Source organism: Buteo buteo, chromosome Z, assembly GCF_964188355.1.
Source record: "Buteo buteo chromosome Z, bButBut1.hap1.1, whole genome shotgun sequence".
NCBI classification, from domain to species: Eukaryota; Metazoa; Chordata; class Aves; order Accipitriformes; family Accipitridae; genus Buteo; species Buteo buteo.
In genome coordinates this window covers 3,926,706-3,998,794 of record NC_134204.1, presented here as the reverse complement: position 1 = coordinate 3,998,794, position 72,089 = coordinate 3,926,706, and the positions used below count along the sequence as shown (strand labels likewise).

Below are 72,089 nucleotides of genomic sequence, written 5' to 3'. Positions count from 1 at the left end.
AAGGGGGTTTGGGGAGGGAAGGGGCAGGAGGGGCTTCGGACTGAGCAGCGTGGCACCCGGTGGGTGCTTTTTACCTTCCTTATGTCTCTGCACAGTCATTTAAGAGTTTAAGGCACTTACAGAGGCGCATTATGTACAGGAGGTTGTGGAAATGCTGCCGATTCCCATCCGAGACCTCCTGCCGTCGTCACAGCACGTTGCATGAGAAATCAGGTGGGAAGGGGCCGGGCAGAGCAGGCTTGGGGAGAAGCCCCTGCCCCAGAGACCTTTCCCATGTTAAAAAGAGCTGCGACCTCCCTGTTACTGCCTTGATGCCATTCCTGCACACGGGATCTGCACAGAAGAGAAGAGAAAATTTCTTTTAAGAAAAAAAAAAAACCAAAACCAAACAGGATTCTGTGCTCCCCCTGCCTCTCCTTCTTCATGCAACTTCATTTCCTCCCTTCTTGCCACAATATCTATTTGCTTAGTGCCGAATGCGCCACGAGGTCCCCATAACAACGGTCATTGCTGCAGATGTACAGCAGATTTTTCCATTCCCTGGAAATCAAAAAAGATAACATAACTGGGGGTGTAACAGCAAAAAGTTATTAATAAGTTTAAGAGTTAAATTGGGAGTCAAACCTTTTTTCAACTGGAGTATTTACAAGTATATTTTTCCCCAATAGAATTAAATTCAAAATAAAAAATATTTTGAATAGAAAAAGTTATTTTGCTTTAAGAGTGTTCCTTTGAATTATTCCCCAAAGGTTTTCTTAAATCCCCCTCCTGTGACCCAAGCAGTTTGGCAGAACAGACGCTAAAAATCCAAGAATTGGGATTATTCATCAACAAGAGTTTCAGTCAAGAAAGTTATCCCAGGTTTCCTTTAATGCAACATGCCACAAATGGCTGCACCTCCATGGCACATGGGAAGACTCGCATCCTCGCCCTTTCTGGCCAGCCCTGGGAAGATGCTGGCGGGAGAGGCAGAAAACGCCGTTTGTGCTATGCAGAACGGTACTTGCTCCAAATTGTGGTCATTGGCGGGTCTTACCGCTTTCCCCGAGATGTGCTTTGGTACCAAGACTTTCTCCTGCTGTTGAGTACTTGTGTCCCTCGTAAAACACCTCCTCGGTTTCGCTGCAGGATCTCTCACATTCGAACACCCCATGGTCAGCTCCCAAATTCCCCTTAACATCCACCCACGTCCCCTTCTCGCTCATCTCCTGACACCTCCAGCCACCACCAGAAGTAGTCCCCGCGGCTGAAGGGACCGCAAACGAATCCAGCGCCGCTCGCAGGGGCAATCACAGACACCCAGCCCCCAACCACCACCACCATCGCCTGGTTTTTGGAGATGCTGATGCTTGGCAGAAGTCATCCTTCAAGCGCACCGGGCACTTCCCGCTGCTCATCGCATCGTGGCATCCCTAAAAGCGGTACCCGAACCCTGCGTGGCCTTTTCCTCTCCAGGAGGGCACGGAGATGCTGTTGGTGAGATCTCCCCAGGACAGGGGACGTGGGCTTTCACCATGGGAAGGCCACATCACCAAACCACGCTCCACAGTTCAGAAAATCCCCGGCCAACGCTCACCCTGCCTGGGCTCTCCCCATTCCCCGTTCTCTGCTGCCATCAGGTGGATGTTTGATTTTATTCAGGTTAAAGCTGCAAAATCCCAGTGTGTTTTCCTCAGGTCTAACCAACTTGGCCACGGGCAGTAGATTCCCTGGCCTTTAGTCATGCAGGCAAAGCCATAAGAGTCTGGAGACACGGAAAGATCCCTGATATTTTTCCCCTTCCCAGAAAAAGCTGATTTTGGACACCACAGAAACCTTGGCAAGATCCAAGTTGGATCTCGGTCTTGTCTCCAAGTCAGTGGTCTGGATCCAACCCCACCTGGTTGACTGGCATTATCTATTGCTCCCATGCCATCACCGTCTCCCTTGCAAATCCCACCCCAGGAGAGGCAAGATTTTAAAGCAGCAGGAGGATGTAGCAGCAGCACCCACCTTGGCATGACCCCAGGGCCAGCAGCTTTCCTGCACACGCTTGTTCAAGAGTCAGCAGTCTCTGGCACGGGATGCCCAAGACAACACAGGGCAGGGTTGGTGCTGAGCAGGGCACCACAGCCCCTTGGAGATCTTCTGGTGCTGAATCCACTGGAAGTGAAGTTGCTGGCAGAGAAGGAAAAGCAATGCACATCTTAATTTCCCAGCCAGCTTTGCTGAGCAAAAAAAGCTCAGCCAAAAGCTGCCACAGACAAGGTCCGCTCCTATCTAATGCCACAAACGCATCTTCTTCACCACGTGCCCTCCCACGCGACTTCTGAGAGTTGCTTCAAACCGCGGCATTCGTAAAGGTTTTTGGAATTGTTTTGTACTTACCATGGAAAGCAGCAGCTAATTTAAAAGGTATAAATCACTGTCTTCCATGCCACAGCAGCAGTACCAAAAGCCTAGAGTATGATCTGAGTACTGAAATTTGGACAAATTGTATGCATGTGCAGAAAAACTTCGGTAGTTTGATGGAGGAATCAACCAACCTGATCCTGCTGAGACCCAGGATGCTGCCAAGATGTTTGGTGCTGCTGCAGTATGATGCAAAGTGTCACCTATAACCTAGGCCAACGTGTTATTTTTGTACAGTCGTTAGCAACAACGATGGTTAGTGAATGAGTATTCACTAACCTTGCACAGGGCTACACAAAACAAGCGCTACATGTGCTGCTTCCCCATCACCTCCGAGCATCCACGTCTGGTGCTTTATCCAAGATCTTCCATTGCATTTCAACCCCTTCCATCACTGAGGAAGGTACCAAGGAGAGTTTTCCCACCGGTCACATCTCTTCTTGTCAGGCTGTATGCTCCCTCCTTGGCTGGCCAGTAGATACTGGTTCACCAGGGGCAGACCAAACAGAAAAGTAATATCAAGCTCACTTTGCGGCAGGGTAGTGGTGTGGATCTTCCTTCTAGGTGGCCCTAGAAGATCCGACAAGGCTGAGAATCCTCTGTTAAACGTGACCTAAACCGGTGGGTGGGTTCAAAAGACCACGGGAGGGGAGAGCCTGGACCAACAACAGCGCAGACACAACCGTGCCAGCTGAAAAACCACAGGAGACCTTGCGCAAAGCAGCAAATCGGGATATTGAAGACGGTATCTTCATTTTTCCCCAGTAGATTTTGATCATCTACGAGCCATCAAGCACTTCTCTTCCCATCTGGGTGGAAAGAGGAGCTAGGAAAGCAAAGCGACCACGGTGCAGGAGCCAGCACGGCTTCTTGAAGCTCCAGCATCACCTCTACTGAGCCACAAGCAGAGCGTGGCAAAGGCAACAGGAGAGAGAAAGAGAGAAACAGCCACAGAAACCGGCTTCTACTTTCTGGGTATACAAAGTGCTCATGGCCTCTGTCAGCTCCTATTTTTCCTCTGCCCCTAAAGTAAATAGGATGCTCAGGCGTTGACAAAAGACTATCAGCAGAAAGCAAGGTTAAAAAAGCAATAATTCAGTCAGTTAACTGCCATCATTGTTCCTTCCTATCTCTGCATTCTTGATAAACAAATTCATAACAAGATTTTACTGCTCCGTTCCCTGGAGCAGTCTATTAGTCTGTCGTTCAACATGCACTACCAGTCGAAGCCGAGCTCCCACAATACAATATCCCTTAAGATGATCTCCTTTGCATTTGCTATGATGTAATTATGCTAATTATCCAGCCAGCTTTAATATCCTCATATTTTCCAGGAGGTTTATGATCAAACCTGTTCCTTTAATTTACTTTCCCTGCCATCGGAGCCGGGGTGTTTTGATGCGCTCTGCCACACGTACGTCTCTCTGCGGGCTGTTACGGCTTGTCAAGGCCACAGGGAGCTTAGACATAACTTTGTCCCAGCTGACAAGAATTTTAAAAATTACTTCTCCTAACTAGCATTTAGTCAATGTTTGATGGCTTCTCCCATCTATAACATTGCAACGATAATGCCCGTGCATTTCAAGGTTTCATCTTTTTATTTTTTTGCAGCGTAGTAAATTTCCCAGGAAACCTTCACATATTTACCCTTCCACTTGAAACGAAAGCCCTGCCTGTTAGATTAACATTTATCTGTGGAAAAAAAAAACAAAAACCAAAACCAAAACCAAAACCCAAACCAAACCCCAACAAAACAACCCAGAAATTTTGGAGGCCAGATCCTTACAGCTAGTATAAAACTGATGCACATTATAAAACTGATGCAGCAACTAAGAAGCTGGCCTTTCAATGTCTGGAATGAATCGCTTTACGTAATACATATGAAAAATAGCATTTGACAGAAAAAATCTCATTATCTTCCTGACTGCCTGAAATACAGCATGGTTCAAGCCCTACCAGAGCGGATGATAGAAAGTCCTTCTCCTTCAATGAGTATTAGCTTACTTAAGAATATTTTCTTCCATGTTTATAAAGTTTCAGTGCAAGTGCTCTGCAGGATATGGGTTTCATTAACTTTTTCATTTCAAGTTTTGCTGTGTGCTTTCTTTTTTTCAAAATAAAATAAAACCTGAATTTTCATGGCTTGGGGCTACCACAAATTTTTCTCCCCATTAAATGTGATTTAAATACCAAGAACAGTTGGCCGTAATCATAATAAAATAACCAAACATGACCCAGATCCCTTTTAGAGAGGGATTTTTGGTGTGCATCATTTCCATAAATTCCTGGTGTGTGTGGTGGCCTTTAGTACTTCATAATTTGAAAGTGTTTTCACCGACTATTTCCTGTTCCCCCCCCCCCCTTACTGTTTAGTTGAATTGCCTCATGTCATTACGTGAGAAAAATGATGTTCTTTGTAATATTTTATAGATTTATTCACGGGCTGGGAAGAGGGTTTGCATCGCAAGCTCTGTGTCTCCCTGCAACAGTGCGGCTCTAGAGACATGGAAATGGTGCGGTGACTTCTGCAGAGCCTGGACCAGCACCAGAACTACCCACAACTCGGTGCATGGATGGATGAAGGTCCATCACACCTCTTTCATTTTCCTCCTGGATACAGAAATACAGCTCCAGCAGACTCCACGCAAGCAGGTGGGAATTGGGTTCACCAGCACGTTCCCTGCGTAAAGCTGCTTTTCACCCATGCTGGATCTTATCTTCAAGTGACGATCCCCACCTAATCCCAGCAATTTCCCTACATCATGAATTCAAAGGGCACAGGGTCAGTCCTCCACGCCAAAACGCAACAGCAAAGCTGCTCAGCCCAACATTGCAGCTCAGGACTTCAGAGAGGGGACGCTGCTTGGAGAAGATGTGGAAGATGACCCAATGATGCACGCGAGAGAAGGAAGCACCTTGGCTCCTTCAGCTTGAACGAGAGGACCTGGCAGCTGAGCTTGGCGGTGGAGGCACCTCAGCAACGTGGCAGCAAGCCTCAACGCACCCGCCTCGTCTTTGCTTGGAATTGCCAAATTCTTACCTTGTAGCAACGGTTGCCAATGACCCACCGGAAAGACCTTCAAATGGGAGAACCTTCCTGACGTGAAGGGTGTGAAAGAGAGCCTTAGACGTGTTGAGGCTTGGGGAAGGAAAAAAAGATTAATCTCTTGGCTGAATCAGACATAGTCTTAGAGAAAAATGTGAGTAGACTCGAACGTAACACTCTTCCCTCGAGAGCTAAGCTGTGTCAGCCGTGAGGAGTCAGGTTTCCTCCGTCCTCCCACCACAGGCTAAGAAAGCAGATGAAGGAAACAGATGCCCTACCCACAACCAGGCACGGGGACAAAATGGATCTTAAAAGAGCCAAAGGGGAAACCCAGGCTGCTGGCTCCACTGCATATCCTAAAATAGTCAGAAGCTGTAACAGGGAGAGGGGAAAGCTGCTCCTAGGAGACCTCCCTTCCCTATCTCTGACCTCTGGTTCTACAGGGGAAGAGGAGTTAGCAAGCGAGGAGACCTCTAGGACATCCCAGTTGTGAGGAACAGCGTTTTAGATTTGGAATAAATCAGGTGGGCAAACCTCTGGCTCTGGAGGTCAGGGATTGTCCCAGATGGATTTCAAGGATCTCAACAGTCTTTACCAGGCTGCGATATGAAGACTGCCTCCAAACTGCCTCACTGAGCAGAATCATCAGAGCACTGTCCTGTCTTCTTCAGAGCTTCACAGAGAAATAGCAAAGCTCAGAAGATCAGCTCCAGGAGAGTCCAGCCATGCAATCCGAAACATTTCAGAAAGACCCCGAGCACAAACCTACTGAAAAGCAGAAGCATCAATGTTTCCCGGTCACATGGGAAATAAGCTGGCTGGGTTTATTTACATGGGGCTAAGCCCACATCACATGCCTTTGAAATAATTTCAAAATAGATCTCCTACCTGGGGGGAAAAAAGCAAAACTCCACTCAATTCATCTCCTAGAGCGTTCAAGGACAAGCAGGAGGGGAGCTGCTGAGACAAGCAAATCCTGTTGTCTTTACACCAAACCCACAGGGAAATCGGGGCTGCCTGTCAGAGGAAAAGGTAATCTTTTTGATATAGCAAACTGTGGTTGACAGACCAGAAAGCTTTGCATGAATGCCTTTTAAAAGAGCCCAGAGCTTTAGGGCATGAATGTGAAATTTCTGTGTCTACCAGGACTATACCGAGGCTACTGAAGTTGCCTGTATGAGCTACTCCAACCAGAAAAGATGGTGTTTGCTGACACTAACCTGGGGAGAGACAGGCTTTTGTTCCCAACCACCGAACGAGTCTTGCCACAGCACGGACGGTGACCAGGTTGTTGTGGGAAAGTCTGGCAGGAGAGTAAAGGGAGCGCGGCTCCATCTGGGAACACCTGAAGCGAAGCTTATATATGAAACCTCGTGTGAAGAACAAAGACCATGTGCCCAAGAGCGACAGACACCATCTGACCACGGTGGTTGGCTGGGACGTCAACTGCAGAATCAAGTTGAGCGCAGTGGAAACCTTACCCATAGGAAGTCAAGGCTGTCTTGCTAGGGAGTCACAAGATGCTCTAACAAACTCCATTCTCACAATAATACCTAATTCCAATCAAGCGCGGCACCTACCTGAGACCACAAGGTCTTACGTGCAACCACTGCAGGATGTCTTCAAAACGTGTTTTTTTGCGGCCTTTTTCCAAGTTCTAGCTGTCCTAGGCTTTGTGAGACCTGGGGTTTTGCACAAACCATCTTCACAGGGGAAAACACTTCTCAACGGCGCGGCTCAAGAGATCACTTCCCCAGGTTGTACGATAACGAGGCTGAAGAGTTAAATAATAGCATAGCACAGACAAATTTTGGAAGACAAGGCAGTCCTGTTGTTAGGAGGTAGGGAGGAGTGAAAACCATGAAGGGGTTTAGAAGCGGCCTGAATTCATACCACAGCTTTGAGGAAGAGAAACGCTCACATCCAAACAGAAGTTATTCTGCTGTATATAACAACAGCTGGAGGAACTTTAGAACTGACTGCCCACCCTATGGGGAGACAGATCATTTTCGTGTTAGATGGGAAAGGAAAATTCAAAGCGAGAAATATGTGGTAGAAGACTTGTCAGAAAAATTTAATTTTGAAATAGCTGGAGACACATGAGGTGACATAAACTCAGGGAGGTTGCTTAGCTGGAAAGACGACCAAGGGATCAGCTTGTCTGCTTTTATTCCACAGTCCCATGTAATCAACACTTTTCCATGTAACATTTCAACTCTGTCAGAAGTGCCTGGCTCTTTTTTTTTTTTTTTTTTTAAATAAATCCAAAGCTAACAAAATTCAGTGACCCCTTATGTAGACGGGACGAAAACTATCACCTAACACTGTGCAACAAAGGCTTCTTTGGTATTTTAAGTTCCTTAAAGCATTGTAATCAACAAAGGTATTCCCCCCCCCCCTTTTTTTTTAAGAGTAGTAATTTTCAAAGGATTGAGTTATTCTCAATGCAACACTAAAGCCAAGATGCTAATTCACTCTTGTTCTTTCAAACTTCTTCACTCTTACAAGCACCAGGTTATATTTAAAACCCTGCTAGCCACAAAACAGCATGTGTCACTGGTCATTCTCACCCACCTTCTCTGGGAGGTGAGAAGTGCACAGATTGTTTATCAGATTGCTTTGAGAACATGCATTGAGTCGATGCCTATGGTCAAACGAACTTGTCTTACGTAAGGAATTGAGGTCAGTGAGGGTCCTCAGGCCTTATGCAAAGTAGCTTTACCCTTACAACGAGCAAGGGCGGCTTGTAGTAGCGTCACATCTGCAAATTCCAAGACTACTAAGATCAAAAATAGTCGGTCAACTGATGTACAACTAGTTTCATAAATATCAACACCTGCTTCTCATTATTTTGCCTCTTTGAAGAGGATACTTTCCTATTTCAGCTGGTGGGAAGGCCAACCCCATCTTGAGTTACAGTCTGGTCACAGTACCTCCACCACTGTCTCATTAAATAAGGACAAGAAAGCCACCCCGGTGGGTCTCACTGGGCTGAAACCAGACCAATTCCACAAGCCACAGGAAGGGGGACACAAAGCAAAACACATCTCTGTAGTCACACAGAAGTCACTTCAAAGTTTCCATGACACAGAGCTACGGGCTGCCAGCGGTGGTACCCTGTCAAAAAAATATTGTGGCTTAGTGAAATCAGCCTGAGGCTGGAAGGCAGGAAGATGTGGGTTTTAATGCTGGCTCTGCTGCTGCATCACCAGGTAATGGCAACCAAGAAATTCCCCAGGAGCTTAAACTTATTTGAAAGCATGTAGAGTTGACACACATGAGAATACCTTAGAGCTCCAGCACAAGGGCATAAAATACTACCCACTGACTGCACTTATCTGCTTTTCATCTGTACATAGATACCGTTCATCGTACTCTAACTCTGCCTCGCTTGGCACTCCTCCACACAAACTTTTAACGGATCATTTTCCCTCTACTCCTCCATAGCTGGGGAGATTTGACGCCCGCGTTGAGAGAATCTGATGCCTCTGCTGTCTAAAACAACTCATGCAAGCACCTTTTAAGGGAGTGAAGCTGCGAAAAGAGATCTCCTATTTTATTTTTTTTAACTTCTGAAATGATGATCATGTTACCTCTATCATATTCAATATCAATATTTCATCCCTTTTTAATCTTCACACTTAATTAGTTCTTTTCTGTGGGAAAGAGGCTCCAAGGGACTTGGCTTGTGACAGAGTTGACATTGCCTTGACCACATGGAGGACAAGAACACAAAACACAAAAAAGATCCCAGACTGTTCAGTGAAAGGTCAGGTCTCCCCAGTGCTAGCTAAAGCACAGGACATTTAAGAATTTCAGGAGGAGGTATAGCTCCTGTACGCCTCACAAGGCACATCTTAAAAATCAGGTTTTAGAATCAGGTCGATCACCACTGGGGAAAAGTCTCATAGCCAGAGCTCCATGGCTGCAAACACACCAGTATCAGCATCCGATACATGAATTTTGGGTTGAACTGGAACCGCCACTTAAACATCCCATGACACGGGAAGAAGCCCACTAATTCCTCTCTGCTCCCCCGCTGTTTTAATCCAGCTACATGTTCTCTTCACTACACATCTTTCAATGGTTGGGCCTAACATTAAAGAAACACAAATGCATTTCAATACCTAGCTAACTCATTACGCTGGCTTTTAACAGGGTCCTAGCAAATTTAGCCTACAAGCAGCCTCCAGTTCCTCAAGCCAGCATCTGAGCCAGTCAAAAACTCAGTTAATCCATTGCCATCTGCCTCTATTTTGTTAGCCACCCAGCTGGACATAACAGTCCCAACATTAGCAATTAGTGTGGCTACTGCTGCCTACGGCACTAATTAACTGCACCTTAGTTCTCCTAAACGTACCCAGATCTTTTGACAGCACCAGACATGGGGAACTGGGGGAAGACAGGGGGAGAAGTATCTTTGCTTACCCTAGGTCAGAGATTCAACTTCCCAAAATCCCGCTCACCCTCCCAATGTCACGATCAATCTTTCTTTCTGCTCATTTAAGCGTCTTAGCTCTCAGAGCACACCTGGGGGGAAGCAAAGAGATCCCCACAACTTCACAGTCGCCTTTTGGTTCCCTAACAAAGATGATGCTCAAGGGTTTTGACTCCGAATAGTGTCCACTTGTGTAAACCAGCCACAGCTCTACGGAGAGCAGGTAGGGCTCAGAGAGAACAGACAAATTGCGGTCATTATCGTGTAATTATGGTATTACCATAGCAGCACCACAGCTTCCTGTTAGTCCCCCTTGATTTCAACTAGATGATCAGAAATAAGGCCCAAGAGGGTACGTGTGAATGCACACGTGAGAAATGGGACTACTGAACTTTAGCTTGTGCCCTTGGGATGGTACCAAGATCAGAACTGCTTTCCCAGATGCACCAAGTTCATTTCTTACATCACACAAAATCAATAATTCAACTAATGGCTGACCTGTTTTCAAGCGTCTTCACTGGAGACGGGACACCTTTGCCACACTGTTTGTCAGCCAAACAAAACACAAAAAACCCGGTGTGTTGACACAACGAACTAAAAATATAATACGCATTTGTGATCGAGTGTTCTACACTTGAAATTAAGCCCCTTTGAGCTTAACTCCAACAGGCTTCGGTCCATCAGCCAGACAAGTTTCAACCCAGTACTCTCAATCCAGACACAATTAAAATATTTAGACTATTACTTGCACACTAATTCCTTTGCTATCTCCTCTCCTTTTTTAAGTAGATAACTTTGAAGCTGTTTTTTCCTCCCCCCTTCTGATTTCCTGCTATTGGCAAGTAAGAATTTTGGAAAAAATCCTCCCTAATATTCTTCCTCAGGGCCTCAGAAGAGGATAGTGTTTTCTCCACATTTAACAAGCACAGCTGCTGTTTGTCATGCAAAAATCCACCAACTTCGCATTTACACATTTTTAGAACAACATCAGGAGACAAAGAAGTCTTGCAGAGCTTCTTTAAGTCAGACTGTCTGCTCAGTCTCGAAAAAAAAAAAATATCCCCCCCTTCCCCAAAAACCCACAACAAAACACCTTCACTCCACAGCATGAGATGTACTATTTGCTGAGGAGCATCTGAACACTTCCAAGGATCGTCTGAGCATTCTCGGTAAAGAGAATTATCGTCTTCAGAATCAAAATTCATGTAGATATTACAGCAAACCTCTTTCCCACAGAGGTTTTGAGCTTTTTATTACTATTTATTTATTTGTATTTTATTTTACTATTTATTTATTTGTAAGACTGCTTCGTCCTTGCGGTCAGGTAACAGTCTCTTCCACCCAGCGCCAGGCTGCAGGACAAGTTGTGTCACTTCTTCAGTCTTGAGCTCAAGTTGCTTCTACACAGGGACTACACCGAGTCCTAGCTTTAACAACAGAGATGCAAAACCAGATTTGTGCTCCCGTCAGCCCCATTTCCATTAAGCCTGCTACTGTGCTCCAACAGCTCTTTCAGTGCTATAACAAAAGGAAAACTAGCTTTGAGATCTTTAACTAGCAGATATATATCAAGAGCGTTCAGATAACTGGTAAGGGTGCTTTTCTGACTGCATAGCACTGCTGAAGCTGAGCATCAGCCACTCATTTTTTTTTTTTCAGCTCCACCACTTTTCCTGTTCTACTAAACCTCAGTATTTCTCAGCCCTGGCTCTTTGCCCATTTTAATTTCATATGCTGCACAAACCTCAACATCTGAGTATATTATGAAGATGTTTTCCCTCACATCAGTATTAACATCAGCGTTGCTAATAGCTGTGGTTTTTCCTCCCATTGGACTCTCAAAGTTCTGAAGCTGTAAAAGAAGAGATAGTGTACTTGTCTAGAAGGGGATTACTGTTCCTAAATTAATGTTATCATTTCTAAGGCTTAACTACAAAAAGAGGAGAGAAGGTTTACGTTAGCATACGAATGTACACCTCCAGTGCTGTATATGCATCTCCTGCAAACCAGGATCCTGTTAGGTATGTCCAGTCTGGAGGTGGATGCTCTACAGAGCCTGCCTCAGTGCTCAACAGTCCTTCCATACTTCTGAGACTGCTTAGCTCCTCAGATGCCTGACAGTCTTTGTCCAAAAGACAATTTGATTTATTGCCCAATACAAATCTAGTTATTTCCAGATCCTCTTCTACCAAAGTCAATGCTCTTTGCTATTCAGCAGATCACTTACAAAAAATACACGGCAACTAATTCTGAAGTCCTTTCTCCACTCTCAGACAGCAGTCTGGGTAATGAACATTAATTCAACCCTCAAGTGGACCCAGTTCAGTTTTTACCCACTGGCAGCAGAGACAAGCCCAAGCTTCATCTGCCTTTGCTAGCTTTGGAACGAAGCACGTGAGGAAGCACGGCACAGACGCACAGCACAACTCTTGTCTGTACACAACTTGGCTCAGATCTGTAAGAAATTTTACTAGGACCCGTACCTGAACTAACATCCCCTCTGATAGTACACAGTCCTATGCATGGTGTTACTCAGATTTCCTCCAGTTTACAAATCTCAGCACTGCCTGCCACTGTTTTGTGGCAAGATAAATTTGCTCTTCTCGGAGCTTCAATAGGCTCCGATCTTGCTCCTCTCCTGAGAAGCCTGCCTCTGCTGCCTAAGGCTTTTTTGGTTTTTTTGTTGGGTTTTTTTGGTTTGGTTTTTTTTTTTTGTTGCTGTTTCTTAACCACAGGCTCCATCAGTGATTCCACAGGAAAAAAAAAAAATACACCAACACCCCGCTGTGAAAGCCCTGGGGAATCCATTCTGAATAACCTCCACCCAAATCTCAACTGCTTAAGCACATCTTTTTCTCAGCTTCACTTTGTGAATTCTACAGATCAAGTCTTCAAGGACATGCAACACAAACAGAAAAGACAGGACTTCTGAAGTGTTTCTAATTTCATTATGCATTAGTTTTATTTCCAAGTAATTCAGGCATCCAGACAACTTAAGCTTACCTGTATACTATTCCCCATCCAACTGTTTTGTATCTCTGAAGAGTTCGGAGCGTATGGCAGATAACCCTTGGGAGTCTGCAATTCCCTGGTCCACAGTATGGCTCTACAGCTTGAACTGCCTTTCCTCCAGCTTCCTTGTAAAATGGCTGCATGCTTGAGGCTCCAGCCTCCCTGCGTAGTTACTCCTTGACCAAAGGTGACCAACCACCTAGACAACTCCTCTCAAAGATTAAATAAGAACTGATGGACAGCACCCATCTCTTTATCCAAAGATATACAGCAACTGCTGGCAACCTAAGTTTAATAATCTTCCACACTTGGCACCGCAACAGCCGTTCTTGGAATTTTACTTCAATGAAAAGGCAAGTAAGAAAGACTTTAAAGCAAAGTTTTAAAATCAAACGGAATTTGCAGCCTCAGGTACACATTGCTCATCAGCTCAATTAATTCATGAGGCATACCTCAATCTTCTACGATACCTTACTACAGCTTTCGATGAGCAAATAGCTAGATGCTGTTAACAGAAAAATCAAGAGCAACAGAAGCTTTGTTTCAACTTTCCCAGTTGCAAATTAAAAGCAAAAGACAGTAGGGCTGGAGCATCTATGCCCATTGCCATTTTGGATCCTATTCCAAAAGGAACAGGACAAGCAGCCGGACTTTACTGAACCCATTCTGACTAGATCTTCTACATGGGGGAAAGGGATCAAGAGCATCGAGGTCTGACATCTTTACATATCCGTTATTTGTTATTCATTTTTCTTCCGCCAACTAACTAGATTTAATCCTGATTACAGTTAATGAAACAGCTAATGTAACATCAAAGACTGTTCTCAGCTTTGAAGCCTTGATTCTAGTTTTTGTAGCTGTGACAGTCTAGTACTAGAAACTTACTCCACAAACTGTGTTTTCCCAAGAGAAGAAACAGCAACCTTACAGATGTTTTTACCCAAGAGAGAGAGATGGAAAAGAGGACCAACATGACAAAAGGTTATTTTTAAACTGCCTCCTTTAACACAGTTTATGATGGCTATTTACTAGCCAAGCTTAAGTGTTTAGAAAACAACACATTTCATTAATATTTTCTTAATAGTAATAAACTTTCAGATCAGTTGCAATTTAATTCCCTGAGCAGGGCTTTTCAGAAGCACTTTCAGCAAGCATGCTACTCGCTATATGTGTAATTCTTCTAACAAAGACAGTACCTCACTGACTCTTCAGAGCTAGTATTAAAGCTTCAGTGTCCCCAAAATTAGGTTATAGTCAAACTTGTTTTAGTAAAAAGAACACTGCTTCATAATCACAGAAAACACTGTGTGGGTGGAGTATAGTGAAATCCTGTATTTCACAATATTTTAACTCAAAACCCAGCTGCAGTAAAATTTCAGTTTGCAATGCTAAAAAAAAAAAGCTGTAACCACAACGAAGCATGACAAGTTTGAAGGTTAAAACAAAACACCGTTCACTGTGCCAACAATTTAGAGCTGCAGATGATTATCAAACCCCCAAACTCCACACCCTCACACTTCAACATGAAAAGTCAAGTTGGACACATGAAAATAGAAAGCTTGGTGAAGTACGGTAGTTGTGATTTTTAGTCTTCACTGTGTAAATTAGCTTAAAGCTATTATTCCTAAACACCTAAGCTGACTACTATGATAGCACCCAAGAACCTTTTAAGGCAGATATTCATACTTACTTTATGCATTTAAATCAGGCACCTCAGCCAACAGCCTAGGCTCTCTACCAGAGAGCAATTCAGATTTTACCTCTCCCTGCTACTCATGCAGGGAGTCTGAAGTTAAACTATTTACGCTGCTTGCCTGCAGTCTCAAGGAAGTTAAGTTCTGATTAAGCACAACATCCTGAATAAGAACAAGAAAACACCACAGCTCTCACCATGTTCTAGATTTGTGTAACAGCAACTGCAAGCCAAAGGACTCCATGCAAGACACTAAAGTAACAGCAGAGAATTCCTGTTGCAGAGAGGTTACCACCTAGATAGGAAACATGCACAAAAGGAAGAGGGAAATACACAGAGATGATGCTCTACTATCAATTCTCACAGTTTAAAGGTGCAAGAGTCCAGGCTTTTGACATTGTTCTCAAAGCCTCAGCCCTGGAACAACATCTAAATGAAAATGGGTTTTTCTTTGGAGGGAGAAGGGTTCTGAAATGTCAGCTCAGTGCATCCAAGCTGCTAAAAGGCATCTCAAAAATAATTTTTAAGGTCAGGTATTTACATCAACTACCTGATTTTTCATTACTTAGCTTTGGCAGTACTATGAAAATCAAGCTCAGACAGGGCTAGTGACAAGAGAGAGATCAGAACCCAGGCAGACAGAACCCCAGTCCAAACTTAAGGCAACAGTTACATACATAGTTTTTCCAGCTTCACGATACAGGTAAGCAGCTGGCTACCCACACTTAAAGTATCTCCAGTTATGAGTACTCCCTGCTTGGCAAGTATTTTATTTAACAAAACAGCCTCAAAGAAAATAATTCACTTTTCATTTGTACTTTGGACATCGATACTTTTGACTGGCAGAAGAGAAGAGGGATGAAGTCACATTCCTTACGTACCACAGGCATTCCACATTAAGATGGTTGAGCAGGCACTGGTCAGATTTTGAGGAAGAGCAGAACAGCAGTAGGGTAAGTCAGAAAGGCACTGGATTAAGAAACAGGAGTAGGTTAAAGTTACTCAAGAACTGCCAAAGGCATTTAAATGAAATACAGGCAAGCAAACATTTTGAATGCACATAAGCTCCCTTGTTCCTCTAAGCAGTGGCTGAAACAGTAATGGCAGAATATTTTAGTGGTACTAACAGAAGTCAAAAAAAGTGACTTCTACACAGACTGAGATGGCCTTGCATGCAGACAGCACCACAGATAATGCCTGCAGTGTCCTTGTACATGACTTGGAAGTCCCCACCAAAATAGGGTACAGTCAAGGTTATTACAATGTTCAAGGGAAAGCAAGTAATATCGGCGTAACTGAAAGAACACATACAGAAATCCACAGTAAAGAGACTACAGAATTAGGTCACCCAACTGATTCAAGCTGCAACCTGCTCATAAATGCAATGGAGTCTTTCACTCAGACAAGTTGCTCTTATCTAACTGTTTCACAGGTGAAAGTAAACATCTGAGCTAGTAGGACGTAATTTGATCGTGGCAGAAAAAAGCAACTGCTTTAATAAACTTGATCTGGAGTAGAAGTCTGTATCACTAAACACACACAGATCCAGAACCTCCACGACAGCTATATAAGACGTGATTTTAACATCTAAAGTATACATTTCTAGCCACAATGTGTGGGATACTTCTGCCATTTATTTAGGTGGGTTAGAATGATTTATAACCTTCCAGAGAAAATACATACAGCAATTAATAAAAAACCAACCATCATGAGAATTAAAACTTTTATTAGTGTATTCACATATTAGGCAAATGCAACACGCATGAAGCTTATTTCTTAGGTTCACAAGTTCTACCAATACATTAGTCTACTGGTAAAACTAGCACAAACTGGTAACTGCTTTGCCAATTTTTTTAAAAGGTGTCTGGCCCACTTTTTCAAGGCTTGATTTTTGGTATTGCTTCTATGCCCTAGTCATTATGGCATAAAAATATCCATCACTATCATCAATTCAGTCAACTGATTAAAAGCTGTAACACTGGCCACATTTTTGTTCTCAAAGCTAAATTATCACTAGCTGTACTTACAAAGTACAGTACTAGTGTAATGAATGAAACAATGGGAAAAACAGACAAAGGCAATCCTGCTACTGCCACAATAACAAAAGAATGACAGACAGCTAGATCACAAGATTGTTAGTAAGATGTATATTTTTCAAGTCAGAATAACCCTTCTATACAGTTTCCCAACCCTTCCCCAACCCAGACTTATTTGTAGAATATATTTCAGAATATTTTTAATATGGTGCAGCTGTAGTGTCCAAGGGTTCACAATAACATGCACTGTCACGAAGAACCTAGAAGTCCTCCTTCGCTGGTCATACCTCAGCAACCACTATCCTAGAGGTTTTGCAGAAGCAACTACTTTTAATAACAAGGCCCATTATGACATAATGAATGCGTATGATCTGGTATGTAAGTAAGCTATAGAAAGCCACTCAGATCAGAAATTTAAACTCTGTTACTGAAATATGTTAAGAAGCTGCATCTATTTAAAACCTATACGAAAGAGTCTAGTTTACCCTGGGAAAGGATTTTTCAAGGTATTTGGCTCCAAAACCTAAAAACCATGATTTTTAGTGACATCTGTTTAATGAAAAAATACAGATGTAAGGGGTAAGCCAATAACCTTGTGTACTTAATCCAGTATCCAATGCTATAGTAAATTCTCATTCCATGAGAAAAAATACTGATTTCAATGATTCAAGGTACAAAAAAGTCCCAAATTACAGCAGTGCCAGCAATAGTGCTGGTAACAGATGCATCAACTCAGATGGGTAGGGAAAAGTAGACTCCTAGTGTGATGGATACTTGGAATTTATAGTATGAATTCATTTTAGGCCCCATTAAGCATATAAAGTGTCTTAAGATTTCACAGATGAATCTCAAGACATTTCTTTCCCTTCCAATGGAGGGATTTTCTTTTTCTTTAAGAAGGCAGCAAAAAGTTAAGCTTTTCTACAAGGAAAGTCTGCTTTTTATGTTTAGGACAACTCGAAAACCTGCTTATATAAAAAAATATAAAAGAATAAAGGAGTAGAGTCTTGGAATTTCATGAGAGATTTGCCCCAATCAAAAAAACAAACAACTATTTATGGGAACTAAAATGTAGAACAGCACAATACCGTGATATTTGAGATCATGATACATTACCTGTACATATACTTAGCTATTCATGTTATTGATAAACCATTAGGACACTCAATTATATACCCAATAAAAACACCATTAAGAGTCTTTAGAACTGTCCCTTCTTCTTTCTGAAGAAGGCATTTCTATACACTAAATTTTCATCTAGTATCAGAGTATAGGAAACAGAATCCACAAGGTGCTTTAATTGATGAGACCTCAAGTGCTGTTTTTCTTTTTTTCTTTTTTTTTTTTTTTTAAAAACCTTTTTGGATAGTAAACAGTTCATGGGGACCACACACAAATACTACGACAGACGAGCTGTTATATTAAGTCTGTTGATCGGACTCGATATTTAGCCCACTGGTAATGGAGGAAGGAGTTTACGACATGCTGGAGCAGCGTACTGAAGGGGAGCCCATCTGAGTCAATACTTTGTCCAACCATTGTAGAGGTCCATTCAGATGGAGTTCAATCCAGCAAGGAGTGCTTGTTACTGTTTGCCGCCTAGAAAATAAAGAATAACAGGAAAGTCAGAAAGCAGCTTTGGCTGCCATAAAGTTCTCCATCATATGATCAAATATGTTTCCATCCGCAGAAAGATAAAAATCTGCAACCATAACTATTACTAAGCTATTTTCAGACAACCTTTGAAGAAAAAAAAAACAACAAAAAAACCCCAAACACCCCACATCTATAAGATACATCAATAATTACATGCTTATCTACAGTACATCGAGAATATTCTGCTCTGGAGAATAAGATAAGAACTGCAGCATTTGCTTCAAGTGCCACACAAAGAGCCTTACTTCTAAAAAGAAATTCAAAACTGAAGATTGTCCAACCAATGTGGTGGTCACATCACAGATAGCTGTGTGCAGCTCTATCTTAACCTTCAAAGGGTCTGCATGCATAACTGGGTTTGAATTTTGTAGACAACTACTGAGAAATATGGAATAGAAACACTTGGCTCGGCACTGTCAGCATGGTCAAACAGCACAATGCTATGGTGATCATAAGGTCTGGCTTTCTGGAGTAATTGACAAGGTAAATGTATAAGGAAACTGCTAGATGTTGTCAGAAACACTACGTCAAAACACAGTGTGTGGTTATACTGCGCTAACTGATGCTATCTCAAAGGAACACCAAACTTCGTCTCCGATTTCCTGTAATCTTATACTTCTACATGTGTTTTGTACCGTAACATCCTCACACAAACAATTTAAGTAAAAATTGTGTTTCCCTTCTCTTCTACATAAACTTGCCTGTAATTTTCCACAATAGAAGCCCTTAATTAAACACCATGTAGAAAGCCTCAGTAAAGCTGAAGGAGTGACAACCATAAGAGCTTCATTCGCTCTCCCATATATTCCTGTTTCAGAGACCTGTTTTTCAAAAATCTTCCTCCTCATCTCCAAAGTACAGAAATCAGTATTGGACATACTCTGCCTGAGAAATCCTGTTATTTCACTGTACCCACTCCAGGCATGGGAGTTTTCTCAAACTAGACTGGCAAGACTACTGTTGCTAAGCCAGTTTTTCCTAGTAATTCTAGCTATCCCAAAGTCAAAGCAAGGAGGCATTAAGATTCAAAGGCAGCAGATTAGTCAGGCACGAACCCAGCCCCTTCATTTTTACTGTCAGCACTGCAACCCTTCGCTTTAAGGAAATCTGTTTATATAAACAGAGGAACTGAAAAGGCAGAAAGATTAAGCCAGTGAGAGGATGGATTTCAAAAGCTGTCTGTGGTTTCACATTTTCTAGGAGAAGAAAGCAACTGGGGTCTCTGCTCTCTCAGCACTTTAAAAAACATTGTTATCTTAGCCCCAAATGCCTATGCCACAACAAAGTGATCCAATAGAAGAACAATCTAAACCACAGGAAACACAATTCCATTTAGTCTTGAATCCTCTCCCAAAGAAGGAAGTTCATTATTCCACCGCTGTCAACTCCCCTACAATATGTTCCACAACACACTTCCTCAACATTTTATAACTGGTTCTGTTCAACAACTCTGGCTTTGCACCACACTGGCAAAAGTTGATAAAATAGTGACAGTCACTCAGCAGCCATCTCAAAGCTAAAACTCAGCCTCTTCTACCATGGATTTCCAGTTCATATATCACTGAGTCTCTGTTGTAATTACCTCTACTTAACTTTCTTCAGAAGATGACCCTAGACAGGGATAGTTCCTGTGTTAATGTGAACACTTGTCTGCTGATCTGAACTTCTACCACCATCCTCAATTCAAGCCAACATGTAGCGAGCAAAAAGCTATAAACTATTTTGTCTACCAAGCTCATAAAATCTACCACCTTGCCATATCTGCATGTTTATGCACATATGCCATATGCCTAAAATGTAAGTAATGCTTTGGCTTTGCCAAAACCTGTTCTATGAGAAACATTCTTGACATAATAATGAAGCACGGAAGTTTTAACAAGAATGATGGATTTTACAGTGCTTCCTGGTCTATTTTGACAATTTGGACTACATTTAAATTCAAGGTTGTGTTTGCAGGAGCAACCTCTTCTTGCTTTAATCACAACTGCAGCATAACTTACAAGTTTTGTGCATCAATAATTTATTAGCATCATCTTAAACAGAGATGCAAAGAAACTAGTTCAGCACTATGTCAGTAATCAGTTTCTGTGCTGTTCTGGCAGCATTTTCACTGCAGCTTTTTTACTCCTATGATCTCTGAAGGGTTTATAGACTACTAACAACCAACATTCTCCTTCCTTAGAAGTAACTTTACCGAAAGCCTCCCCACTGTTTTAACCCAGCACTTACACTCCATTCACTTCAAGTTGTCTCCATATAATCTGACTGATTAAGCCTTTCTTCTGTTCTGATTTGAATGTTGTATTTAATTATGCGTAGAGTGTATACATACTCCTTTTGAGCCAAATCCAGCAGTTCTTTAAACTTGAGCCAGATTCTTTCTTGTGTACCTCTTGCTAACAAAGAGGTACCAATTTATTCCATTACTCAAATTTCTCATTTCATCTAATTAGGCTTTTACAAAATTGGCTTCATTTAGCTGAGAAGCCTCCCCCACGTACTGACACTGCTATTTACATGTATATATTTCAAGAGCAGATAAAAGAATCGAAACCCCAGGATTCACAGTGGAACATACATGCCATTATTCAACTTCAGAAGTTACATGGATTTAAAAAAGCCATTATGTATTGCAATAGGATATTGATATGTCAGACTTCATTCTTTCAGTGGACAATTTCTAGAGAGGTTTACGGGATTTGTTTAAAACCACATCCCTCGCTTTCCAAAACAATGAAATCTTTAATACTGCTCAGTTAAGTCAATTCCTTTTCTTCCCAAATTCCCATACTACATTGAAAACAGGCACTATCCTCAACTATAGCTCTTAGTTTGTGCTAATAGAGAATACAATTGGAATCTATTAAAAAAGCAGATAAAAGACTTTTTTCCACTCAAAAAACTGTTTTTAGCGGTTTTACTACATAAACACTCAGTCATCTTACTCCTGCAAAGTTTTTCCCACTACAAGTTCCAAAATATTTGCCATCCCTTAAATGTGTGCTCTCCAGCTGTTTTATTCTGCAGAACACACTCCAAGTGATTCCAATTCTTTCCATCGGGTACTACCAACTGCATCCCGCACCACAACCTAACAAACTCATTACACTCCTTATAGAACAGAACAGAGACCAAAATGACTGTGTGTCTAAACCAGCAAACAATCTCAGAGCACAATCTATGAAACTTCCTACATGTTGTCAGTGATTTCACCACAATAAGCAAGCAAGCAGGACTGAGCGAGGAAATGGAACTTTGACAACATTCCTTGCTCAACAGCTGACTTCAGTGCAATACCAAAATCAGTTTACTCCTCTTTATGACTTAGGAACTCCACAGCTGAGGGGGAGAAAGAGGAAAATACAGCTTCAACTTGCAGACAGCACATCTACAATAGCAGTAAGAAGCCTATATGTATGGCTTTCAAGCCAGACAGAAACAGTGTATTAGTGAAAGAAGAAAAATTAAGTCTAAATTTAAAAGCAAAGGGGTTTTTTTCTTACCTGTATTCAGCTCCCCATCCTTTAACAAAACTCATTCTTATGGTACACATTCTAGTAAGCTGGTAAACTGCTTCAAACCCCTGATTCACAGATTGAGCCAGAAGAGCAGCAAATTCTTGGTTATTAAAGATTTTTAGATTGCATCCTATAAAGAAAAAAAAAGTCTAAAGGGTACAATCGATGAATACTTGTGTTTGCTACACAGAAGCCCAAAACTACGAAGGAACTGTCAAAAGGAAAGCAAAGGTCATCCAGTGAATACATTCACTGGATATTTTTATGCGAGACCTTTGGTAGGCTACTAACCTGGTGGAATTTTGCACACAGTTGCAGGATGCCAGCCATATCTTTGATTACAGTTGGGGCTCTGAACAAAAATCGCGCTATCGCTTAGGCACTCAGCAAAAACTTCTCCACCAATGTAATAGAGACGTACTCCCCTTCCTGTAGCAAAATTCAAAGGAACTCTCGTTATGTTATGACCCAAGCAGATTAACAAACAAGGGAGTATTTTGTTTCAGAGAAGGCCAAGGTTTTTCTCTACAAGAGAAACAGAAATCAATTATCTACAGGACCACACTGCTGGGCTGACAGCTGTAGCAGGAGGAGAACACAATTAACTTGCATTTTTCTCCCACGACACACAGTATTTGAAGGAGGAACTGAATAATTTTTGGTCAAGAGTGAGACAGAATTTTCTAGCCATGTAATCCAAGTTAGGAAGCAGTGTTCATTACTAAATAACTTTTTCACTTAAAGAAATACCAAAATTGAAATAAAAAGATTAGATTCAACAGAATTAAAACTTGCGCCAATATTAAAGTGTTGTATGTGAAGAGGCACAGGCCACTATGAAAAAAAGGAAAACACAAGTATACCACTTCAACACTCTCCATTTACATGCATCCACACTATTTCACAACCCACTGCATACCCCTTCTCTGTAATACTTTGACAAAAACAACAGGACTTCATTTAGCCCTATTACAAAAAAAACCCAAACTGTAAGAAATCCTATTGTTCACTTTCAAATTATGATCTTGTGCTTTCTCTCTCTGAGTGGAAAAAAATCTGTATGGGTTATTTCTATCAGAACTAAGATAAGTAATGTACAACTGATCTCCCAAAGAAAACTATTTATAATTAACAGATCCTTTGAAGGCCATAGTTTCTCTTCCCCTTTTTCTTTAAAAATATTTTTCAAACAAAATACAAGCTGCTCTATAATAAAAAAGTGAGAGCTCCTTACATTTTTGCTTTTCCTCATCATTGACCATTTTGATCAGTCAGCATAGGCATAGGCATAGCCTGGGTTTCTGCATATCTAAAATTTTATTAGACAAGCACTTGGCACAGAGGAAGTCAGAAAGTTCTACTAAAGAGGTTGAACTTTTACTAAAATAGTAAGAAAAAAATCTCATGAATGTTGCTAAATAAAAGAATCCAGGAAAAAAAAAAAAGAAAAAAGTAGTTTATTGAAGAACTTAAAGCCAAGATGCTGCAATGTGGGAAAACAACATTCTTTACTAACCATTACAAAGAAAATCTTAATCATGTCAAAACAGCGTGTTATATCAAGGGGAGCTTTTCTCATTTCAGAAAAGAATTCAAGAAGTACTACCAATGTTCATTCTGCATTTTATAAATTAGAATCAACTAAGCAACATGTTAATATTTTGTAATTAAAGCTTAAATTTCAATTATAAACAACTCTGAATATAAATGCTACCCAGGGCAGAGTGGTCCAATGAGGAGCCTGACAGCCAAAACCCCATGCCTCGGGATGCTTTGGTGCATCATCTTTTTCCAGAAGGCAGAGAACAGCATCATGAGCGACAGAAATCAAGCTGAGTGGCTTCCTCCTGTGTCATTCTCAGCCTGACTGCTGCTGCCACCGACTTAGTGACTACTGATTGAGGAAAGGCAGCTCCTTTCAGCTCCAGCCATCACTACGTCTCTTCCCAACTGCAACTGGCTGCTACATTTCTCCCTGATTTCAGAAGTGGTGACCTCTGTGTCTTTCCACTTTTGTCCTTAGCAAGAGAGACCAAGCTCTCCTTGACAAGCCTGAAGAGAGAAGTTCAATGGCTGCTGCGCAAGGGTGAAAGGATCCCAACACACAGATCTGCCCATCCTACCCAGATTATTCCAGATAATTTCATGGCTAAAATGAAATTGAATAGTTAAAAGATCAGAGATATTTACCTATGTGTCGCCTTGTCATTTCCACTGTAGCATTTCTGTTTACATTGGAAAGCAGACCTAGACAAAATCGTTCTGAATTTGATGGATCTGTAAAGCCATCTACGGTCAGGGAAGGCTGTGATGCATGAAAGGTTTCTCCCACTCTTTGATTCAATTCATAATATGCTATTGAACACCAAAACGCAGGCTCCGAGTAAGTAACTGGTTGCAAATCTAAAAAAAAATAAATTTTTTTAAAGATAAGCTTAACACAGAATTTAAGGCTGAAAAGAAATCTATCTCCCCTGCTATTCATGTCTTCCAGCAACGACAGTGGTGGTCTTCTCAAACTACTCAAATTATTGTGCTTGCTGTCATTTTTACCTACCCCGGTAAACAGAATGGAATTCAATATTCCACACAAGGGAAGGAGGAGGGGGAGAAGGGGTGATCTAATCTGACCATTGCTCATGTATGTAGTTCAGTACTTGCATTTTGCTCAGCAAAATGGTTAAGCTAATGTTACTGTGAGTGCCAGATGTTGAGACATTTCTGTTACCTTTCTATAACTTGCAAACATTTTGGCAACATTAAAGAAAAGATTAAGCTATCAAAGACTGAATCACACAAAGGAAAAAATATTAATATGAAAATGTTGTTCCCTTGTATTACAGTAGATCTTATACTGTCTCTTTATCTAAAGGCAGCTCTTAGCTCCTTTTACTCTCTCTTACTAGAGCTCAGTTATCTTCCCTGTGCATCTTCAGCTTTTCCTGCGCTGCTTCCCCTTTTTACCTACCCTAATTACTTACTCAGCGTTCTGAACAGCATTTTCCTGTCACATCGTGTCACCATTCCTTAAAACAAACCCAAGGGAACCTGATCTTCCTGAGGCATTTATACAGACACACAGCAGTGGCACCTGATCAAAGCAGGTGGGCAACTAATGCAGGAGCAACAATTATGTTGTGGTCACAGGTGGAACAGTACATGAGAAGAGCAGCAGAACACATACACAGGAGACAGCAAGTCTGGGCAGCACTATGGATAGGCTAATGTCCTTTAAACTGTTTATTTTATAAATGCTATTCCCTGCACACACAACCATGTTATTCCTTCTCTTTGCTAGAAGCTCAACAGTTACAGAAATAGAGTAGTTATTAACAAGTTATTAACCCAGCCCTATTATGTTTATCATCAGCAAGCCAACTTAATAGTCTCCTCCCAATACAGATCTTTTTAAAAGTACATTTTCATTTTTAACCTAATTATATATATATATAAAGAAGAGTCATCACACACAGAGAAACAATTAAAAGTATTTCCAGCTTACCCAAGCTATGATTAACTGGGGAGAGAGTACTAGGAGACAGCTCTGCTGGAGATCCTGTTGAGGCAATACAGATTGTTTCAGAGCAAATGATTCTTGTTATTTCAGATGGGTAGGTATGACCACTATCTAGATATACTTTTACATTAAAATTCTTTAGAATAAGAAACCTCAGAAATCCTACAACCAGTTTTCCAGCATATCACATGCTTATTCTGAATTAAGATTACATTTAATTTTCCAGACTCCTGGGAACCTACCCCTTCTTGTAAAGACTCAATTAACATCTTAGTTGTTGTATTTGACAGAGCTCTCACTTCATGCACACTCTGTGAACATAACTATTTGTGCACTTCTCCAGTGAGAAGGTAGTGACTTCTTCCAAGTTCAGTGGAAAAAAAGCTAAGAAAAAGTGGACAAAACAATCAAGATATTACCTCTCTCTTCTCAAAGGAGAGGGTTTATCTCTAGAAAAGAACAAGCTGGATTTCCTCATTTGAGGAAATTGTTCTTTCCTGGAAGGAAGAAGTAAAAAACTCAGAAAAACATGCAGTCTCCAACACAATTTGTGCACTAGGCGGCAAAATACAGAGAGGTTTTGCACAGAAACATTCCTACAAGGACTGCTGATGTCAAACTTTTTTAATTAAGGTACCTATTGTCACATAGTGGGAAAATATTGCAGTTCTTACAGAAACTAGTACAGTTGATTCCAATTAACTGAAAAAGGTTGCTAACATTAGCTAACCAAACACACACTCAACTCTGCCAGCACACAGCAGGAGGTTCTTATCCAGCACATTAACTGTGCTTTGTCCAAGTCCAAGGCCAACCAGATTATCTAAAAACCCTTTCATACAAAGGCACAAATGCTTTATGTTTCTACTACTCTTTCAATAGAGCCTTCGATACAAGAATTAATTTGAAACACAGCAGAAGGGATAAGGTTGTCACAGTTCAGAGACAGGTTCTCAAAATGCAGCATTTCTGTAACTTGTTTAGGCCAACAGACATTTTGCTTCAATGAACCTGTTTCCAGAAGGTAAAGTTAGAGGTAGGTTGAAACCAGTCAGCTATTAAAAATCTATTTTAAGGCTTTCTGATGAAGACTTAATTAGACCTGTATGCTTTTGTTACAAAACAATTGAAATGTACTTAATATGGCACGGAATGTTTTGAAAGCATTCTCCTAGCAAAAACCTATTTTGTTTGCATTGACCGAAAGTGATATTTTAAACAGAAAACACCAGGTTGTACAGAGGGCTACTACCGTCATCATTCAGGCTGAATTCATGCTGCTATGCAGAGGGATCACAACTAGTAATCCCAAGTCTTCAGAGTAGTGAAAAAATAAATTTTACCTGTATCCATGCTTTGGTTCAACTGCTGGTCACTCGTTTCTCCATCTTCACTGATGTATCCTGGAGGTGGTGTTTCTGTCAAAAAAACCCAAACATAAAATCCACCTATTGGTTCAATGACAGGGGAAATTTCTAAGATTTAGCATTTGAGGGTTTTGTCCTCAAGTCTTCATGAGCTCCATGTGATACCTGAACATTGAATTAGAATTTCATTTTGCTGTCCCTTTTTCCTTCCAGTAGGACTTCAAACCCATTACTTGCCTTATTGTCTATGTAAAATGTATCATCTCTTGTATGCCAGTCAATTGCTCAAGTGTTATATAATTAACAGATAATCCTTGTTTGTTCCATTTAAGACAAGATACTTTCACTACAGTGAGTAACAATTTTGCAATTGTGATCAACAGCTTTCACATTTAGTAGAATTACAAATGAAAAAAACCATCTGGTGACTTCTACCAAAAAAAAAAAAAGTGAGCTGTCTTTATGTAGTATAACCATCAGATCAGATGCCCTCCCACGCTTTATAGAAGTTGCTAGATTTAAAGGTTATTTTTCAGTTCAGTCCCCAAATCCATTTTTCTTCAATACCCAACAGCTGATTTCACTCATTAATAACTACATTACCTAACTAATTACACTGCATAAGCTCTATTATCATTATTATTATTACTTCCAAGCTGTATTAAAATGATCACCTATTCTTTTAACTAGCTTTCTTTAAAGATGGAGTTTCACAGAACAAATTAAACTCAGTAACAAGTTTGAAGCATTTTGATATCAGAAACTGTGTCTAATTCCACAGAAATATCTTCAAAACCCAGGAGAGCATAGTTGTTCCTTTTTGCCATTCAAAACGTACTTTGTAATCCAGATAATGAGTTAACCAACTGCCTTTCAGGAAATAATTTTCTTTGAACTGGGCAAGTGTCTTTTCCTATATATTAAAGGCAAAACCTGGATTTCTTTAGTGAAAGTGTTTGAAGCGAACTATCTCTACAATCACCCCAGAATTGTCTCCGAGACATATGAGGGATTAAACACATTTAATTACAATATTACCAAACAGCAGAAATTTAAAGATAAAGCCTTTTGCTTAAGAATTAAAATTAGATTATATAAATATCATGCCTGAGATTTACAGCAATACAGTACGATCAGAAGGAAGTCAGCAAGAGGAAACTAGATTAAGTCAGTTGATTAAATAAAAATGAACCGAAAGGACTGTATATTTGGTTCATTCTGTAGAACTAGTGTGCTAAATATCAATGTGAAAAAATTCAAATGAGAATTTAAAAGGACAACTAAGGGAAATCTTTACTAGCAAGAAGTATGATGATAAAAATCATACTTGTTTTGAACATTTTTACAGAATTCATTGTGATGAAGCGGACTCCACCCATCTCCAAATCATTCATGGTAGTTAAGCCCACAGCCATGGTAAAAGGTCAATAACCATTTCCAACCCAACCCACGCCTCCTATTTCCAGTTGCTAATCTAGGCTCTTTGGCACAGATTATTTTCCGCATCTAGTCCCTGTCTGAACAGAGAAGATTTCCTCCACCGAGTACTATTAATACTGGTTTAGGGTCAGAGGTTGAACACCACCACAGCTGGAAATAAAAGCTCAAGAGCGGCATTAAAAATTCTTAGCAGAGCTTGAATCCTGCCAGAAGTTTGGACAATGCAGCTCAGCGCATCCACAACTTGAAAGGGAACATACAGCCCCAAAGACCATCCTGCACCTTCACGAATGCCATCTTCCCAGCTGTAAGTGAAAACAACCTCTGTGTAGACCAAGTACTGACACAGTATCGTGGTGCAAAACTACCACAGCTGTTACTCTGGCCTACCGCTAAAAGAAACGGTTCTCTCAAGTAGGCTGTCAAGACACACAAGACTTACCAGAACCTAGCTAAGTATTCAAGATTAAGTTAGCAAGGCCAAATAAAGTAAGATGCCATGATATGACTTCAACAGGAGAGTGTCAGTGACAAAGAGAAGAAGGCAAGATATGGTTAGCAGCATATACATTTGAATATCATGTGAATACCCACAGTCACCTTGAACAGACTTCCTGCAAAAAACTACCTAGAGTTGCTTTAGCTCATTTCCATAGCACTAGATTTTCAAATGGTGGCTTTCCAGTAAGTTGCTTACAAATGCTATCAAAAGCGCTCAGATTGAGTCAAAAAAGTATACGTAAATTAAGAAAGCAATACCAACTTCTAGCACTTTAAATTGCTCTTTAAAGATCTGCTGTCCATAGGAGGAAACAAATGTGGCACAAATTAAACGGATGAGATCAAAGTAATTTAAAATTTTTTGGTGTCATTTCAATTCTTGGATACATTTAAAGAAAACACAAGCAACGTCTTGTTTAAGACATGAGGATACAATTTGTACATTGCACATATTTGAGTTTTAAGGCAGTCATCTTATTCTTCAAGAGAGTCCAGATCTGGATTTACAGCTTGTTCCTAACAGAGCTGCTAAACATTTATGAGAAAACTTCAGCTTTGCTTGGTTTTACACTCCAGGCAACTTCCTGAAGAGATAGGAAACAGGAAGTTGGGGCAGGAAACAAAGGTCACTGATTTTGTGTTTCAATAAGGGTACAGGCTTTTGGGTGCACTGTAGCAGATTAGTCTTGGTATTTGTTTTGAGGTGGGGAAGAGGCAAAGAGGGGGAGGAGGAATTCTTTAAGAGTTCAATACTGTTAGGTTGTTCTTTCATACTAAGACAACAAAACTGTACACACACAATAGTAACAAATACACAAAGCAGACCTTGATCGATGGCAAACTACAGATCAAAACACTTTTTAAGTCACTGGTTTGCAACTTAAAGATTTCTCCATATACTACACATGGCAAGATTGAGCAGCCGTTTACTACTCAATCTCCTATACACAGCATTTGGCAACCCCTATAGGTAAAACAGGCTTAAAGCATAAAGTGAAAGTCTACTTTGTACTCATTAGCATTCTGAATCTTAAATAAGCTATTGAAACCAAGTAAGCTATTGCAAAACCACAGCAATGTGGTTTCACACAGGCTCATGTTCTGCAAACAACAGCATTCAGGTATTTCCACTGGAATTAATACATAAAATCAACTAGATTTAGTTTAATGGTGCATCTTTCAATTAATTTGATCACTTAGGAGGATGAAATTACCATCCCTGTTCCAGCGGCACAATGTTAAGTATACTGTTTGCAGTAGGAGTTAAGAAAATACCTGGTATGTAATTGCTCTGTGGTTCAATTCCAGCTGGAAAGTTAGTGTTTTCAGGAATGGAATGGGTATAGTCATCGAGAGGTGGAAGCTCCGTTAAAATCTCAGTGTGCCGCGGCACTAGTACGGGAGGCAAGACTGGAAAAGCAAAACTCAAAGCATTAGTAATACCCTCAAAATACATACTGCTGTGAACTAAAAGGAAAAAAAAAATCTAAAACATCTACCAATTTCTTAATATGTTTTGAAGTTTTCTGACTCTCAGTACTGTTAATACTGCAATTGTACTGCTAGTTAACAGAAGAATCAGATTCCCAAGGTGCCTCTAGAGAAGACTCTTCCACATTAGCAAAGGTAAGTCATCTCTATTTTCCTTTTCAGTCTGTACCATGCTTAGCCAGCTGGAAACTGCTAGCAGTACTGAAGTACATTCATAAAGATTTTTCAGTACCTTTACTACTAAGAAGTTCCAGAGGATGGTATTCTCAAAAGCTGTCTCTTAAGAGAGAGTCTTGTACTTCTGGCAAGAGAAAGCATCATCTTTTTTTTTTTTATTTAAAACATTATACTGAACAAGTACATACAGAGGTTGCTATAGAAAGTCAGAAGCAGTCTTCCTACCTGGTGTCTCCACTCTCTGGTAGTGGTAAGGGTTTACACATACTTCATCCTTTTTAAGATTAAAAGCATATTCACAGTTTTCAATTGCTTTAAGTTCATGGTGACTGTGGAGGTCTGGCCAGCGCCACAAACGACAGTAAATAACATGCGGTAATCCTTTACGATGAGATACCTGTAGACGGCCATCGAGAGATCTATATGGGAAAGATGTTGAGAAGTATTTACAGACTGCATGCTGTCTCTTAATCACTCAAGCAACAGTGTACACACATTGGATGGGTAGTTTATTTATTCTCAGAATTCAGTGGACTGACACCGTTAGTGACGTTTATACTCTTGTTAAAAGGCTTCAAATGTGATAAAAATGATGGTATCAAGCAGTGCCTTAACTTATTTTTGAGCTGCTCAAATTATTGCCAGTGAATATAGAGTTCATCAAAAGCCACTTTACCTCCAACCAAGTATTTAGGATGACTGCTTCATATACTTTTTTTTAAATGCAGAAGACAGTTGTTAAAAAAAATAATAAAATCACACACTTAATAGTCCCTTCCGCTGCTAAACCTCAAGGCTTTGCTGTGGCATGGATGCTTTATGGCTTTAAGCATAAGAATTCCCACAGGACTGCAAATAAGCCTATAAGCAGTCAGCTGCCCAAGTGATCCACATGGCAGTATAACTGTAATGCAAAAAGCATGAATGCACATCTTGTAAGGGCTGTACAGTTTATCTTCTTGACTTCATCTGCCTTGCTACCAGCTGAAAACGTTTTGCTAGTTTTAAGACAGACTGCATATGCTTACACTAATGCAGATGTTTATGATTGTTATGGGATGGGAGACAAACCTCAATACACAAATCAAGTAATGTGACATGAAAAAATAAAGACCCTGTTTAGAATTTGCCCACCATTAACTACTGAAGAATTTACAAACAATTCTTTCCTAGCTCATATCTGAGCCAATTAGCAAGATTTAACTGAAAGCTTGTGGCATACAAAGCAGTTTAAACACTTTGTAAGATTAGGTCTAAAGAATTAAGTTTCCCAACTTTGTTAATATAAATACCAAATCACAGTAGGGCTTGCATTTAACAAGTCTTCCCATTCTTTCAATAGCACTGGCGTGAAAAAGGAATATTCCAGAATTAGAGTTTCATTGGTCAAAACATCAGCTGAGAACACTTGGATTTCTACACTGGCAAGCAAGTATTTTAAAATGCTGTACCATGAGAGGCCTAGGAAGCATCTTAGTCTATTTTACAGCTAAAGCATCCCATTACAGACCCTCCAAAGCCAATCCCTCCCACAAGATTTCTATGATGCGAGAGAGGGCAGAATATTCACCTGGTTTGTTCAGAGAAGCTGTAAAGGCCTGTTGTATCCCACTGATCTATCGTGTTTGGTGTACTCAGTCCCCAAATTTCAGAGCAAGTGCTGTGCATAAATTGAAAACAAAAACAAAAAATTGATATGAATATGGAACATGGTTATTCAAAACACCATGATGTCAAACATGGAAAAATGTACAGAATACTTCCTTTCACATAGAAGATAGAGCATTGCTAGACTTGCATTTAAACTGACATCTCATGCTATATTTTCTATATGAAGGAGGCTATCAAAATGGAACACGTGATTCACGGTAAATGATAATGTTTTTAAAAGGTGAACAAGTTCTCTGGTTTTAAGTAGTCAATACAGTTGTAATGTTCCTTAAAACAGGCAAAACTTCCTCAGCCTAGCTCTTAAAATCCAATTTTAAAGGGTAGTTTCTGGGTTGGTTTTTTTTTTTGTTTTTGTTTGTTTTTAAACATAAGCTTGCCTAAGACTTCAAACAAAGGCCATGTGTATCTGAAACTTAACATCACAATCTAACTTTCAGGTACCATCAACTTAAGCATTAATCTCATTCTCCATGCACATACGAATTTGCTGCTTTTCCCAAAACAGGAAATTTCAGATTCTGAAGAGAAGCACATTGTAGCTGATACTTCTCACTGTTTTCTGTACTCTCCTTGATTAAACAACTAAATATTCTTTTCCACTGTATACAAAACACAGAATGTTTAACACAGCTTTACAGTATAGTATTTTAAGACTTAACTATAGAATAACAAAACTTTAATTGCTAAATCAAGCAGGAGGAAAGGAGAGACAACTAATTCTTTACCAAACTGGTTCAATGACAAGATCACAACAGTAAAGAAAAAGGAGCCTTCAGTCACAGGCACAAACTAAAAGCAGTGGCAGATTTAAGCAAAGCAAGAAAACAGCATGGGCTTGTAAACTGGCAGCAGACTTTCAGAAGCATAAATCAATCTCAGCTCTATTATAGACTTGCTCTGTGACCACTGAAAACTGACGGTTTGTTTTATATAAGTAACACACAACTAGACTTTGCACCTCAGAAATGAAAAGAATTTGGTTCACAAGCAACTTACATCTCTACTTCCTAATTACAAAGCCTGAAGTTTGACTGGCTGCTACATTACCTTTAAAATTAATAGCCTCTGAAAAGTTACAACAGAAGAAAAAGAATCCAAGTTCACCAAACTCCTGGTTTTAAATATAGGTATTGCAATTTAAATATAAACTACCAAGCTTAGCTGATACAGTCACAAGTTTGGATTAAGTGCTTAAGGAAAAGGAAGCGAGGTAGGTATTTTTATTTCTTCTCCCTACACAGGGAAAATTTATCAGTGTTATGAAACTAAAGAGCAGATAGCACAGCACTGTACTTAAAACCACTCTGAGGGCTGACAGCTACCTCAATTCCACGGTGACTTTAATAAAACATAAGTGTGGGCTACCGATGAAAGGAATGAATGGTTCTTGTCCCTTTCTTGCCTGTCCCACACACCTCATTTCTAATGTCATCCCAGGGAGGCTGAAATGTCCATGCAGTTGAGTGGCAACCCAAATCAACAAACTGGCTATCTGACCACAGAACATACGTGGCTGAAAAATTTATGTTTTGAGAGTTACTTTTCAGCCAGATCAGTTCTTCTGTTCACTGTGGAACTATACAAGCACTACAAAGGAGGAGCAAGAGTGTAACTTTGTGATAAATATAGGCAGCTGCCCAAATAAAAATGTTAAATAAAATATGGCCTTCGGCATTTTACTGATTATGGACACAAGTAGAATCTTGTACTAGATGACTTTTTGTCTAGTAGAGAGCAGCAGAGAGCCACACGCGAAGGCCCATTCTCTGACATACATCCAGCTCTTCAAAAGAGCCGATTGTCCTGAACAAGTTACATCCATCTCAGACACAGGCAGCATCACAGCTCTCCAGAAAGAGTGGGCCAAAGAGGGATGCTGACCATCACTGCATCAGTAGAGCCTGCAACCTCTCTTTTTCATATTCCTAAGACACCTCCAGGACAGTGGGTTTCCAGAAGCTGTGTAAGGATTGAAATAGTTGCCCTGAAGACACACAGGCTGCTTGTGGGACACCAGGGAGCATCCCTGCACTGTACTGTGTCCTTAAACACACACCACTACTGCTGGTAAGACAGATCATCACGCACATCAAATTAGAAGAACAATCAGCAGACACAAAGCCTGCTGCATATTAATTGACACAGTCAGCTCTGACGGCTTACTACCTTTGAGCAATGGATCCTTTATACAAAGCAGTACTCCAAAGCTGACGCTGCCATACAGATTACACGTTCCCAAAATTGTGGGGTGCATCACTGGTGTAAGCATTTGCTTCACAAGACTTTTAAAGACAGAACATACAAAAGTAAAATTTCACAGCCCTTTACAAAGCATGATGAATAGGAACAGTATTTTATATTGCTAACTTCTTCTCTCTATAAATATTCACAATATCAAAGCTGACAGCATATTCCATAACCTACAGAAAGACAAAGAGCACTCTGAAGTGACTGTGTGACGGAGCCATAGCTTGCAATGAAACTCAGGACACCATAGAGGGAGGGCAGGCCAGGAGGTAGAGAAAAAGGGATCCGTTAGAGCAAAACTGCTCCAATATTCAGCAGCTTACATGATATGCTGTCTTCCAGGATCTAGGTCTGCTTAGAGCTGGGATTAATATCAATGTTTTACTGGCTCATGTACACTAGGACTATACTCCAACTCCAATAATCCAGAATCAAACACTGAAGAGCCTGCAGGAAATCATCCTGTATGATCAATAAAGTCAGCTCAACACAGTTTTCGCTGTTCACTGGAAGAAATACCTGAGGAAATAAAGTGGTGTCACCACTCTCCTGCTCACATAAAAGATCCACTGCCTAGAAGATGCAAGACCTCCCTCCTCCCGCCCCCCCAAGTCACCCAGACAGTAAACTAGGGCTCTTAATATTCACACACACGCACGCCTTATCAGAATGAATTTCCTCACAACCATAAAAAAAGCGTACTTCATACACAGCACTTCCAAGAAAGGCCACAGTATGTTCATTCATACGCAAGCAATAGCCTGATGGAGGGCAGACACGCCCACTCATCCCAGAAAGGTGGTAGCTAGAAAGAAGATGACTGCATTCTGAAAGGTGTTTAAACCACCATTAAAACCATCTAAAAGAGAGACAGGCGGTACACACTTTTTAGTAGTACAGAATTACTGCCCCAAAATAAATAGGAGGCATTCTCCCCTAAATCCACCTTTCTCACATGCTCGTGATGTGAAGAGTCCTTCTATGCCTTTGCTCATAAAGAATTTAGAAGAATCAAGGACTAACATCTGTACTCATAAGTTAAGTCTTGTCTGGAAACATTCCCAGGCCCTGGAACATTATCATGTACGCTAGAAAGCAGCTAGGACATTCCCCAGCACTCGGCTGTGCCAATTACTGCTCTCCCACACAATTCCCAGGTTTGTGAGCCACATGCCATCGGGACCACTCGCAGCGGGCAGTTCAGATGCAGCCACCCTGCCCTGGTAGCTAAGAGTTTAAGAGTATGGACAAGGCAGTCCTGAGCCCGTTGGCCACAGTGCCTGGGAACATTCCCAGGCACATTTAATTTATTAGGAGGGAGGCAGCCAAGACATATCACCATTACACCTTTAGTAAGCAGACCGCCCTCAAACTGAAGTCTAGAAGCACACTTTGGGCTTCATGTTTTACCAAACAGGGGTTTTTGGTTTTGAAATCACTGTACACTGCAGCACTGGTAAGCCATCATTGTTTCCAAAATATAATTTGGCTCCTGCATCCAAGCTGTACTTAAATCTTTCCCGTGTAGACAGCACTTAAATATACTCCAAAATACAAGCTTAAAGCTAATATACTTCCTCTCAACAGAGCAGACACTTTCATTCCAAGGAGCAGTTTCACTGCTGTTCTCAAAACAATTTGTCTGTTGACAGAAACGAGGTCAACTATACAAAAGCTAATATTTTTATCTTTTCAACACTAGCTTAGATTAGCAAATCACCATGTTCTGTGGCCTCTAGCACTCCCAGAGCAAGCTTGCTTGAATACTAGATTGCTGCTTTTGCAGACCCCACAAAATAAGTGAATTTATTATAAAGGACTTCAGGGATATAAAGCATCAAATTGGCTCAGTTTCCCAGGTGTTTTGAAGTTCTAACAAAAGAAAACTATTTCCCAGAGAAAGGAGAAATGCTTAAAGGATACTTGCAAGGAATAACAACTACTCTTTGAGATCCAAAAAGTCAAAGTCTAGCAGACATCTGGTTAAGCTGCTACACACTAAACCTGGGACAACTCAGTCCCACAATTCCTATCTTGGGACTGACCAGAGGATTGATGTGGTGAATAAAGGGTCAGACAAATTATTACTGGGTGGAATCGAAGCTACTTCCATCAGAGCTTTTCTCTAAGTGGAAAGGGTTGCAAGAGTTGGCGTTTCAACCTGACTTTTCATCTGCTTATAAGGAGCAGCATCTCAGATGATATTGTACAATTCTGGCAAGAAGAATCTTTAATGTGGCTATCAGCATCCAACAGCACACAGTATGCCTTCACTTCTTCCATTTCATCATTTCCTTTAACAGGAAAATCTGAGTTCCAAAAAAACCCTACTCTGGGCAAGAAATCACCTAAACAGCAAAGAGCTGTAGCAATGCTTCACAATTTTGAGACAAAGTGCCAAAACTGCCTTTCTTTAGTAAAACAGAAAATAGTGACAACACACAAGAAAAATGTGGACACAGGAAAAACCTAAGTATCAAAGATGACCAAAAGTATTTGTATTGCCTAGTCTACATATCACAGATGATGCTCCCCATCAGCACCAACAGTGCAAACCACCTTAGTGGACTAATAGTATCTGTAAGTCTAATACAGAATTGGTCTATCAAGTCCCAGTTCAAATACAGATGAATTACTGATCTGCCCATGAAGAATGGACATGGACAAACATGGTTTGTGCCACACTCATAAGGAAGCAATATGATTGCTTGCTTTAATGTATTATATCCCTATTGGAAGAACCAAAGTCTCTATCAAAATCTGTAATAACCAGATATGAACTACATGGGATGAAACTGTCTAAAGTAACAAGCTATAGTCACATTCAAGAGTCCAAAAATACAGATGGACATCATCTCAACTAGAACACACTGCCCAAAAATAGATTCTTGTATTTGCAATATGATTAGGTGGTAAAGGACACTGACCCATCTAGGTGAAAAAAGGAACAGCATAAAGCTGAACAGGATAAGATGACCATTGCCAACCAGCATATTAATATTAGCCTGTGACAGTACAACCTCATCTTAGTGAATACAGAAAGCCATTTGCATCCTGGCTTGCAGTGGCAGTAATTCTGAATTAGAAACTTAGGTAGCTAGAGATGCAGCTACACAGAACAATCCACAATCCCCTCACTGACATCCAGATGCCAACTAATAAAGCCACCTCAGGTTGGTACTCAACCTAGGCTGCTTAATTAAGTTCAGTTTCTCAGCACAGTTAAAAGCCCAATGTACCGATTTGCAGATCCAAGCAAGTATGTGCAAGTAGTGTCCAAATAGTCACGACCACAGCATGAAACAAGCTGGTGCCTATGCAGGACACTGCGCTGCACACACTCCAAGACATTCCCCAAGTACTTTCCCCAAGTGCATTTGCAAAATAGAAGATATAACCAGGGATAAAGGTGGTAGGTCTCGTCAATACTCAGTTTTATAGAGATGCTGTTTTATTTGAGACTATAGTTGAAAGAACCCAAAGACAGCAGTTTTAAACAGTACCCTATGTGCACCAGAACTGTCACACACACATGCTTAGGCTGGTATCTGTGAATTACAGGTTGTTGCCACTATGAATTTATTACCAGTTTTTACTGAGACAGAATGAACAAAGCAACTATCCTACCATAACGCTATTTACAGTATTGGCAATGCTGCGTGCTCTAGGTACTTTTTGTACTAAATGAAGTGCTTGCAACAAGTACATCAGATGAAAGCAGGCAGAACCACTTCAAAGATATTTAGGTATGAAGTACCAGAAACTATACAGAAGTTGTTAAATATTGTCACAATTCATACATAACTGCAATTCCACTTTCTTCTTCAAAGTCTTGCAAAGTGGAACAGCTCTAAAGGAACTAAAAGGCACAAAGTTCAGCTGACAGTCTCCTCTTTACCTGAAGTGGTAGCACTAGAAAGACAACAAATAAAACCTGAAATGCAAATAGCATCATACTAGTCAAAGCCCATATTATACAGGAATCATTATGGAATGGTCTTGGACATTTAACTTGCTTATTTGCAAAGTATTACACTGAACCCCTAACATTTTTCCTGAATCTTTCATAACCTTCAGAATCTACAGCCACTAATAAGTTTGCAAGTCCATGTTCAAGGCAACCTTCTCCGTTTGTCTTTCTCCTGCATCTTATAATCACAGGCCTTTCTTCCACTGAATCTAATTTGTCTGCCTCTATGTTTTCTGAGGCATTTTTAGTCCTGGAGCTGTCAGTGAAATGAAAAATAATTTCAGTAAACTGTGATAGTACCCCATTTACCCATTTTGAAGTAGGAGAGGAAAATGAAAGTTAATTTTCAAATTCTAGACAGAATTCCCTACAGATGTGAGCCTGACATTTGTTTTTACTCATGTCTTCACTCAAAGACTAAAGAAGAAAAATGCAAAAACAATAGAAAAGATGATGAGGTTTTCACTTGAGCTAGAGAAGTAACTTAGCACAGACACACAAACATCTTTATACAAGCCTAACATTTCTAGGACTCACTACCTTCACTGATATTTTGTCAAGGGGGCAGAAAAGAGGTGCAGAATTTGCTTCAAGAGCTACACCAGCTATCCAAAACATAGTTAGAGAAGTAAGAAATGGCCACTAGATTTATGGAATCCCATTTTCTCATAACAAATGGGCAAATGCCATTGCTTTAACATTGCTCATGACTGCTTCTGTAAAATTTGTCTGAGAAAACAGGTTAAAGTCTGCAGATTGAAGATCTGTACCTTGCATACTAGGTTTTTTGGGGGGTTGGGTGGGTTTTTTTGGTAAAATCTTGCTATGTAAGATCTTAGAGCCAAGACGCCACATAGCAACATACTGAGCAGGAAACCAAGGCAGGAACACTGCTATATTCACTTAGGCTCTGGTTCATCACTGGTATAGCTAGATTGAAGTTGCATTCCTGTGAAGACACTGTCCATTACACTCCACTGATAGTGACTTTGAGAAAAGGATCAATTAATTGATGGATGAAAGAACAGAATCCTTCCTCTCATACCAGTTATCTTCTTCCTGATGCAACTGGGGATCAGGAACGGCTGGGAGGGAGATATACCAAACCTTTGGAACTAACCCAGAGAGGGTCTCAAAGACAACAGTAATAGGAAAGACTGATTTGAAAGGCTTAGGTGTAATATAGATGAAACGAAGTCAGCAATTAAAAAAGTTCACTGGCTTACATACAGTATTGTATTCAGCACAGATGACAGTTCCTACCAAATCTGCCCGATCATGGATTCCTTAACTCTGGATTTCAAATGAAAATATGTGTAGATGCTTTTATATTCTGACTTGACAGTCCTTTCTATATACTTGCAATTAGTAAGTCTCCCTATTATGGCCTAAAATGTCTATGTACCAGCCAGTAGCAATGCTAATTATATTACCTGTCTTTGCAAACAGCACCTCAGCTAGCTGTATAGCCAGTTGTCTGAACAAAAGCTTACTGTAAAATGTAGCTTGGCTAGCCTCAAGTGTCTCCACTACTGAATGCCTGTTGCTCATGGTTTCTTTTCCCCACACTGGGGCTAGCAGGGAAAAGGTTATTTGCACTATGCTTACTTAGAAAACATTAGAGATCTGCAATAACAATGCAAATGTTAAGTTTCATGAGATATCAACCCTACTTCTCTTCGAATCTTACATAATTTTGCAACCCTGCAGAACTGACCAATCTTTTTACTTGCATCTCCATCATCCCACATTACAGTGACAAAATGTCATCTACTTACTAAAATGTACATAACCAGGCATACACATTCATCAAATGGCATGACTCAAAGCTACAGCAGTTCATTCCTGCTTGTGAATGATGTCAAGTAACACAGAGGTCCTGATCTCATTTTCTTGCAAGAGAAAATGTAAAGATTCAGTAATTCAGTATGAAATAATGATTTTTCTTCCAAGCAGCTGCTAGAGGGATGAGCTAGTATCTAAACCGATGCTGAATACAAAGCACAAGTGTGAATTCTTCTTAAAAATTATTTACACAGATCTGCAGTGGCACTGATTCTCAAGTGGAGCTGGACAAGATTCTTCCATGAAGACCATTCTGTGATAGATACTGGGGTAGAAAAGCAGACCCTTAGGAAAGTTCTGTTAAAGGGTAGTATTAGCAACCAGAGTAAATTGATATTAAACAGATATTTACATGTTATGAGTACAGGTGGGCAGTTAGTTTGCTAATGGATTCTCCCATTCTTCAAAGGAGAAACAGAGCCTGTTAAGTCTAGGAAAAGGATATTAAGTAATGTCTAAAAGAGCCCTGGACTCCAGAAAATAAAGCTCCTACAGAACTGAAAGCACAGGTTTCTCTCTCAGCACAATCTCAACAAAACAATAGTAAAACTGGCAGCTGAGGCACTCAGCTCCCACAATTGTAAGTGCTTCCCCAAGCGTCTCCAACCCCTTAGATTTACTTTTATTTAAGGAATTGGTATTATATACATAACAAAAAAAAGCTTGGTCTTCCCTATCCTCCAGAATCCAAAAGCAGACCTTTTTTCTTCAAGCCTATGCAACACAAAGATTACTTGCTCAGAACAGTAACTTCTCTCCCTACCTCCCTCCTCCCCACATAAGCATTCAGGACATACTACATCCAAGAAGAAATCTTTATGTATGTGCATATTTAGTGGAATATAAACTAGCAACCATTACACAACTTCTCAGAATCAAAACCCTTTTACGAATAAAGTTTACATAGACCTTTACACAGTACATTCAAAATCACTACATCAAATACAAAATGCAGCATCTGAACTGAGGAAAATGACTTAAGTAACCTTCCTTATAAATGGATGTACGCTAAAAAATTAACACATCAAAATAGCCAGAAAAGCAGGAGGCACAGGATACAATTAACCTCTCTAACACTGTGGGAAAAGAAAAAAGTCATTGAACAACTCCCATTTACTTCAGCTTAAACTTTAAGGATGTCCACAGGGGACGCAAAAGTGGAACGTGAGGTACAAAAGATACTCTGTTATAGCCTAACATCCGAGCTGCCCATTGCTCATTTCAGGGCCAGCAGCTAGTTTCTTCCAGTTTTGCAGAGTGCAAGGCCAACAAGTCATCTTGATGAACAGTATATGCTTCTGTTGCCTTTTCTAAAGGCACACTTCTTCCTGGTCACATGTGCAACAAACTGCCTACAAAGGCAAAAATACAGATTTAAGGCGGGCTTCTTCAAAGCACTTTATCCTCCCCCCTTCTCCCAAATCCTGACATGCTGCCCCGTGCTGTCAGACAAAATAGTACAGCCAACAACAGCGTTACCTTTATTTTTCTTTCAATGCTAGGAGATGCTGGAAGGATAGCACCTCAAAGTTCAAGAGCAATTTTTCCAGGATGCCATGGAAACCAAGCAGAAGTAAAATATTTATTGCTTTTCTTGTTGTCCATATGGTCTGTTCAGATGCAGATCCTATCAAGGACTCTTTACTCTCTGTTCAAAGTCAGGTGGAGAGCAGCCTGCAAACTTGTAAGCTTCTAAATGGCAAGGTCAAGCAGCGCAGAGATGGCGTTCGGGACTGAGAAATAAAAGGCATGCAATACAGCTCAGCCTCACTCAAGAGTCAGCAGGGAGCTGGCCACAAGTCTTACGCTCAGAGACTGAACACAGGGAGCATGCAAAAACAGCCTATGGAAATCATGAGCTAAAAGCTTTACTGGGAAACTTGCCCTACAGTTCCCTACTCTCAACATAACATCACAGCTTTCAGCAGCTGCAATTTGTATCTCACAAACTCTGAAGCAGTCTTAATGGAGATAAGATGAACCGCAACACAGATTTACTCCCCCCCAATCATATGTTCAAAAAAAGCCATCAAAACCAGTGACTTTTAGATACCCTGCATCTAGTGAGGATGACAAGCGTACAACAGTATTCACAATGCCAGCTCCCCAGAGACTAACCAGGCGGGGGGGGGGGGGGGGGGGGGAAGACTGACAAAAAAAAACCAAACCAACAACAAAGAAAAAAAAAGATGATCATGTGGACCCGCAAGCTCTGAGGATGTGGATGTTTGTACTTTAAGATGGCATTCTTGAAATAACTTGGAATTCCTACACTGCTTTCATTTGTTAGACTATTCTATCCAATAAAGGTTTTCTGATTGCTGTGTTGTTTTGCAGTTTCTCACAGCATCTTTAGATATATAAATACAGCACTGCAACTGGGATAGAAATTTCCAAGTTTGAAACTCCCACAGCTGAAAGTACCATGTTCATTACACATCTGAGCAAATTAATATTGAAGAGAAGTTATCTGTATTTCATCTGAGAATACCACACTGGAAAATGTCTTCAGACTTTCTGACAAAAGCTTTCCAGAGAACACAAGACCACCACCTCCTGAAAGAAATAAAGGATCAAAACACAATTATCGGAGTAAAGGAAGCATAACCAGGAACACATGCTCCAAAAATGTCATTTAGGAAAAAAATCAGAGCTCTGTGTAGCTAGTGAGATGTTGCACCACATCATGTAGCAGGCAGCTATGAAGCAAGTATGTTCAGCAACTCAGTCTAGCTGAGAAATCACCATCTGTCCTCCACTCTCATTATACCATGCCTATGAAAACAGTTGATCAAGTAATTCCTTCCTAATATTTAAATTACCACTAAAATGCTCCAACTAAATAGACAGATGACCAGCACAGTCTTCCAGACCAGCAACAATATCAAGCTGTTAAATACCTTTCTTTTACTTACAAGTTACATAAGGAATGAAGAACCCAACAGATTCATCTCAATTTCACTTCACACCACACATGGTTACTTTTTCTTTTTTCTGTTTTGTATTAGTAAGCAATATCATGCAGTGGGTTAAGATGACACCAAATGCAATTTCACAGATTAACGCTCTGCATCATCCTTAACAGACCTAAACGGAATCAGAAGTATCAAAGGACAAAGTACCTTTATAGGAAGACATATCCATCACAATACTGGCTGATCTATCCACAACAAATTGGTTTGTTAACAGCTGATAGCAATCGTACTTTCAAAAGACATAAACAGAGCTCAGCATACACATTTCAGGACTAGCACCAGACAGACATTAAAAAATGACCTTTATCTCAAGTTCTCTAACCACTATTAGTCATAGTAGGTACGGTAGAAGCTTTTCCCACAAGCTAAGAGGTACAGCTACCAAGGGCTAAGTCAAATAATTTTTCTCAAGTAGTCCGTCATCCTCCAAGTGGGTGAGCGGCTGATGCTACCGCATGAGTGGGCTGTTTTGCAACTGATGGACAGCTGAAAAAAGATGTGACATTTTGATTAACCTTCTCAAACTAGTGGGTATTTGGGGTAGTGAGGGGGAGGGATTAGCTTTGCAAGACATTTATCTTGTCCACGTTCCTTGAAAAATATGCGAACTTGGCAAAAAGATTACTCTTAGAACAACAGTTACAGGATCTTTTAATATCTCATTTCAAACTGAAGCTGTCTCTGGACAGCTTTCCCCTATGAATTACACACCCATCTCGAGAAACCCAGGAAGACGAATGAACACAGGATATATAAAGTCCTCAATGCAGGGAAGCCACTAAAGCCAGAATGACCCTTGTTGCAGCCCAAGTCACGTATACCTAGCAGAAAATTGGTGAAACAGAGAATACACTGAACCCGATCCATGTCCCAAACAAGAGACTATCTTTAAAGACGAGGGATATGAAAATTCAAAGAAATATCAAGTATTATATAACTAAGGCATGCAGTGATTCTGTCCTGGGTGGGGGGCAGTGAGTGAGTGGCTGCAGGGTACTTAGTTACTGGCTGGGGCTAAACCACGACAGTTTCCTGTAACATGTTTCAAACAAAGTTAAGGTTTGAGCCATAGAGGAAGCTTCCCCAAGCAACGTACTGGCGAAGAGAACTGAATGGTACTTGTGCTGTGACTGTTATATAATTTTGCTAAATAAGTAAATACAAAAATTAAGTCCATATTTTGAGAAATGTTAAAGAAAATTCACAACTAGCAAGGAAGCCATATAAAGGCTTGAAGAGTTTCATTGTTCAAATACAAGAAAGCAGTATTTTATTTTTAAAATTAACTTGGTGTGTTTGCTGAGAGATTATATTGCCTTACGTGCTTAGCAAAGGCAAAATCAAGAAAGCAACTTAATAGTCAAGCTGCCTAACTATAGGCCTCTGCTTTCCTCAGGCCTAGAACAGAATACAGGACCCTGTATTGGATACTATTGACAGAACATTCTGAGTATGCAGGGGACACCCTTAGAACAAGAATAAAAATCTGAGCATCGCTGCCTAGAGCTAGACAGAAATGACGTGTTAAGATCACAGACAAGTCCTGAAGTCTTCGGCATCTTGCTCACGATCCACACCCAGAACACGCATCTGAAGACGATGCCCACGAGCGCTCTTGCCTCACATGTAATTGCTTAACAGTTAAAGCACTTTCCCAGGACATTCAACAGTTTCCTTTCCTCACTCCACCTAACAGGAGTCAACCCTGATCTACCACCATCTGCCCTCTGCTGACGTGGCAGTTGCCCTGCTCGCTCTCTGTCCTATTGCAGCCATAAAGATGAGAGTTTCAAAGGCCTGAGGAACATTAGCATTCAAGTAAACGGTTACGTGGCTTCTCACTGCAAGGCGAGCTGCTTAAATCCTTCTTGGAATGTCTGTGGTTATAGGCCAAAACACTGAAGGGTTCCCACATGATTAACAAACACGCTGACACTGGGCTCCAGTAAAAATGTCTTCCTATCATTCAACACACTATTACAGCATTTTTAAAATGGCTACCACCAATGCAGCTTGCAACAGGCACAATCACTTTAGTGGGCCTTCTGTCCTCCTACTATATGCATCTAATTGAGGCATACAGGGGACATCAAAACATTGATTTTTGGTTATTAACTGTGCTTAGACAAGGCATCAGTCTGCAAGACAGGTACACGGGAAATATGTAGAACATCAGACACTCAAAATTTAAATACAAAGGAACTAAAAAGGTATGTTCATACTAGCTTTGTGGAATTCATTGCAATGGAGACACCTGAATTCTTTCCCTCATATAGACGTTAAGTTTATATTCAAATTCCCCCCGCTATAACAGAAGGGGAGATTTATTACAGAAAGACAGTAAAGAACTATCAATAAGCTTTGGTAATTGGAGGCTGCGCTGCTGTAGGCTTACACAAACACAGCAAGGTTCAGAAGGCAGTCTTGGAAAATGTATTTGAGTTATCTACTAAAGAGAAAAGACTTTTTCAACCAAACACCCCAGTCTCAAACACTGTTTCAAACAACTTTCCCTGCCACAAAGCTGCAAGACTCCACATCGGTTGATATCAGTCTTTCTTCATGTTCAAAGTTTCAAAACTACAGCATGAGTTAAAATTATTTCAAATATCAACAGAGGAACTTGACTTGAAGCCTCCCACAAAACTAAGAGGAAGTGAAGACCAGTTCTGGGATGTAACTCACCAATTAACAGTAACTTTGAAATCCTGCAATTAAGCAAAACTCGGTTTGCTTCTTTTGCATCAGGCTTCTCTCTATCCAGTACCTAAGAGAACCAAAACATCCAAGGAAATGGTCAGTTTACCTGACCTGACCTTTACAGGCAAATGCTCCAAATGAAAGCTTTCCATTCTTAACCTATTGAAACTTGCTTGTATGTTTCAGAAAAAAAAAGCCACAATTTGGGGGATCTTTTCTGAACAAATGCTGAAGTCAGATTACTGTGCAGCAGTTGTCCAAGGGGATTTCCCCAATCTCATTGTTCTTCTGCCAATTTTGAAGCATATGCAGCGAGATGTGAACTTATTCCAGCTCTCAATTGTTCTCTTGTATCCTGCCGGTCTGCTTTAAACAATGCAGCATGACAGAAGCCAACGAAAGCTGTTCATGATGAGACTACAGCATTGTATACAGCAAATTTTAGAAGTTTTCCACCAATCAGCACTGCAACCAAGCCAGAGTAAGTGAACAGAAACAAGTAGTAAACAAGACATGGGAAATTACTTTTATTAAATTAGCAGGTGTAGATTACAAGCAGGATTAAATCAGTAGGGAGCCTGTTAACTGGCTATTTGTGTTCAAAGCTGCAGCAGTAAAAGAACTGTTGTTTACCCTATAAATTCTTCCTAGACTAACAGCCTGAGCTACGCAATTGGGAAGTTTTTCCTGTAAAATTGCTCTGGTTGTCATAAAACATTCACACTAGTAAAAAGAACACTCAGGTGTTTTGTTACAGTACCAAGAAAACTAAATTGGCTGACTTCTACAAAAGAATATAATGAGAAGAATCTCTGCCACACTGAATAGCTGGCCTGATATAAAGACACTAATCACCACAGCAAGCCAGAGAATAATTTAGCATTGACTTGAGCTGACTAAAGCCCGGATTCCTTTATTGGAGGAAAAATAAGTACTATTTATGAGATAATTTACGGCTCAATATTGACAAAGCACAGTCAACATATTTTTCTTGAGTGATCAACATGTCTTCTTAATGGTAGCATGAAGTGTCAGATACAGATATTATTCTTCCTAGTTACAGCTTTGTACTGGGATCCACTGAGCAGGTAAGTCACTAAAGTAACCACAAGTAGCTATTTTTCATTTGCTTAAAATTCAACAGCTCCAGTATTAGTTGTTAACCTAACAAACAACTAATGGCAGATAAAAATCAAGCAAGTTTTAATACTTATTTTTGATTCTGACTCTTCCTGCTTCTTACCATTAAGGTAATCCTAATGAGAAGCAACAGTAACTTGAAGATAAAGAACTTCCAAAAATTCCAACAACTCATCACCCCCAAATTTGCCTTCCACTTCACTGATACTCCAATGGGAACAATGCCTTAAACTTACACTCCCTAACCAAATAATACAGCTTATACCAGTGAGGTGAAGAAGTGGCATTATCACATGCCTTACAAAAATTCATCTCCATTTATAGACTGAAAAATGACAGCAAATTAAAAACTTAAGGTTACCTGGGAAAAAGCAGCAGAGCCAATGCCAGAATCCACATCCCCCAAGCCTTTATCCAGTGCTCCAGTTTGTATGCAATTCAGTCCCCAAAATTCAACAATTTTTCCTCCTGACTCGAGAGGCAAGCTCCTTTGAATTATGTAGCATTTTGCTATTGGCTAAGTATCTTGCATATTTATATTTTTACATGTTGACCTACCTCAAATGACATACCAATACTTTCTGCCTGGCATACCAACTCTGTAACAAATTATGTGGGTAAGTCACGTGGCTTCCTGAATTGCATGAGCTTAAAACGGGCAGCCCTAAGTATCTTTGTTTAATACTCTAAGACTTCTTTTTTCAGGATGACATCAATATTGTAAGATGCTGTAACCTGAACTATGTCTACACTAAAGCTTAACCTTAGTTACAGCAATTCAGTCCTCAACATCAGCCACAGCCATGCAATAAACCAAGTTAACCGTTATGTTTTAGTATTTTTAATAAAACCTCAATTAGACTTGAACACAATCGCTACTCTTAATTTCAATCAACACTGTGTTAGAAGGCTAGAAAACTTAAGATTTCAAATTCACCTTCTAAAGAATGACCTACCTACACTAGAGCAAGGCCCCAACTGCTGTAATATGCAGTGTCTGGGCTGTGCCTTACTGATGCACATATTTTCTTCTGTATACAGGTATCAGGAATAAGGTCTTGCTGCCAAGTGGCCATTCAAGTATGAAGTGTTGGTAGAGGAAAAAATATGCTATCAGAAAAAAAAAAAGCATTATCTTATGCTCATATTAATCCTGCATCCTAACCCTACAGATCAAATACACCGATGCTCTGAATAGAATAGAAGAAAGCAAACAAAATTTAACTTTGGTCTATAATGTGGAAGTTATATAGAAAGGGTTAAGGAAAGAGGGAATGACAATATTTAACTTCTTGGCTTACTCTGCTTTGACCATTCAGTGCACTCTGTCACACCCCCATCCATGATGGCTCCTCTCAACAAACAAAACCTCAAGACAGTGTTGACCAGTTCACAAAGCATTTTGAGTAAGAAATGCTCCAAGTGCTGTTTTCAGAGCCAAGCTTCAAAAAGGCATTTAAAGTCAGTTTCTGAAGACAAGCACAACAGAAGTTGTACAGTTATCCAGCTCCTTCCCCAAGTAAGCATTTAAAAAAATATATATAATTCAGGAATACTAATGCCAGACAAGCTGATATTTCCATATGGTTAGTTTGTCTGAACAGACTTATTTTTCTTTCACCAGCTTAAAAGAAATTGAGAAATTTGTGAGTGACCACCAGTTATCTTATTTTTAAGTTTAGGTTTGTAGTTAAAGGAAATGCGTAAGAGTAGTTTTCAAACAGATGCAGGTAATACCACCAACACTGCCTTACTGATTGCTAACCTAAAGTTTAGAAGATAAGCTTTATAGAGACGTGAAGTCAAACTCCACATGAATTTTTATTTCCCATCATATGTCCATGCAGCACCTAAAGGTGTTCTGCAACCTAGAGTGTGAACATGTCATTTTATACATATGTAATTAGGGCCAGCATCCTTTTATCTATAATCACACCACCCTGAACATTTAGAAACTAAGAACTGGACCCATTTATCTTTGGAGAGGAGATGGTCTTGGAAAACCAGGTGCCAGCTTCTGCCACCCCAGCTCTGAGAAGGGCTCCAGGGAAATCAGTGCAATCTCTCAGAGCACTTTTGTTCTCTCCCCACACACTAATCCAGACTGCACAATACAGCACCACAGAACATAGACCAGTTGAAAGCTGCCATCATGAAATTATTGAAAAAACCTCTCAACACAGATTAGAAGACTGCAAAAATCAGAAAAACACCTCTAAACTCAACTGCTTTGCACTTGCCACTTTCGCAACAGATTGTTTTTCCTGCAGGATGATCTTTCCACATTTTATGTTCAGGCTATGCAGGTGGACTCTATTCACCTGGCAAGCAGCTGCCTGGCTGTTTTCTAGGCTTGAAATTCAGGCTGCACAACACTGTTTAGTTAGAGGAAGTCAGGAAGCTACACAGCAAGCTGCTGGAGGAGTACGTATGCATGGGGCCAACTCCGACGTGAAGAGATGTCACACACAACAGGAAGCCACTGCAAAGCACACCATCATTCTGTCCTTACTGCCCTGCGGAGGCCAGAGCCTTGTGCGACACACTTAGAAAGCACCAAGAACTTCCTTTAGTCTTTTACAGAGAATGTAGAGACAACATTCAAGTCCCTCCATAATTATGCGACGGAGAAGAACAAGGGCAATTTGATCCTCCTGCTACACCTTTCCAGTGAACGCATCCAAAGTCTTCATAGCACCAGCTACCACAAGGAGGATCAGGGGATTTTAAAGCTAATCACAGCCAACACTCCCCAAAATCTCAGCCATCTCTTGCCATACTTCCAGGAAAGATCTCTTTGGCTTTGTTCTAAAGCATTATTTTTATTGAAATTCCAACCAGAAAAAAGCAGAGGGGGGCCCTGCTTCATCCTCAGTAATCCTGTCATGAGAAAAAGGAGTCAGCTTAACAACAAACAATTTCCAAGCACGCTCTTCCTGTAATCTCAGCAATAAAAATGGTACTTTAGTGTATTCTGATGTACTGTCTTAAATATCTATACCTATTTTAGAAAGCTTATGATGTTCAGCTATAGTCTTCAAACACTTATAGAACCAATTCACATTTAAGTGAATGCATCCAGACTGAAATACGGTGTATGGTCTGAGGACCCTCTTTATACATAGCAGTTCTCAACTTGTGAGCTATGATTAATAATCAATGTCCATCCCCACCTTGAATAGTGAATTATCCCAGCTCTGCTACAAACAGACAGTGCCAAGTTCTGTTTCTGGGAAAACAGACTTTGCCTCTGTCTGGATAGCAATATTATTTTAGGAACTAGTGTGCCAATCCAACTGCCTGCTGTTGTCCTCTTAGCTGTCTTGCTCATAGCTTAGCAGCAGATGTTGGGAACTCTCCTAAAACAGTTTCCAGAGGAACCTTCCCCACCCCCCAGTGTAATTGTTGCAATCACCCATCTCCTATGGCTTTAACCTGAGGAGGAACAAAGGAATTTCTGTATCGCTGTCCTCTGAAGTAACCTATTTTGGGGAAGGATCTTAAAGCTTGAAAACAATCTATTCTAGAAGCCACATTAGCTTGACAACTCTGCTCTACTAGTGATCAAAAGCATCCTTAAAACTAGGTTACTGCATACAGCTATGTGATCACTTTCCTGAGAAATATTCCCAAGGAATTAAAAAAAACATGCTAACTGGTAGCACAGGTTATATTCAAGAAAAACACAGTTTACATTTTTTCTTTAATATAACCTGTGCTACCAGTTTGCATGTAAAGGTGTCCTTTACACCTAAATTAGAAATTACTTTTTACTCAGTTATGTGAAGAAAAAGGCATCAAAATGTCATAATTTTGAAAGACTTGTTTGCTTTCAAACACCAGTTCCAAGTCAGTTGTCCCATCTTTAAACAGGTCTCTTCCCTGCCCAGTTTACTTCTGCTGGTAACTCCTTTGTAGACACTTTGATCAGCACTAATAAGTTCCATGTATGGAGGCTCATATTAACTAATAAAAAGAGCCAGCCTTGAAAAAGAAATTTTAACATGTGCCGTAAGCTATGCCTAGGCTGCTTGTTTTATCCATAGTGCTAACTCACTGCAGGGAATGAAGAAGGGGCTGCAGGACAAGCAAGCAAAGGAATAACACTAGCATAATAGAGAAATTCATAGTTGCTTTAGAGAATTTCGACTATGTCAAATGGTCCTGCCTTCACATGTTTGATGAACTTTCACCAGATTCTGCAGTTTTAAATATCTGAATCCTTGTAGGATACATCAGAAATACAACAAAATTAAGATGTACTGGATTTATTTCCTGGACACTGTAAGCAAATATAAGTAAAGTAGTCAAGTGTCAATAGCATTAGTCACTTTAACATCAAGAGCAGCCTTTCAGGCTCAGAAATCACATAGAAAAGAAACTTGTGGATATGTAGATTTTTGCTTCACAAAAAACCCACAACACATTACAGCCTTCAGAAGCAGTCAATATATACTACTACATTTTTACTTTCTTAAGGAAAAAATATTAAAAAGGTATTCTGGACGCAATGCTTAAATACCACCACCATGCTATTTCCCCAGGAGAATCAGGGTGTGATTGGTTCCATGACAGCAGTTTAAAAAGTTAACCAACCTTCACCATTGGCTCAAGTGAAAGATATGCAACAGGTGTGGCTTTAAAATATTACTATTTCATCCTAACAAGCTCAAAGAAACACCAGTGTTAGTGAAGTTGGTCAGTAAGTGGCTCCTAATTTCAATGCCAGCTGACCACTTCATTTGCAGCTGTCTGTTTTACATTCCCAACACTCCCTCACAATCTTCCATATTCCCAAACCCATAGAATCCACTGCAGCATTTCTTTGCCTCTGGATGGTACAAAAATTCAGAATTCATCTCATATGTGAAGCAAAAGCTAGGTGCTTCAGAAGTCTTATTGTTGACTGTAAATTCCACAAATCAGCTACTTTCTTCAAAAAACAATGTCAGGATTTGAGCCCCTCTCGCTGTCTCTCTCACTTAAGTCAGAATTGGGAGGCTGCAGAAAACAAAGCAAAAATAAGCTTCTGAAAACCAGGAAACATAGCACAGGGATGCTATCTTCATGTTAAGCAACAAGGACAGAGGGCACATGTAAGACTACATTTTCTACATAATTATTGAACCGTTAAGCAAGAAAAAACATTTTTCAGATAATACCTTCTAAAACTCCAATGGCACAGCAGGCTGGAAAGCAAGGGTTGACAGGGGCATGAGCCTTCTCTCTGCACTGGAAGCAACTGCTGCGTTTCTCCTAAGACTCTAAAGCACTTGCATGGTACTAGCACCCCAGGAAAGAATCTCTGAATCAGGACTTCAGGAAGTTGGTCTTAAAACCTTACTTCAGCCAGTAATCTGCCAGATTACTTTTCATCAACATTCAACACGGCTTTGGTTGTGCACTATTGTTTCCTCTAACATAAAGCAGTGATAAAATTTACTTCCTCTGCAGAAATTCAGGACCTCCCATTACAGCTAAGATTCAAGTGTTAAGTACTGTTTCACACATAGTATCAAAAGCAAGTTTACATAATAACAAATGTAACCACTACTATTTATGTCAACAAAGAAATTCTGTTCAAGAAGAAAATAAGTTATCAAACAGGAAGTTGTCTGATGCTGTATCAAACCCTTCTACAGTACTGAGATGAATATACAAAAATCTCGAAAGAGAAAATAGAGGTATACTGTTAGAGATGCATCTCTTAGGTGCCCCCTTCCTCCCAACTACAAACAGCCTTTGTCAGGGCACACATGAAAGCTATATTCACTATGCAAAGCTAAAATGAATGAAAGCTAGAGCTGCTGAGACTGATGGGAGGCACCTATCCTTTCTCCTCTTGCATATACTGGAAGAAAAAAAAAAACAACAGGTGCACCCATACACTGAGTGATCTCATATGCCTCAGTTCATCATTGCATGGTGCAGACCATGTCAGCAGTAGAACAGGGAAACTGCCAGCAAGAAGATGAGATACAGCAGTGCTCTGCGTGTTCAACAACAGGTAAGCAAAAGCACAGTGCAAGATGGAATCTTCTGGGGAATACTGAATGGGTTATGACATGCAACAAATGAGGACTACAGTTGTACCTGGGGACTACTGCATATAGGCAGGTGATCTCCATTACTACTCATCCTTCAAGCAAGATAAGACCCTATTACAGTTGCCACATTACCCAAATGTTGGCATGGAAGCAGAATTCAACCTGTGATATGGATGTACCCAGTTACAGCTCAGGATGGACACAGCCAGTTCTGCATTAGTTTTCAGATATGTGTACTCTAGAGGAACATAAGACATCACAAAGGAATCCTAAACTCAATGCTTCCCTTCCCCCAGCTTTTTTTTAAATTTTAAAAATACAGGCAACCCAGGTCAGCATTATCCCAAACCTGCCCCAGCTAAACTGTTACCAGTTATATCAGGCATTTTACAAAAGCAACTGAAACTAGTGACTTGTGTTTCCCTACTTTGGATTCCAATACTCTGTACTCTTAGTACTGAAACGGCTTTTTAAATAATGAAGATAGACTATGAATATGCCAGTTGACTATTCACTACATGGCATGGATTGGTTTGTTAAAGGCTTGGATTTTAGCTATCACTAGTTACAAAGTATTTATTTCAACAGAACAATCCATGCTAACAAGGAAGAAACTGTTCCATTAGAAGATGACTTATATAAATGGATACTCATGCTCTGTTTCTTCACTGACTGCTTCTTGTGCTCCATTTGAGTCAAAACTGCAAGGGAGAGCATAAAGACGGATCCTAAATTCTACCAAATTCACTACATATTTTAGAAAAGTGAACTCACATGCCAACATTTAGTTTCAGGATACACAGGGATTATACGATTAGAATCCCACTGGCTTGCTTGGAGGATTCAGTAAGATAACTACAATTACTTAAAGGGCTAGTGTCAAAAGGACCTCTGTACTTATTTAGCCTCTGCTCTAGATTACTGACCCACTTATGAAGAGCTAAGCACCCCTGCTGCACGATGCCAACACCCACTCCATCTGTTTGCTTCTGCTTTCTCAGAACCTCTATTAGTCTGGGTAAGAAGTTGCATTAATTACCACATGAGCAGCTTTTGCATAGTACACACAGTATCAGCCTCACTTAGTATGTAGTCACCTTGACAAACAGCGCTGAAACAGAACAATCCTAATCACACCAGGATTATCAATGACATACCATAAGCATATGCAGATTTCTGAAGAGGCAATTTAATTCAACTGTTGTCCAAGCTGCTCTCAGTTTTGAGAAAAGCTTGTAGGTGTTGCTTCAGGTTTCAAGAATGAAAAACTATACTGGAGTTAAGTACTGTATCAAGCTCTCTGGAAATCTCCAAGGGGACCAGAAACTTGTGAAACCACAACTAAAACTTCTGTTGAGGGAATAACGCAACAGTGGCAAGCAGAAGCATCATACAACACTTGTCAATAACTACACTGAGTTGAACAGTGTTAGTAAGTAAATCTAAAGCTAGTTAAAAGAACCACACACACAAAACCAAACACGAAAACCCTCCCCAAGCAGAACAACATTTGGAAAGTTAGCCCAGCTGTCACATCAGAACTGCATCTCAGCACCTCAAACTTCCTGCTGACTAGGAAGAAAAAAAACAACTTTCAAATTCAGCATTTTATTATTTATCCCTGCTGATCTGCAGATCTTTAAGACATTCATTAAAGTGGGTCTCAAGCAGCAGTTTCATTAACTTACTAAATCCAAGAACAAGAAATCGCCAGAAGTCATTACAGTACTGAGTTGACATTTGTTCTTTCTTGGGAACCCAGACTACCGCTGTCAAAGTGAAATAATATCAACAGTCTGAAAGCCAACTATGAAACTCAAGAATTCTGTACAGCACTGCTGGCAACCCTGATATCATCTCACCCCTTAATACCAAAGACATTTCTTAGTTTAAAATTAAACCTTGTATAATAGTCAACATCACTTGAAGAGCTCTCTAGCTACCAGCTTACTCCTAAGGTAGTCAAGTAAAACATAGGTCCGGTCTTTTACAGCTAACTGGAAGATAGATGAGAACAGTTTTGTCACAGTGCAGCAAAAACTGCTGGTCATACCATGGAGGCTATACAGAGTAAAACAGAGCTTCGTATTCTGTTTTAAAGAGTTATTTACTATGTCTACTTTAACACAAAAGGTCATGAAAGCAGGAGGACATACTCAAAGTAGACTAGGAAAAAAATTGTGTATTAGTATACTGTTTGTATCTTCTAACATCATCTTCAAAATTAAATTTAGACAACTACTCTTCTGAAGTAGCAATATTTACTGCCCCAGTACCCCTCCAGGAGAGCTCTAAGAAGTCTAAGAGCTCTAAAAGAGCTCTAAAAGTTAGATACACATTTTATATCAAGTGAATCTCTGTATGGCATATTAGCTTCTGCCATATGAAAAGCCTTCCAATTAAGCATTTAGTCTTCATCATGGTAAAGACTTGCTAAATACATACAATCATCTCATGTGAAGTCAAGAAATACATATCCCTACAGGTTCCAATCTTAGTCCACTGATACACACTAAGACAAAAAAGCTCTAATACTTTACTTCTAATTGTTTTCCAGGTGGCGAAAGGAAGAAAGCAGAAGGGAACACCAGAGAATTTTGGGACTGCTCTAGGGAAGAAAATACAAGCAGAGGGCAGCATTAGAAACAAAAGGTGGAATAGAAAAAAAAAAAGAGAGAACAGAATTAAAGTAGGCATTCGTTCAGAGCATACTCATGATTTTTCCAGGAAAGCTGTGTCAAATCTAAAAGAAAATGCCAAAACCATTATCAGATACACATTTGATATATGGAAATCATTGCTGATACCATCTAGTCTGCGCTGTGATTAATACAAAGTTTAAAAGTAGCTGGGATTAATGCGCAAATACAGAAATTAAGGTCGTAAACCAGATGCAGTTTCTCTTCCCTAGAAATTAGTTTAAGTGTCAAGGGGCTAAGCGCCCAGAATAGTCCTGTGCCACCAGATCCTCTAACTTTTTCATAGAAAAACACACCTTGTGAAAGTGATTGGATACTTATGTCTCACATAATGAGCTTACACATGCACCTTACTGGGAACTCTGTACACCACGAATTGAGAGCACACTGCATTATACTTACAAACATAACCCTTGCCTCTTGCACAGCAGTTGCTATGAATTAAGTTGAGAAAGTCAAAGGGGTAGAATGTAAGTTGTTCACCTAAATGTATATACATATCAGGAGCAGAAGAGCAGTTCTAGAAATACTCAAGTTATTAAATAAAAAGCACTTTCATTAACCAATAACAAATAATAAATGCAGTAAATAAACTGGTCTTCAGACAACCTGCCTCCAAAGACAAAAATTTCCCTTCAAAAGGGAGAATGGATGCAGCTTGTACAACTTAAATGAAACTACCATATACAATTGAAAATAATTAGGTGACTGAAGTGTTGACCAAGGAAAAACTAGTCTTTTTTTTTTTTCCTTTTTTAAAGTAGAAGTGTAGATTCAAGTAAGCCCCTCCGATTATAGACAGGGTTATTACATAAAAGCATAAGGCAGTGCTACAAACTAAGAGCTGTGCTAAGCACCACCAGAATACATACAAATTGGAATCTACATAGTAATGAAAATTGAAATGTAAAGTTATTATTAGAAATTGTGACTTTATAAAAGCATGTGATTCAGTTGTAGGCAAGCACTATATAAAACCAAAATAGGTTTTAAACAATTTTTTAAAGAATCAAAAGCATGCAACTGATTTTTTAGCAATTTGTTTGCAGGATAGCCTAAACATCCATTGAGTCTTTTCTTAACTGGTTGTAATGACTTCAAACACAACAGCACTTACCTTGGTATCGTCACACATTTTGTATTGCAATTCTGAGTGGTAATTGCCTTCTCAAGCTCATCCAGCTGTCCTGTTTTCTTTAGCTTCTTGACCAAGCTTTTCACTGCTTTTTCACACCACTTTTCCTCCTGACCATTCTGCTCACCGCCACCAGCCCCTCCAGAGCCACCAGCAGATTTTTTCCACCCCAGAAGTCTCTTCACAACTGGTGGAGTGAATGGCAATATGGATGACATGACTTTCACCAGACAGAACACTCAGCAAGCAATAAATTAGAGACTCCCGTCTGATCCCTAAAAACACAAACCAAAACAGACACATTAGCACTGAGGTTTCACATGAAACAAACACCTTGCTTAGGACCTTTCCTTACCAAATGCCATAGGACACTGTATCCCAAAACAAGTCAGATAATAGTTCAGAAGTAGTCTGGATCATGGTTAAGTACTTCATCAATAAAGTTCAAATGCAAGTTTGCTGCAGACTCTTCAACAGTTTAGCACAGACTATGGTTACTGTTGGATTAGACACTCAGTTTTTTCCTCAAGTCTTTCCTAGCTAAAGTCAACTCCAGAAAAATAAAGAAGTTAACTTGAGTCTAGCTTTGCAGCTAGGCTGGCTGGTTTTAGTCATTTATTAAAATTTTCCACAAGTGATTGACAAATTGCATACACATATATATGCATGTTCTGCCCGTCTCCAAATTAATTTAGCAAGCAAAATTGTGTTTGAAATGTCATGTAGTCATTACACCTTGACAGAAGTCTTCCAACAGTCAGCCATTTCACAAGCCTTTTCTCTTTTTGTTTCTCATGTTTTAAATAACTACCAATTTTTGTTCCTCTGGGGACATCGATTTCAAATTCACTTATAAATTTGGTAATAAGCTTATTCCCATCTTTCAGTCTAGAGTTCAATGGCCTACAGATAATGAATCTTCTCAACTGGCAAGTCTTCCAAATTCATTAAAGGATTTTTAAAATCTTAGTTTGCAGGCACCGGAGTAGTAGAACTGTCTGTTTTTAATTTTGATAGCCTTTCTTCAGTATCAACTACCTGATCAGGATGTTTATGTAAAAAGAAAGTTAGAAGGATTGCCAAAATTTGGGCTATGTTTAGCATTCACTGCAATTTGCACTTCAAGTCATTTAAAAGAGAAATGATAGCAGTTTCAAAAAAAAAAAATCTTGTTTTTGCAGCTTCTATTAGGCTAGTTTTAGGTATTAAAACATAAGCCCCAAGTCAACCGTATTATTTCAGGCAGACAGCTGTTAGAAATTGCTTGAGGACATAATGGTCCTATGGATAGAAGTATGGCATTGAAGTCAAAACCAACCTTATTTCCAGGCAACAAACAGGTATTTGAACTCCAGAAAGTTACCTTATTTCCAAGCTGTGTAAGTTAGTTCAGTTAGCTGAAAACACCTTGTTTCAGCTAAGAGCTAACACTACCTTCAGGCTACTCAATTTGAGCTTTCAAGTCAGCTTACATGCCTCTCCATCCTGTACAGGCACACTCTTCACTTCTATCCAAAATATACCAACTTCATCTTACTGAAACTTCCCATCTACAAAACAGCATGGTTGATTTGGCATACTTCAGGCTACAGTGTTCATGGCTAATTCATGCCTTGTCATGTCTTTGCAGTTTCAGTGAGGACCAACAAGTCAACAAACACTAGATCATATTCTACAGGTAACTTTAATTCATAACTTTTCAGCTTCCACAAAACAGAACATTCAGTAGGAATGACATTTCAGTTTCAACTAAATTATACCTCCATAAACTAGCTTCTGAGAGCACCTAAGATTACAACTGAAGCAAGAATTGTAGTTTTCTGGGGTCAAGGAGACAGAGGTTCCAACTAATGGACACAAGATTAACACTGGTAACTTCATGCAAGTCATTCAAAATAATCTATCCTAAATCACAGAAACATAGAACGGTTTGGGTTGGAAGGGGACCTTTAAAAATCATCTAATCCAACCCCTCTGCCATGGGCAGGGACATCTTTCACTAGATCAGGCTGCTCAAAGCCCCATCCAGGCTGACCTTCAACACTTCCAATGATGGGGCATCCACAACTGCTCTGAGCAACCTGTTCCAGTGCCTCACCACCCTCATTGTAAAAAACTTCTTCCTTATATCCAATCTAAATCTACTCTCATACAGTCTAAAATTGTTGCTCCTTGTCCTGTCAGTAGAGGCCTTGGTAAAAAAAAAAAATCAAAGCATTCATATTCACACAAGACTAATATGAAAAGAACTTTTATTCTTTCAATAATGTTGAATTATTACAGAATTGTCTCCACTATTTCAGACTGCAGGTTTTGCACTAGAGCCCTGGCTGCAGCAAACAAGAAAAATAAACTCAGTATCCAACATTTTCAAATTAAACACTGACTAGGACACTCAGGGTAGAGTTGCATAGGGAGCCAAACCAATGCAACAAGTTCCTGCCACGGGAAGCCCAGGTCTCCTTCCTTTCTTTCCTGTGGCACCACCACCACCTCAGCACCAGTGCTAATACCTTTCCACAAAGGCTCGGCTAGATAACCAAGTAAAAACTGATCAAGTGTGGTTTTTTGCTGAGTTGGTTCTCTTTCAGGTCAACAAGTTGCACCAGCTCACACACTGTACTCTAAGTACTCGAGCTGTTGTCAGGTAAGTTACAGGAGTGTGGATGGAGGACTCCAGCCCCAGCCTTCAACAGCAGTTTTAGCGTTGACTGCATCGCTGGAAATGCAACCCGGGCATGTACTTTAATTTAGATCATTTATTTTGGTGGCAAAGCCAAATTAAGAAGCCTTACTCCCTTTTCCACATGTTTGGAACTGTTTGCAGGCCTGGGAGTGAAACACATTAGACCCCTAATGCAGTACACTGAGTAGCTCCAGAGATGAAACAGGAGGCTTGCATGGCCTCTGCTGTTTTAAGAAACACACTAGGTTTCTGAAACAGGGAACTGCAGTCACTCTGAGCTTTTATAAAAAGACTTCAACTTTTGAGCAAGGCCAACATTAGATGCTTCAGAGGCATACGCAAGAAATTGAAAAAGATGAAACCAAAGCTATTTTGCTTCAAGATCACATTTTAAACACCAGCAATTGATGGTGTAATATCTGAACATTAAATTCAGTGCTGACAGATACAGGCAACCAAGTACCACTATCATGGCTTATCCACACACCAATTCTTCTCCCGTTTATGGAGCTCACTGACACATAATATACGTATTTCCTGTTCTTTAACTTCAAATTTGACACCTTTCAGTGCCCCAGAATACTCCTTTGATTGTCAGCCTTATAAAACACACACTTCAGCAGGGTCTCATTTACCACCAAGGTAAATTGCCTATTCTTCCAGGCCCTCTAAACATTCTCAATGCTTTTATCTCGTTTTTCAGCTTTACAATACTCCTTGTGATGAGGTGTCCAATTTTACAGTATTCTCTCCCTTAAGACATAACACTGATCTATATAGCATTTTCTGTATTCTCTGGTGCTCTCTTATTTTTTTAAACTAAGAATTGTCTTTCTGCTTCAGATGCACATTGAGTGATTTAAGTCTTGCAGCAGGAAAGAATTTAGAAACCCCATACATTTCAGTTTATATTTGAACTCTCATACTACTCTGACATACTCAGAAGCAAAAAAAAAAAATCTTCCTTTTCCCATTTCCAAAAGACTGTAAGCTCAGACCTAACTAATCAGAAATTTCCAGATATTATACTTAGTTTTAACCAGTTCCCTTACAGATGTGTGCTCATCCAGCTTCTGTAGCAGCTGTGACAAAGCACAGATTGATCAGCTACCCCTGTGAAAATAAGCTTTTTTAAAAAACAAACAAACAAAACACAAAGGAACATGCTTAAAGAGCCCTTTAATACAATGATTATTGCAGCTTAGCAGCTATTTAAAAAAAAAAAACCCAAACCACAACATATACCACAGCTGCAGACTAAGAGTCTGGGAGGCTTAAACTTCTTCCTTCTAGCTATTGTTTTGCCATGTCAGGGATTTGCCAGGAGTATCAATAAGAACTTCACTAAGTTATTCTGGTAGTGGCCCTCTATCTTTCAAAGGCTGAGCAGAGAGAATGTGACACAAGTAGGACAGGACTTCATTCAGCCTAATACTTCAGCTGATTGTGATGAGTACTCATAGGAGAATACTTCAGCCAGCTTAATTTATGCAAAAGTGGCACTCTGCTCCAAGCGTAGAGGAGGCCCTGCAAAGCGCAAGGCATGGTTAGGTTGAATTATGAGCAATTTGGATAAATGCAACTTATGCAAGGATAAAGCAGCAATAAAGAAATTAGTAAGAAACTCCCTACTGGGTCAGAGAGTGGTGCATCTAGCTTAGTGCTCCATCTCCAAAGGTGGCAAAAGGACATGCTACTCAAGGAAAGCATATGAACCTGGTTGTTTTATTTAGCTCATTCTCCTCATAATTCTCCAGCATCTTAAACTGTTACGGCAGGAAATTAAAAACTACATTCCTACCTATTCCCTTTAGCAGCCATTTATGGACCTGTTGTCCACAAATTCATCTAACCACTTTTTCAATCTGCCTCCACAACCTCTTGTGGCAGACAGCACCAGAATTTAACTGCCCACTATTTAAAGAAGTATTTTTAGCTATTTTAATTCATTCTCTTCCTAGTTTCAGTAAGTGCCTCTTGTTCTACCACTGCAAGCTTCACTGAAGAACTGTTCGTATTCATCTCATCCGCAAGCTTCACAATTCTGTACATTTGAATCACGTCCCTCCCTCAAATAGAGGACTATCAGCCTTTTGTCACAAAGAAAGTATCTGAACACAGCTCATACAGTTTGGGAAGCTACTCTGGACAGATGCCAAGCCTGAGAGCTTTACTACTACAACTAAATTATAAGTACTTGAAGACATTGCATAAGGACTGATCTAAAGACCACAGAAAAATTGTATCAGGCTATGGTTATCTTTTCACTTATCTTTTTGGTCATGCTATCCTAAAGCTCTCAACATTATAATTATAAAGTACAAAGACAGAAATCTACACCTCATGAGGAATCTGGAGATAGAAGGCAGACAGCAAGTTATCTACTGCTGAACATCTGGCAGGAGCTCAAATAAAAATGAGGAGCCCTACATTTGCATTGGGTTCTAACTGTACCCACCTAGGCAGTCTCCGACACCATGTTTATACTAATGGGCTTAGGAGTCACTGTTGCAGCTCTTTTTTGACCAGCAAATCCCATTTCCATTCATCGCCTGTAACTTTTACATTCAAATTGACACAGTAATATTAGTAGTTTTGATCATTGTTCCTAACAAATCATCTTCTCATACACTGTCACTGCTGACACTAGCCTTTTACTAAAAACATTCCTCTAGTCTTTTTCCTTGTACACTTTCTTCATCCACAAAAAAATATAAAATGCTTTTTCACCAAATGCACCCAGAAAACAACCTTTGCCAATGCTGCAAGAAACTTTTCCACATTGCTAAAATGGCCGCAGATTCAATACATGCTAAATATGTAATATCCCTTCTTCCCTGCGATATAGTTTTTGTGATTTCCTTGTAGTCCAAGCCAGCCATCTCCAAAAACTGAGTACTAGTTTATGGCCTTTGCTTTTAAGGACCTTAAATGTGCTTTGCCATTGACTATTCTTTGCGCCATCTCCCCTTTGCTCACTCTTTGCTACCAAGGCCCAACATCATAGCCCAAATCTGATCTTTTACCTTCCTGTATACTATTCCCACTACAACACACCAACACATTGGGACTCTAACTGCAGGGAGATTTTTCAAAACCCCCTTCTGAGCTCAACTACTGTTGAGCTATTAGTATCAAGGCAGCAGTGCAATACATAGCAGCAAACTTCCACTATTTTATCCCTTTCCATGTTCTCTGGATTGTGCCTTAAAATTGCAGCTTTCAATACTCAAGGAGTACTCACTCTGTTGCCCAGAGAGGTACAAGCGTTTCTTTAGATTGCTGGAACACAGGGAGCACATGCTGTTATTCCCAACAGATTAATACTGGAAAGTTTACAAATTGCCTAACATTGGTGGTATTTGTTTCATCTCTGCCCCCGTAGTATATCTCTGCTTCCTGATGCACACATGTTTCTATAGTTGGTCAAACACTGTCATAGTTGGCAACTTTTAAAGTCACAGTTTGAGTCATGTCTGCTATTATTCCATTCTACTGTGGTTCTCTGGAACAAGTATTAAATATTAAGCCTATGATCCCAGCAATAACTAAGCATAAAAGATGAAGAAAACCTTAAGGGCAGCATGCTAGCAGACTAAAATCTTCAAGGGAAATTTTCCTTTCCTGAGTGTCTGGAACATACTATAAACACACTGGTGCTACCAAAAATATCAAGTGATTTCTGGCTAATTTATTCTAAAGCCTTATGCAACATATTTCATATCAGTCTGCTTATTCATCTTAAACGTGAAATAAAGAAATCTGATCTCTCCTGGTTTTACTAGAAGTATTCTGGCTTAGAGGAATTTCATTTGCGAGAGCTCTTCTGGAATAAAGACGACAGAAGTTAAGCTCCTGAGGAAAGAAGATCGAGGAAAATAATTTGCGGTATTTGAGAGAGAGTCTACAAGCTCATTTCCTCCCTATTTTAGTCCCATTTTTGTGATTTTTTTTAAAAGGCAATGTTTTTTTTCATTAATCCTGGAATTTGTACAAGATTCTTTATCAATTTCACCAAGTGCACAATGTTTCAGATCTTTCAGAAGGTGAGGGAATATCCACCCTTTCCCTTCAGATGTACCCCTGTGATATTACTGGCTTCACGATAAGGTAACATTAATTGAAGCACAGTCTATTTAAGGTGGTTTCAAGACCTTACGCTAGGCTAAACAATATTGAGAGCTGAAGTTTTAAAGGGCATAGTTTATGCAGTACTGCATATGTCTCCTATATTAATCCAAAGTCATTAAGACTTAGAGAAATAATAAAGCAAGTATTTCATCTTGCATTGAACAGAAGCAAAACAAAACTATTTTATGACCTGCTTCTGGATCCTTTAGGCCCTGTTAGTCCAAACAAGGAGACAGTTTATTCTCAGCGGAATCTGGGAAAGTTCTCCCCAATGTTAGTGATCCCAACCTGCAAGAAACCTGAATTTTGTATGAAGTTCAAACTAAAATTAAAGCCAGTCTTTTCCCTTTCAGAGAGAATACACTCTAGCTAAAGAACTCAGTGGAACAGACAAGAGAAGACATTTCACTACTTCTGTTGCACCCACAACCCCTCAAAAAACTGCCGTTTGGGATTCCAGAAGGGCTAATTCTTTCTTCTTCCGCTACAAATGCATATTAAAAGACAACTGGTTTTGTCATACTCAAACCTGCTGCCACATACACACTTTTCTGAAGAACACGAGAAACTGAGATGGTACCCATCCTTCTCTCCTCATATTCAGGTCAGAGTGGGACAGCTTCAAGTACTCCCTTACTGGTTTTTAGGTGTTTGGGTTTTTTTTGCTTTGGGGAAGGTGGGGGTGGCGAGCTGGGGGAAGGGGAATCCAGCTCTACTGAGCAATGCCCTCAGATCCACCCCCCAGTTCAGCTTTTCAGCCAATTAGGCCAGCAGTGGGGAGTGGTTCTAAAGAGCTCCCTCCCAAGGGGCTCCATCTGGCCTGCAGCTCCATCTGGCCAGCTCACAGACCAAAGCTTCGAGACATAAAAAGCCAAGGTCCTGGTTCAGCTTTGACACAAGCCGATGAACTTCAGGGTGGACTGCATATGATCTGGGGGGACAGGACCAAAGAAAATTCCTCCTCTGGGTCAGCTTTAGAATGAGGATTTTGTAACGTGCCTATATACAGAATCAATTTACACATTAATTTTTAGGTTTATTTTGCTCTAGTATTGCAACGCATCTTGAAACTCTGCATAACTGTATCATCTTTATACAGCTCACTGAAAACAGAATTACCCACCTACTTTGAAAGTAGACTTTTTTCCTCTCACTCATTTAATGAAGTTTGATTATGAATCAAATGCGAAAAAACTCATATTTCTCATACACAAAGCTAAAATAAGCATGATCATGATGTTATGAAAGCTTCAGAAGCTGGATTTTTCTTCAATTACTAAGGACTGCTGTAAATTACAGACAAATGTAGTAATGAAAAGCTATATTGCTATTAGAAAATTAGCACACTGTAACACACGCATTCATAGTATACTAAAATTGCACACAACTGGAGACATGAGAAAGAACAAGAGATGTTAATTTTACTGACCTTTGATTAAACTACTAATAGGACCAATGTATTTTAGCAACTCTCCTAGAATTACAAAAGAGGAAAATTACCACAACTGCAGTCGGCCAATCCACCTGTCTCTGCAAAGCAGCAAACTCCTTCCACTTATTTAGTATTATGAACAGCCTCACAGTATTGCTCCTTAAAACTAAAAGACCTTAATGGCCCCACAAAAGCACTGAATGAGCACTCCAAACCACAGCAGTTCAAGCCCTTCTCACCTCATTCATTTTGACTAAAATTTTCCATGTGAAGCAGGCAAGTGCCAGTTTCATTATTTTAGAAAATAAATACTCCTGGGCTAAATTTGACAGGAATATTCAGGATTATCAGGTGCCTAGGTACTTGTTTCAGTTTTCATCTGTATAGCTTAGCAGCTTCTCCACTTTGTTAAACCACAAACAATTGCATCTAACAATTAGTTAATGAAAGTTCACTTTCAATACAGGCCTAAACTAAGTGTTCTTCAAACAGGTCAGCCCCCCCACCTCCTTGATAAGCAGAGTTCACCCTGCACTGAAGAGTGTCTTATGTTAAGCTCGTATGGCTCCAGTGTAATTAAATCAAGCTTGAGCCCCAGACTAAACTGATAGGAGACCTAGGAACTCCTCTCTGGCAGTCTCTTCTTGGTCTTAGTTCACACTATGGCTGTCAAACACACATAATCATAATAAAATGTCATCTGGAAGGAGGCCTTACTGTTTGTAACACAGTTTCTCTACTGAAAGTGGAGAGCAACGTTTTAGGAAGGTTTTCCACAGTAGCCAATTTCTTCTAGCCCAGAGAGTATTGAACACAGGGCTGCCTGTACTCTCCATTCTATTACAAAAAACTAATCCCATCGCATGACCTGCAGCAATTCAGTTTAACAAATCAACAATTACAAATATTTTGGCAAAGTAAGCTTAGGTATTGTTTGCCTCTCGGCACAGTTCACAACCAGTTTGTGGCTTTATGATAAAAGTCATTAAATCCAATCTGAAAAGCAGAATTTACAGCTCACTTAGCAAGTCAGGCCCATAAATGGATGCTTTCAATTACAGGGCATTTACATGCACAATCATTAAGGCAGTGTTGAATACGTTTGAAAACTCTAGAATACTTTTTATAATAATTAAAACTTTGCGTACTGTTCTTTATATAAACAAAACTTAGGAATTCTCTTCGGTCTCAAGCAGAGCTTAGATTCATCGTTATCCAGAACCTACTACAAAGCCTGTTCTCCCAGTACTTTTGTGGGAAAGGGATTAGACAGATGGAAACAAGTTTTGTTTTTTAAAGTTGCTCTCAGTAGCTGAGATTTTTTTTTGAGCTCCAATAAACTCAATTATATCAACTGGTGCTCAACACTTCAGAAAGATCAAGTGGAACAGGAAGATGGAGGAGGACCCAGGAGGGCCTTTCATTTGGAGATTCACAGCGTAATTCAAGCTTATTTGATTTTGTTCATGAATCTAGCTTCTGGGTGGAGGAAAAGAAGAGATCAGTTAAGAGACCAATTTTTTTAACCTCATTTTTTCAATTGTGTTCTCCTTTTTATCATGAAACAGAACCTCAGGAAAGCTGACAGATGCTTCTTCAAGATTATATTATAGACACCCAGTTTCTTCCATAAAGAAAACTGTACCTTCGAATGCTTTTGTTTGTTTCAGTGACTGTCAGTATAGTCCAAGTCTGACCCACACAGCTGCAGAACAACAATCAATTACCAAGTTACTCTATTAAACAGCCCAATATATTGTTAAATATGTGCTTAGACTCATCTTTAAGTTTAAAACACCTTAAATGAGATCTTCCCCTTCCTCTTTTTAAAGGCATTTGTAACTAATGCTATCTTTCATCCTGACAGTGCTAAGCAAACAGGGGGAAGGGGCTTCAAAAACCTCCCCTTTACTTACATTTGCATGCCCCTCTAATTCACCACAGTTTGAAAACGTTAAAGTTTTAGAGCTACGCCTCACAACAAACACACACACAAATAATCTACTCGCACATCACGCAAGCTTCAACACTGTGATAAAGCATAGGAAAGTCTAAACAGCAACCTTGTTCTGCTAAAAAAGCCTTTCACCTTAACAACAATTTGGGGTAGGGGGTCGGTCTGGAGAACAGAGCAAAGACTAATCAGCCTCTCACTACAGAGTCCAGCCCCCACAGAAATAATGTCATGAATCAGTATGAAAGTACAGCTCTCCAGGCTAAGAAAGGAACACTTAAGAACCGACAAACCTGCTGTTATGTGCGGTCTCCTAATAAGCTGTCATTATAAACTTCTTGCTACAGATGGAATCTGACTCGTTTACAACCATGAACTGTGATAACAGGAGCTCTGCATGCAATATACACAGGCTGCAGCATTCACTAGCAGCATTTTCAGAAATGCTTGTCTGGTAAACCTAGTAAGCAAAACTTTTTCTTAATGCTATTCACTTGTTTGTAAAGTATTTGAAAAGAGCACAACACACATGTGTTGGTTGGTTGGTTTTTTTAAGTCAAAACCTGTGATGGACAACCAAAAAGCCATGAGACTTGGCTGCGGTCTGAATCCCAGCTGTTCAATTCAACAGCTCTCCAAGACTATCACAAGGGCTCTTCACTCACCCACTTTTTTTCCTTCTTTTATTTCCCCAGAGTGAAGACTAAAAGACTGTACTGCGTCACACTTTTTCTCTTCCCCTCTGCTCCCCACAAAAAAACTACAAATAGGAACTCTACAGCTCTGCAGTAACACCAACCACTTGCATTTATCACAACACAACTTCTCCCATGTGCTTATCTAGGCAGATGAAACACTTAACAGATTATGTTTGTTTACATCTTACAATGCATAGATAACTACAGCATTAAAGGTAGTGCCATGAAGAAAACCACTAATCTCAATTCTCGTGTACATGTCTCATGTAGGCAGTGGGTACTTCACATCCACGGCTCTGCACTAGGAGAGGAACAGACAAAAGGGCACCAGCCCGAAGCGAAGCCTTGCAATCCTAAACACTCTTTTGCAACTTGCTCCTAACTTTCTCCACCACCCCGGCACGAAGTTTTACACACCTGATCTCTGCAAGGAAAAAAAAAAAAAAAGATCGGGCAGAGAGAGAGGGAAGAGAAGGAGGAGAAGCAGAACTTTGGGTTTTTTTGTTTTGTTTTTTTTTAACTCCCCCTCGCTCACCCCTCCACACACAAACAGCGGGGACACAAGCCAGCCCTTCCCACCCTTCACCGCCTCGAGTCGGGGGGCTATTCCGCCCTGTGGGCGGCCGGGGTGGGGGGGAATGTGTGTGTGACAATCACCCCCCTCCCCACACACACACACAGCCCCCCCGCTTCCCCAGCGAACGGCCGGCAGCACCCCCCCACACACACACACCCCCCACCACGGCCGTTTCTTCCCGCCGGGACGAGCAACCCCCCCACACCCCCCCCCCCAAACCCAAACCCCCGGCCGCCTCCGTGGCCCACCGCCGCGTCCCACCACAACAAAGGGGGAGGGAGGGCGTGGGGAGGCGCCCCCCCCCGTGTCCCGTCCACCCCACCCCCCCACCTCCTCCTCCACCGCCGCCGGGACCAGGCCCGTCCCGTTTCCCAGCCCCGTACACAGCCGGCGGGGCACCCCCTTCCCGAGGAGCGGCAGCCCGGCGGTCCCCTCTCCCGCGGCGCGGCCGGGCCGCCCGCCGAAACCGCCCCGGGACCAACCTCTTCCTCGGCGAGCTGCGCGGCCGCCCTCCTCCCTCAGAGCTGCCTTTCCCCCCCTGTGCGCCCGCCCTCCCCGCGCTCATTGGTTCCCGCCGCCCCCCGCCCCCCGGCGGTGGGCGGGGAGGCGGGTTATTGGTTTCTCCGCCCGTCACTTGAGAAACGGCGGGCGAGGATTGGGTAAAAGGCGACGAGGACCGGCCCGAGCCGCCGATTGGCGGATTGGGCCGCCAATCGAGTGCCGGCGGCGGAAGAGAAATGGAAAAAAAAAAAAGACGCGAGGCGAAGGGAGACGGAGACGGGTGGGCGGGGCGGCGTGCCCCGCGCGGCGGGGGCGGGGCGGCGGCGCTCATTGGCCGCGCCGGCTGTCACTCCTGGCCCGGCGCGCCCGCTAGGGGCGGTTGATCGGGAAAGGAGAACGGAGCGGAGGTTTGAGTGACCCGCAGGCGCGCAGCCGCACTGCCGGCGGCCGTAACCTTCCGCGCAGGGCGCGGGTGGGAGCTGAGAAAAAGTAGTGCGCTCCTTCCCGCCAAAAATTACCTCAGGGACCGCGGCCGGCCCGGCGCGGCGGTAGCCCCGGGCCTCCTGCCCTCGAGCGGCCAATAAAGCCGTAACTTCAATCGAAGTTTCAATGCTCCTTGGACAAGGGAGGGCAAAACGTCTTCCCTCAGAGGGCCAGCGCAGGGCAGGAGCCATGGCGGCCCCTCAGCGGGCACGTCGCCGCTCCGTCCCCACAGCCATCGTGAGGGCGGCATGGCCCTGCTCCCCAGCCTCTCACCGGGCCCTGTTTCCCTGATCTCATCCCAAAACGGTTTTAAACTGCCCAAGGCTCCATCTGCAACGGCCTAAGAGCTCCAGGCTAGGACGAGTGCTGCCGTCCTGACGGTCCCCGAGGTGTGACGCTGAGATAAGGCCACCCTGAAGGCTGCTCCTTCTGCATTGGGGCTGCTGGCATCACCACACGGCCTGGGGGCTGCCCCCCTCGAATTCGGTGGCTCTGAAGAGAGCGGTTTTCCCCTCGTGAGGTTGTTGGTTTGGTTTGGTTTTTTTTTTTTTTTTAGCGACCGCCTTCAGTAAACTCTTCACAGCTTTAACCACCTGTGGTGTGGTAATGATGTAATATAACTGAATCCCTGCACCTAGGCGAATGCCCAGGCTCACCACAAGTAAATTAGAGCCTGCTGCCTGCAACTTTGCGGCCGCGGACCTGTCGGTGTGCGAAACCCATCGCTGCTTTGTCTGCAGAGGTCCTTGCGGTGATGCCCGGCAGGTTCCCCGAAGCACGAGTGGGAAGCCACAAGATGGGAGTTCAATAGGGTTTCTTTGGGCGAAAAGGTCTGTTCCTGCTTTGCTGTAAGACTGTTGGAGACAGTCTGGGTTTTCTGCTTCCACTTTTTGATACTTTTCCTTATTCCCCCCTCTATATATCTCAACTGCAGGCCACTTCTCTTATACCTGAGGTCGCATCTCGCCAACATAACAGCTTGCTTTCCAGAGACACGCTCCTTTTCAGACTGAAACGGTTTCTGCGCTTGATGACGTAGGTGTTATGATTCAGTGTCTTGGGCACGTATCCCATCTCAACAGGCTTGGTATTCTCAGGAGCCAGGTGAGGCACCTCTCCCATCATTTAGCCCTTCTGACAGAATGATAGATGCGGACTCGCAGAAATCACCCTCTTGCCTCGTCTGTGCTTGGATTTTCCCAGCTTGAAGCAGACATGTACCTTACTCAGTTGCTTTGTTGTATTTTTCCCCCCAGTTCCATCAGTTTGAGATTCAAGATGGTCATGAAGTAAACGCAAAAGTAGAACAAATAAGATACCCGCTGCAGACAATGCAGAGCTGCTAACAGATTACCATCATGTTTTTGAAAGATAAGGAGGTGTTCCAGGCATGTTGTACCTGGAAACAGATACAGGCTATTCAGCCAGCACAGCACTTGCTTTGTGGAGGTTTCATGGCACTCAGAGAGATTTCTTTTCTATGAACAGCAACTTAATTAAGCTCAGTTTTTCTATGGATTTGTGTCAAACATTCCCTTCACCTCCCCGCGGCAATAAATCCACAGCCCTCTCTCCTCTTCTGTCCCCAAGGCTGACTTCTGATATATCTAAAGCTCCCTTCTATGTCCCCAATCTACTTTTATTGGCTTGCCGTCTGGGCACGGAGCAGCACATGCTATGGCTGGTTCAGGGCTATGCGTGCACTGGCTGGCCAGCTGCCCACAGTTTCTCTACTGCCAAGGAAGCCAAACAGTGCTGATAAGGGCTGCGCTTTCTCTGCCTTTCTCCTGGGCCAAGCACTAACAAGGTTTTTCTTTTCTAATGCAGCCACTGTTTGCCATGAAACTTGATAGACCTTGTATTTCCAAAAGCTCTGCGTCTCTGTTTCTTAGGTTTGGCTGAAATAGGTCAGAAGGTTGACAAGCTTATATTGGGACACTCTGACAAAAAAAGCCAACGTCTGCTTAAACCTCTTGTTTAGGAAAGCAAATTGCAAGTGGCAGGAGAAATAAAGCAAATGGAAGAAGGCTGCATTGGGGCTGCAAATCAGAGAGCCCAGAAGTTACCCGAGAAGCATGGTTGCCGTGGAGAAGCCAGGCAATATGTACATCTGCAACTTAAACACCGCTCTAGAAAGGGCTCCCAGCCACACACCTGCAACTGCAGAAACAGTACTTGATTTGGTAAAAAGAAAGAGCAAAACTCAGTCCCTGACACCAAAGCTGGACATTGCTAGGTCCTATTAACTAAGCCATGTAGCTAAGCACGTTTTCAACATTAGCGGTTAGGTATGGATGGTTGACAGTCCCATTTGGATTTGAACCTGCAGCAGAAGAGCATCAATATCTCTCACAAGGTATGCTAACGTGTGTCATAGGGATCAACATCCTCACAAACAGCGTTCTTGTACAGAGAGACTGAAACAGCACAGTGGTATTTCACAGTCACCTGTCTGCTAGAATGAACAAGGGAAATAATCTAAGATCTAAAGAAAACATGATGCTACAGAGAATACATGTTGACTTCCCAAAGGCTGTGACCAAATCCCCTAAGAGGTAAAAGAAATACAACACAAATCAGATAACTTCAAAGACACCTAGGATTTCTAAATGACCCGACGCTATCAGATACTGCTACGTGAAGGTAGAGACAAGTGTGAAGTGCAATGCCAGGAAGGCAGGGCTTGGAGGCAGAGCAGATAGTTTTTGTGTTGAGGTCATTATTACCAATATGTCAAAATGATCTGTTAAACTGAAGAAAAAAAAAAAAAAAGGAAGAGCTTTGAACAGAGTTGCGATACAAAAAGATCAGCCAGCATGTTCAAGACAGGAAATAACGTATGACAGAAATGACCATAAATCCATGGAGAACTACTGCTAAATGCTCCCAGATTTCTTAGCTCATCCTATTGAAGC

General features: G+C 40.9%; 1 protein-coding gene across 2 annotated transcripts; it reads right to left on the bottom strand.

The window, feature by feature from the left end:
- Positions 1-16,289: 16,289 nt before the first annotated feature.
- On the bottom strand, positions 16,290-68,737 carry SMAD2 (SMAD family member 2). Of its 2 annotated transcripts, XM_075021431.1 has the most exons (11): positions 68,673-68,737; positions 56,695-56,987; positions 31,854-31,943; positions 30,509-30,702; positions 29,891-30,025; positions 26,651-26,725; positions 25,293-25,346; positions 23,981-24,193; positions 22,082-22,219; positions 21,776-21,920; positions 16,290-18,215 (listed from the first exon to the last, which is right to left on the bottom strand). In XM_075021431.1, exons 2-11 carry the CDS (start codon positions 56,928-56,930, stop codon positions 18,092-18,094), a joined length of 1,404 nt encoding a protein of 467 aa, XP_074877532.1. In that variant the 5' UTR covers positions 56,931-56,987; positions 68,673-68,737; the 3' UTR covers positions 16,290-18,091. The 2 variants fall into 2 exon arrangements, with proteins under 2 accessions (XP_074877532.1, XP_074877533.1); XM_075021432.1 differs by lacking the exon at positions 31,854-31,943.
- Between the last annotated feature and the right edge of the window lie 3,352 nt (positions 68,738-72,089).

Bases quoted from the DNA above. Each gene is read 5' to 3' on its own strand.
- SMAD2 (XM_075021431.1), bottom strand. From the start codon at position 56,930: ATGTCATCCATATTGCCATTCACTCCACCAGTTGTGAAGAGACTTCTG. The intron at 31,944-56,694 runs GTAAGTGCTGTT...ATTTATGCACAG, and splicing joins AAATGTGTGACGATACCAAG to CACTTGCTCTGAAATTTGGG. The intron at 21,921-22,081 runs GTTAGTAGCCTA...TTTTCTTTATAG, and splicing joins TGTGTGCAAAATTCCACCAG to GATGCAATCTAAAAATCTTT.